At 47.0% G+C, this 66,511-nt stretch overlaps 4 protein-coding genes across 5 annotated transcripts; 2 read left to right on the plus strand and 2 right to left on the minus strand.

The window, feature by feature from the left end:
* Positions 1 to 8,399: 8,399 nt before the first annotated feature.
* On the minus strand, positions 8,400 to 9,148 carry Fam229a (family with sequence similarity 229 member A). The gene is made up of 3 exons (XM_050151979.1): positions 9,003 to 9,148; positions 8,778 to 8,924; positions 8,400 to 8,657 (listed from the first exon to the last, which is right to left on the minus strand). The coding sequence occupies exons 1-3, from the start codon at positions 9,137 to 9,139 to the stop codon at positions 8,555 to 8,557; spliced, it is 387 nt and encodes a 128-aa protein (XP_050007936.1). The 5' UTR covers positions 9,140 to 9,148; the 3' UTR covers positions 8,400 to 8,554.
* A 573-nt stretch (positions 9,149 to 9,721) lies between these two features.
* Tssk3 (testis specific serine kinase 3) lies at positions 9,722 to 11,535 on the plus strand. Its single transcript, XM_050151989.1, has 2 exons — positions 9,722 to 9,866; positions 10,411 to 11,535. Exons 1-2 carry the CDS (start codon positions 9,722 to 9,724, stop codon positions 11,070 to 11,072), a joined length of 807 nt encoding a protein of 268 aa, XP_050007946.1. The 3' UTR covers positions 11,073 to 11,535.
* A 137-nt stretch (positions 11,536 to 11,672) lies between these two features.
* Positions 11,673 to 36,392, minus strand: Bsdc1 (BSD domain containing 1). 2 transcript variants are annotated; one of them, XM_050151842.1, is made up of 11 exons: positions 36,353 to 36,392; positions 36,082 to 36,142; positions 32,765 to 32,881; positions 30,841 to 31,008; positions 28,676 to 28,730; positions 26,858 to 26,973; positions 26,405 to 26,473; positions 26,148 to 26,226; positions 24,616 to 25,086; positions 14,768 to 14,871; positions 11,673 to 12,933 (listed from the first exon to the last, which is right to left on the minus strand). In XM_050151842.1, the coding sequence occupies exons 1-11, from the start codon at positions 36,361 to 36,363 to the stop codon at positions 12,901 to 12,903; spliced, it is 1,284 nt and encodes a 427-aa protein (XP_050007799.1). In that variant the 5' UTR covers positions 36,364 to 36,392; the 3' UTR covers positions 11,673 to 12,900. The 2 variants fall into 2 exon arrangements, with proteins under 2 accessions (XP_050007799.1, XP_050007789.1); XM_050151832.1 differs by lacking the exon at positions 36,353 to 36,392 and having other exon boundaries at positions 36,082 to 36,337.
* A 19,378-nt stretch (positions 36,393 to 55,770) lies between these two features.
* On the plus strand, positions 55,771 to 63,594 carry Zbtb8b (zinc finger and BTB domain containing 8B). The gene is made up of 3 exons (XM_050151709.1): positions 55,771 to 56,817; positions 61,189 to 61,367; positions 61,786 to 63,594. The coding sequence occupies exons 1-3, from the start codon at positions 55,854 to 55,856 to the stop codon at positions 62,101 to 62,103; spliced, it is 1,461 nt and encodes a 486-aa protein (XP_050007666.1). The 5' UTR covers positions 55,771 to 55,853; the 3' UTR covers positions 62,104 to 63,594.
* Positions 63,595 to 66,511: the final 2,917 nt, after the last annotated feature.

Consider the following 66,511-nt stretch of genomic DNA (forward strand, 5'->3'; position numbering starts at 1 on the left):
CCCCCCCCCCCCCCCCCGCTCCCAGCCCAGGCCCCGGGACTTCCTCGGGGGCTCCGCCCCGGTCCGGCCCCGCCTCCTTCCCCCAGAGCCCCGCCCCTCTCAGGGCACTGCTGATTTCCCGAGAGTCCCTACCCTGGTGGGCTCCTCCGCTTGGGTGCTGTGGCCGGTACCCCGACGGCAGGTGGACCGGGCAGGCAGCCTCTTGCGCTCAGGCCAGCGACCCGGCAGGCGGTGGCGCTGCGGGCTCAGTCAGCAGTTGCCCAGGCTGAGACGGGGCCCCAGAAATAAACTTCTGGTCCAGGCAGTGCGGGATTGGTCACTTCTGGGTTCTCTTCTCTCACCGGTCTAGATCACTGTAGTCAACCTAGAGAGACTGGGATTCTCAGGGTATTGGATCTGGGCACCTCACGCCAACCCCCAGACTGTTGCCAAGACAGGGTGGTTTAGCCAGCAACACTCTCCCACAGTCCTCGCCAGTCCTCTTTGGGACAGGAGAATTCACCACGCAGTAGGCAGGCTCAGCGAATAGCATGTCTTGTCCTCTTGACCCAGTGTTGGATCATTTAACAGCCGCCTAGGTGTGGAGGGGGAGGCCTGACAGCCCACAGTTCCCCTGGGCTCGCCGCTTTGGGCATCAGTTGGCAGAGGGAGCTGGGTCTGAGTTGGTCTTTGATGGGATCTAGTCCCCATCAGCATCTTCAGCTTCCAAGATAAAGACCCCCAGCCCCTTAGGCCTAGGGGCTAAAGGAAGACAGTTTGGGGTGCTGGAAAGAGAGAACCCCCTCACTGCCCCAGAGGCCTCCAGCCTGATCCCACACCCCTGTTGCAGTGCTCACAGGGACCCACATCGCAAAGGCCTTCTCTGCCTGCGTGGTTTCACATACGAGGCTGTAGAAGAGGAAGACTCCATGATGTCTTCCTTCACCTCAGCACTAAATCACGACAAATTCGCCATCTGTGCGAATTAGCTCTTTTGGCTGATTAAGACACTAAGGTTTGGAGAACAGTAAAAAATAAACGGGTGAGGGGTCTGTGTGCCCTTGTCCGGCTCGAAGCCTGATGTTCAGGGCTCTGAGCCCAGACTCGGCCCTGCTCCCTGACCTGGAGATCCTGAGGAATGCCCTGGCCTAGCTCCCTTCCCCACACCGCCAGTTCGGCTATTAGTGACTCACACAGGCTTCAGGAGAGAGTGGGCAGCTGTTTGGAGCCCCCAGGGTCCAGTGCAGGCCCTGACTTGCCCCCTCCCCAATCATGCAGCCATATTTAGGGATCTTTTCTCTCTCTTTGGACAGTCTCCCTCTACCAGCCCCTCCCTCCAGGATGGCTCCTTCCCACCAGTCAGCAGGATCTGGGCTTGCCTATCTCTGCGAGAAAAGCAAGCCTTCCTGTTCCACTCCCTTCTCCAGCTCCCTCACAGTTACAGGCCAGCATTCTTGAAGAAGAGGACTTGGCTGTGTGGCCTCCGCTGCAATCTGGTTTCCTCCCGCATTCACCATCCCGTGGGAACAGCTCCTCAAGGTCATCCTCTGACCTCCTTGTTGCTAAATCCTAGGGATGCGCGGGGCCTATCTGACTGGACCCCTCATGGTGGCCTACTTGACACTCACACAGTCAGAACCTCCCTCCCACTTGAGATACTTTGGGGCTCTTGTTTTTGGGACACTGTGAGCTCCTGTTCTTGATATCTTAGCAGCTTTTGCGGTGTGGCAGGTTCACGGTCTTTGGCTTACCCCCTCTCCCTGGCATGGGCAAGTCCCAGTCTATCTAGGTTCTCATGCTTCCAGTGGGTGTCAGAGACCCTATTGTCTTTCAAGCTGACTTCTGCCCAACCCCTAACTGCCTCCTGGAGGCTTCCAGGGCAGTGTGACCATGAGAGCCATGCTCCTGTCTCACGGCAGTCAAGTCCTCCTGTAGAAACACTTGCTTGAATCAGAAGTCTAGGCTCGCTTCTAAAGAGAAAGCTCCTTTTCTTCCTCTTCCAATTCTCATTTACATCCTATATGTGGTCTTTTGCCTGAATGTATGTCTGTGCTCCGCTCATTTGCCTGGTGCCTATGGAGGCCAGAAGAGGGTATTGGGTCCCCTGTAACTGGGGCTGCTCCTTGGGTATTGGGCATTAAACCTGGGTCCTCTGGAAGAGTGGCCACTGAGCCAGCTTTCCAGCCCAGCATCTTAAATGAAGTATATAAAGCACAGGTGACTGGTTTTTATTTATTTACTTATTTATCTGTTTATTTAGAGACATGCTCTGGGGGTTAACAGTGTGCACACCACTCTTATTGTTTTAAAAAAGGATTTATTTGTGTATTTGTGTGCATGTGCACACATTCTAGGGTAGAAGCCAGAGATGGACACTGGGTGTCCTGCTGTGTGGACTCTTCCTTATGCCCCTGAGACAAGAGCCCCCCCCCCCCCCCCCCCCCCCCCCCCCCCCCCCCCCCAACCTTCCTTTATCCCAATCTTCCTGTTTCCCCAAGTTCCCCCCATCCTCCTCCCCTCCCTTTTCTCCCCCCCTCTCCCCTTCCCCCCCCCCCCCCCCCCCCCCCCCCCCCCGCTGTCTACAAGCCTCAGTGACCCTCATGTTCCACTCACACCAGGGCTGGGGTTAAAGGCAGGTTAAAAAAAAATCACAGCCAGGAAGTGGTGGTGCCCTTTAATTACAACACTCGGGAGGCAGAGGCAGGCAGATCTCCGAGAGTTCAAGGCCAGCCAGCCTGGTCTAAAGGGAAGTTCCAGGACAGCCAAGTCTACACAAGAGAAATCCTGTCTTGGGAGAAAAAAAAAGGCCGGAAGATAGGTTTGTGAGGAGCTGCCTGGTATCTGATGTGGGTGGACAAGCGACATAAAGCCACTGATGAGATTTAAGGAGGGCTGACTCCTGCGGCTGGAGACTGGGACAAGCAAGCAAGGAGGAGGCTGAGAGTGGTTAGGGCCAACATGAGAGGAGTCTGGATGGCTGGTGACAGAATCTCACTCAGAATGGTGCCGGGGTTTGCCTTGGTTGGAGGAAATGGGCAGGAACGGCGTGCCTCTGAGGCTCAGTCCCCAGTGGCACGTGGGGAAGGGGCAGTGGGTGTGAAACACCCACCGTTGCTCCGTGCGCCCCTGGTGTCCGACCTGCTGCAGGGTTGGCCCCTGTCTTCCCGCGGTCCTCCCGTTCATCTTTCTCCCTGTAGGAGCGGATGGAGGCTCAGGAAGTCAAAGACTGCTGACAAGGCTCAGTCCGGGGCATCGGGGAGGAGGAGAGAGAGGAAGCTGGGTCAGAGCCCGGATGTGATGGGCTTCAGGGACCGTGACATCTGTGGTTTCCTCAGAGCCTGGAAATTCCACTGGCACTGACTTCGTCAAGAGCACACATCCTGGGGTCTGGTCCGTGATCATCCTGGGGCCCCCCTCTAGCGCTTGGTTGAGACTGTTATCTGCAAGGCCACCACTCCCTGACGGATCCCAAAATGAGAAACTGTCACTGCACTCTTCCCATGGCCCGGTCCTAATGTGTGACCTGCAGCCCTTGAAGGAAGGCTGGCTTTTCCCTGGCTGTACCTCTGAAGCTTGAAGGGGTTAAGGAATCTGCTCAGAGTTCCACGGAGAGGATGAGGCAGAGCAAGGATTTGAACCGAGGGTTGACATACATCAGAGCCTTGCTTTTTACCTCTAGTGCTATATTAAGCCTGTCCACCCTTCAGCTGATTGGCTCAGCGAGGGGAGGAGGCTTTGTGGGGGATTTGTTCGCGGTTGGGGCGGCTGCCCCCCTCTCATATCAAGAGATGGGAAATAGTGCTGACGTCAATTGTTGCCATGGTGATGCAGCAACCCTTTCCCTGCCGTCTCCATGGAAACCTGGGGGGTCCATCTGTACTTGGATTCGCCCCCTTCCTTCTAAAAGGGGGTCCCTTAGGGAGGGGCTAGCTAATAAGGTATCTGTGAGAGAAGTCAGAGAAGGCAGCAATTCAAATGTCTTTTTCTGGGTCCCTTGTCATTGCTCAGGCCCAGGCTAAGACTTGGGAGCAGGGGGTCCTGTACCGTAGTCTCTGGGCAGCCCTACCCTTGAGAACGAGACATGTAGCATTACCTTTCTAACTAAGGATTTTTCTAGAAGCTGTCCCTTCCCTAGGCTCCAGATCCAACCCTCTGCAGAACGGTGACAGTCTCCATGGCTGCCTGGCTCTCTGCTACCCCTTGAAATCAAAGGTCAGAGTGCCAGCGATTTCAGCTTTTTTCAAAGGCTGAGTCTGGCCTCCTACCTGGTAAGGTGTAGATATGACCTTACCAAAAACCTCGTAGAGGGGTGTAACACTCCCTGCTTCCAGACAAGAATGTGGAAGCTCAGAGAGGCTTAGACGTAGGCCCAAGGTCGTTCAGCAGGGAGTGGCAGAGACAGGACTTGAACTCAGGATTGGAGTTGAAGCCGGAGGTTTTTTCTAGATAGGAGGATGGAGAAGAATAGAAGACAGAGAAACAGGAGGATGGAGCCCAGCCTGGTCTGTTGGCTGCAGAACAAAGTTCAAAACTCCTCAGCTCGGGCCTCAAGGCTTCCTTGATGTACCTTTTCTTCTGTTGAGCGGTCCCTTGAGTTTCTGCAGTAGATCCAGACTCTCAGCATGCAACACCGTCTGGGCTTGAGGAGGTGAAAACTTCATTCCAGAAACGGCTTTCCACCTTCCTGCCTTAAAACCTTTGCCCACAGTGTTTCACCTGGGATGGCCCTTTCTTTGGCTCATGGGGCAAGTTAGCACAGCTGTGATCTGTCTGGCAAGGTCAGCGCCTCAAGTCAGGCTCCCTTACAAACCAACCATATAGGAGGTACAGGAATGCTTAAGTTACAGGGTTTTAGAGTTTTTGTTTGTTTGTTTTTAGCATTTTTATTTATTTCGTATTTTTATGGTCTTTTTAAATAAAATGAAGGTTGAGAAGAGGGTGGGGCAGGGAAGGAAGTACCAGAGACAAGAAGAAAAAGGGCAAGTGGAAGGATTTGGCATTCCAGGGCTGGATGAGTCCACAAAGCCTAGCATTTAAGGACCACCTGGGCGAACTCGTGAGGAAATCAACACAGGGTACTTTAGCTGGGTGTGGTGGTACTGTAATCTCAGTCCTGAGACGGTGGTAGGAGGTTGTCGAGTGCCCGGCTAGCCTGTGCAGCATAGAAAAGCTGCCTTAAAAATTAAAAACGGGCCGGGCGATGGTGGCGCACGCCTTTAATCCCAGCATTCGGGAGGCAGAGGCAGGCGGATCTCTGTGAGTTCGAGACCAGCCTGGTCTACAGAGCTAGTTCCAGGACAGGCTCCAAAGCCACAGAAAAACCCTGTCTCGAAAAAAAAAATTAAAAAGGGGGTGGAAAGATGACTCAGCAGCTAAGAGCTCTGGCTATCATCCCAGAAGTCCTGGGTTTGATCCTCAGCATCCACACAGTGGCTCACAACTGCCTTTAACTGCAGTTCCAGGGGATCTGACGCCCTCTTCTGGTCTCTGTGGACAGTGCATGCCCATGGTGAGCAGACTGGTGTGCTGGCAAAACATACACACATATAAACGAAAAATAAATCAGTCTTTAAAGAAAAAAAAAACTGGCAGAGCTCTGTGAATTCGAGGCCAGCCTGGGCTACAGAATGAGTTCCAGGACACGCAGGGCCGTTACACAGTGAAACCCTGTCTTGAAAAAAAAAAAGTTAAAAAAGAGAGAGAGACTGAAGTTGGGGGAGTGCTTACCTAACAGGTGCAAAGCAAAGCATGGGCTGGATCCCCAGTGCCAAACAAAACTGGTGATGGCACAAGCCTATGGCACAGGCCTATGGCTAGCCTTGGCTACCTAGTGAGCTTGAGGTTAGATTGGGCTATATTAGATGCTGTGTTTTGTTTTTGCTTTTGTTTTCATTTCATTTATTTGGTTTTTCGAGACAGGGTTTCTCTGTAGCTTCGGGGCGTGTCCTGGAACTCCCTTTGCAGACCAGGTTGGCCTCAAACTCACAGAGATCCACCTGTCTCTGCCTCCCAGGTGCTGGGATTAAAGGTGTGTGCCACCACTGCCCGGCTTTTGTTTGCATTTTTTAATAAACAAACAAAGCAACCAAAAAGTAAATTGCCTTTTTCAGATGACCATGGAGTCTAAAGTAGTCTATCGAGAGGGTTGGACCTCTACCTCGTGTGGGCCAGGGGAGGGGTATGTTAGTAATTTACTCCAGATCTCAAAGGGTTGCTGATCAAACTAGACCTTTGGGTTACATCTCTTCATATTTAAAGAGAGGAAAAAAATACCCCAACCAATTAATAGGCCTACTGTAGTAGCACATACCTGTGGATCAAAGTTCAAGGCCAGCCTGGACTACAAAGTAAGTTTCTGGGGCTGGAGAGATGGCTCAGCGGTTAAGAACATCGACTACTCTTCCAGAGGTCCTGAGTTCAATTCCCAGCAACTACATGGTGGCTTACAGCCATCTATAATGAGACCTGGCGCCCCCTTCTGGCTTGCAGGCACATATGGAAGGAATGTTATACACATAATATAATAAATAAATGAATAAATAAATAAAGTTTCTGTTAAAAACAAACCAACCAACCTAAAGCCCAAATAACTATCACCACAATTATTTCTATGGAATAACAACAGCAAAATCGGAACATGTTCCACTTAAATGGGCCCCGTCTTGGGTATCTTCCTGTCATGGTTCCCATTATGGAGGAGGGAGGTTTCAAGGTATTTAGTTTGAAGACACGGACTAGTTGTTATGTCCTAGCATAACCCATTACCCGGGAAACCTTGGGCAACTCCTTTAATTCCTCATCTATAAAACAGGTAATTAAAAAATTTGGGGGTGGGGTGGGGTGGGCTGGAGAGATGGCTCAGTGGTTAAGAGCACCGACTGCTCTTCCAGAGGACTCGGGTTCAATTCCCAGTGCCTACATGGCAGCTCACAACTGTCTGTAATTCCAGTTTCAGAGGACCTGACACCCATATCAAAACCCAATGCACATAAAAAATTAAAGAATAAAATGAAAGAAATCGGAGAGCCAAGAATGGTGGTGTGCACCTTTAATCCTAGCACTCAAGGAGCAGAGGAAGGTGCATCTCTTAAATTCATCCGCCTCAGGCCGGGCGGTGGTGGGGCACGCCACCACCAGCACTCGGGAGGCAGAGGCAGGGGGGTCTCTGTGAGTTTGAGGCCAGCCTGGTCTGCAAGAGTTAGTTCTAGGACAGGCTCCAAAGCTACAGAGAAACCCTGTCTCGAAAAAACAAAACAAAAAAAAGTTCATCAGACTCATCAACAAAGTGAGTTCTAGGCCATGACAGAAAAGAAAAAACAGAAACCAAAGCTTGGAAGGTGGGGTGGGGTGGGTGGTGGGGATTGGAGAGGTGGTTTAGTGTGGTTAAGAGCAGCTGTTGCTCTGCAAAGGACCCAGTTTCCAGCAACTGCACAGTCAGTGGCTCAAAAACATCCTTAGCCTTCTTAGCTCCGGGAATTCAGCAGGCACACGTGTGATGCACACACATGCAAACAGGCAAAACATTTTTACACATAAAGCAAAATAAACACCTAAAAAAGTTAAAACACATTTACCCAATAATTTTCTCTTCAGTCAGCAGCCCCACTAGTCTGAACTGTAACCAAAGGCTCGAGCAGGTGGGGTCAGCCCTTGACCCCTACAGCAGGGAGCTGAATCCAACTCTAGCTTGGAAGAATTACATAGGCTTGCTGTGGTCAGCCTTTGATTTTCTTCCACATTGTCTGCTCATCTCCCCCGCCCCCTCAGTCTTAAGCAGGTGTGAGCAGCCAGTGTCTCCCAGAGAATGAAGATTTCTTTGGGGAAACCAGGACGGGGGCGGGGGGCACGACAGCTGGAGAATTCTGAGGGTAAATGGTAGTTACAAGAATTCCTTGCAAGAGGGTGACAAGCCCCTACCTAGAACAGTGGTCCTCAACCTTCTTCTTTTTGTTTTTGTTTTTCAAGACAGGGTTTCTCTGTGGTTTTGGAGCCTGTCCTGGAACTAGCTCTTGTAGACCAGGCTGGTCTCGAACTCACAGAGATCTGCCTGCCTCTGCCTCCCGAGTGCTGGGACTCAACCTTCTTGATGCAGTTAATACAGTTCCTCACTCATGTTGTGGTGACCCCCAACCATAGGTATTTTCGTTGCTACCTCTTAACTGCAATTTTGTTGCTGTTATGAATTATAATGTAAATATGTGTGTTTTCCTACAGTCTTAAGCGACCCCTGACTGGTTGCCACCCACAGCGTAAGAACCACTACCCTAGAGGGAGGCGGGTTGGGAAGTGGAGGTGGGTGGAGGGTTGGTCTGAGGGAGGAGGACCCCCCCCCCCATGGGATGGCTAGTGGGGCGGTACTGGCTAGGGCAGAGCAGCTCGATCCGACGGATACACATACACGGCCAGCCCGGAGTGGAAAGAACAGTTTATGCTGTGCTTTATTAAAATGTGCATCATTCTTTTATTTTAAAATGTGCATCATTGTCTCGTGCTCGGCGCGTGCGACCTCAGCGTGGTGGCCCGCGTCTGGCCTCGTCCTGCCCGGCTCCTGCGGAGCTGCCGTGCACAGGCGCACTCAGGTGGCACGGGCCCGGGGGCTCCCGCCCATGGCCAGGTAGACGTCGATGGGCACGTGCAGCAGCGTCAGACAGTGGCAGCCGGGGCAGCGTCGGAGCGGCCTGGCGAAAGCGGCAGGCGACAGGGGGCGCATAGTGTTGGGGCGCGCCTGGGGTCCTCTAGGGTAGGGCCCTGGGGATGGCGATGGGGCGGGGCCGAGGGACAGAGGGCATCCGCCTCACCTGACAGGGTTATGATCCGTAGCTACCGGCTCCGGGCTGTCCTGGGACTCGGGGGCGGAGGCAAGGCCAGGAGAGTCTCCGGCCTCAATGGGGAATCTTCGACCCTGTGGGGTCTCCTGGGCACTCATGTCCAGGGCCCGGGGCACTCTGCGCGGGGAGTGACGATCAGGCAGCTCCGGAGCCTTGGACGCTCCCTGCCCGTGCTGCTCGTGGGTCGTGGCTTACCTGCCGGAGGCCGAGGCCGGTCCTGGGCTGGAAGCAACTGCCCGAGCCCTGGCGGCGGGAGGACGCTCCGGTCCAGGCGGAGCCTGGCAGGTGTCTGCTGCGCGCAGGGGCCCCAGTGCCGAAGGGGAGGGCTGCATTGTGACCCTGGGCTCTGCGTGCTGACCTCACACAGCCTATTCCACGCTGGAATTCTAGGCCACCCTTGGCCATGTGGGCATTTAGTGAGGGCCCGGGGCCTGAAACCAAAGGGCTCTGGCGACCGCAGTGTGGTGACCGGTTTGCACTATCTCCCAACAGCTCGATGGAGACTTCGGGGATGAGGGAGACTTGCCTGGAAGCAGAACCTGGCTTCCCTGGCCTACAACAGCCACCGGGGTCCCTTCTCCGGCACTGTTACCACTCGGTGCCGTACTCAACTCATGAATGACTTAACTCAGGCTGGGTTTGCTGGTGGTGGCGAGGGCAAGTAGGGACACTGCCCATGTTGTCTGAGGGTCACACAGCATTTACATCACAATTGGGCAGGAGTTTAAAAATGTCTGGTCCTCTCCCTCCCCACCACCTGTGGCTGTGTCCAGAAGGAGAATGTTCTAGCCCTGGAGGCGGCTGTGGATGAAGTCCTTGGGGGGAAAAGAAGCAGGCAAAGGGCGATGGTGGAGTAGCGCTGCCTCGCAGAGGCAGCATGAGCTGAGAGGTGACGAAAGGGGGCGCTACACAGCATGGAGGACTTTCTTCTCTCCAATGGGTACCAGCTGGGCAAGACCATTGGGGAAGGGACCTACTCAAAAGTCAAAGAAGCATTTTCCAAAAAACATCAAAGAAAAGTGGCAATTAAAATTATAGACAAGATGGGAGGGCCAGAAGGTGAGCCGGGGCCCTTTGGAGGGTGGGCTAGCAGACGTGGGTAGGTGCTTTGCTCAGTCAGAAATAGTTCTTCCCTTTTGGTGACCGGCAAAACAAGCCAGATTACTGCCCTCAGGTCTGTAATAGACGGATGTGAAGATCCAGGCTGCACTGTCCATATTCACAAATACATGGCAAAGGGGCCTGTTTTTCCTATCCCAGGAGGTATTGGCTAGATGACAGGAACTGGTAAGGAGAGGTGGAAAAGGACAGGAAAACAGGGCTCCTGGAAAGAACCCTGGGATTCAGTAGCTTTATTTGAAGTTCCCAAGTACCCCCTTATCTGTGGTTTCACGGGCTGCAGGGAGCAGGTTCCAGGAATGAGCTAACTATGAAGTAAGAAAAGGGGATATATTTGCTGCGAGAACATCTGAGACTATTCAGGGAGTCAAGGAGGGACACACAGACACGGTGGGTGTCCAGAAGACAGAAACGGGAGCGAGGAGGGAGGAATTAGGCCCTTCTTTTTTGATAGTCCATTTTGCCTCTCCACTTTCCCCCTCAGAGTTTATCCAGAGATTCCTGCCCCGGGAGCTCCAGATTGTCCGTACCCTGGACCACAAAAACATCATCCGGGTGTATGAGATGCTGGAGTCAGCAGATGGAAAAATCTACCTGGTGATGGAACTGGCTGAGGGAGGGGATGTCTTTGACTGTGTGCTGAACGGAGGGCCGCTTCCTGAGAGCCGGGCCAAGGCCCTCTTCCGCCAGATGGTTGAGGCCATTCGCTACTGCCATGGCTGTGGCGTGGCCCACCGGGACCTTAAGTGTGAGAACGCCTTGTTGCAGGGCTTCAACCTGAAGCTGACCGACTTTGGCTTTGCCAAGGTCCTACCCAAGTCACGCAGGGAGCTGAGCCAGACCTTCTGTGGCAGCACAGCCTATGCCGCTCCCGAAGTGCTGCAGGGCATACCCCACGATAGCAAGAAAGGTGATGTCTGGAGCATGGGTGTGGTCCTGTATGTAATGCTCTGTGCAAGCCTACCTTTTGATGACACAGATATCCCCAAGATGCTGTGGCAGCAACAGAAGGGGGTATCCTTCCCCACTCATCTGGGCATCTCAACCGAATGCCAGGACCTGCTCAAGCGGCTCCTGGAACCAGATATGATACTCCGGCCTTCAATCGAAGAAGTTAGTTGGCACCCATGGCTAGCAAGCACTTGATAAAAGCAATGGCAAGTCCTCCCCAATAAAGTAGGGGGAGAAAGCAAACCCAAACACCTGCTTCTAAAATGGTGATCTATATTTGACACTTAAACTTAGCCTATTTCTACCTCCTAAGGAGGTCCCACAAGTCCCTTACCGAGACATCTTTCCCTCTAAAGATCTTAGAACTAAGGGCCTTTTATTAATGGTTCTCAACGTGATGTTTATAGGTGTTTATTTAAGGTTCATTAAGTTAGACCTTAAAGCCATCCTGGGCAGGGAGAAGAGAGAAGGAACATGCCCCACTGGAGCTGCCCAGGTACTACAACCTGTTTTCCAAACAAAAGCAAAGGTCCTTGAGACGAAGAAATGGCCTTTTGCCTCCGGGTTGGGCTCATCCCTTTCTCCACCCAGAGGCCTCAGGACCCAGGCTGTACCCCACCTATAGTCCCAGCTCCGGGCAGGAAGTCACACCTGCAGCTGTGGGGACAGAAACATCCCCAGACACTTCTGGCTTCTGTTCAATCACTTTAATGCTGTTATGACAAATCTGTAAAAGGTTCAGGACAAACTTTGTTTTTTGTTCCTTTTTAATTACAAAACTAACAGCTGTTAGAATTTTTCTTTTTTTTTTTCTTTTCCCAGCTACAAAATACTCTGGGGAGATGCATCATAATTTAAAATATATAATATTGCACAAACAACCAAAAGGTTAATTAAACTAAAAATTACAAAGAGAAAAATCCCATCCCATCAAAAAAAAAAAAAAAAGAAAAAGAAAAAGAAAAAAGATTTAGCATTCTCTTCATTCTACCCTCTTCTCTGAAGGTTTGAAGTGAGGTGCCCACTACTCACGGTGCCCCTGTCAAGATCCCTTTAAGTCACTAGGGGATGCACCAGCACAGAATCACCAGAATTCTATCTGAAGCACCGGGTCTCTGTGCAGCCCTCACCGAGCCCCAGGTGGAAAGTCTTCAGGAAGGAGGTCCTTCCTCAGCAGAGGGCTGAGGAGAAGCAGGCCTGCAAATGGCTGAGCACGCTTCTGCTCACTTCACAGAGCTCACAGCTGGCTTGTGTCCTAAGCTATGGGAGTCAAGGTAGGTGGCTGTTCGCAGCAGGTATCCAACCAGGCAACACCCAGAAGGGCCTGAAAGTGGCTCCCTCCCTTCTTGGGGAGGGGAAGAAATACAAGAGCAGACTCTTGCAGTGGCACAGCTGGGCTAAGGACTTGGGTGCATCTGACAGGAAAAAGTCCTGGGAAGATGTAGGGATATCCCAGTGTGGGCTAAAGGAGATTCAATGTTTGGTCTTAGATTCTGAACCCATAGGACCTTTGCAGGAGTGGAAAACACTTGGGAGATTCCAGAGAGAGGCCCATTTCCCAGAGATGATTGCCTCTTACTCACTGGGACAGGAACCAAAACGCTATTCCCTGTCCCTGTGGAGCCCAGGGCAGGTGGCTAGCCTCCCTTGTTAGCTCACTAGCTTATGGCCTTCTCAGAGACCTGTGTTTCAGCTCCTGTGTGTGCAGAAGACAGCTACCCCAGGAGGTTTCCCAGCAGGAGTCCCTAGAACAGTAGAGAAATGCAGGCTCTCCGGTGGGGTTCGGGTCCTCCCTTTAAGTCATCCTAAAGTTGGCACAAGTCAGACTTCTGGATTTGTATTTGGAAAGGTTCTTCCAAGGTGTGAGCAGAGGGCCAGCAGGGAGCCATCAGAATCTGCACCAAGTTCTGGATGGTAGAGGCCATTTTGGGGGGGACATTCTCAGTGTCTTCCAAGGCTGGCTGAGATTAGCGAGCAAGGGAGGGATATGTCTTGGGTGGGGAGCTGCTTGCTCTGGCTCCCCTCAGTCCCAGTCCTCCCACTCCACATCTTCTAGCTGTAAAGTTGAGGAGATAACGAGAGCACACAGTTACTCCTCTGAGGCAGTCCGAGCCCACCTCCCGCTGCTGAGCAGGCTACCACTGGAAAGGGCCCATTCCCACAAGTAATCCCTAGCTGTAGGGACCACACTGGGGAACACAGGCAGCTGCCTGAAGGAAGGGCTTGCTGCTTTCATTGCTTTCGATTCTACTTCTACCAACTAAACCTAGCGCTGCCTCTGCAAGGGATGGCCTGCCAGAGGAGTCAGGCAGTCCCCAAAAGGAGAACCTACTTCCTGCTGAGCAGACAAAGGCCATGCTTTCTAAAAGCCAAGAACTGAGAGTGCACTGGACTATGACCAGGGTCGCAGGGTGCTGCAGATGCCAATATAGCTAAAACTTTTATCTCTCTTGTCAACTTTAAAGGAGTCACGCAAGCTTTAGGCAGTCTCGACTTGGATCCATCACAGGTCAATGGACTCTTTCCTTCCCCTCCTGTTGGATGCATGTTCTCTTTGCACAAGGTCTTCTCCAGGGGCTCTGCACCCTAACTTCGTCCTCTTGCCTTGTTGCTCTTGGCCTGTTTCCAGCTGACTCCTGCTGCAGAGGGACTGAGTGGCCTGCTCAGGTATACTGCCTAGTAGGTTTTGTTGTCTGTTTGCTTATTCTTTCAGAGAACCTCCTGAATGCTTTGGCGAGTGCTTGACCAGAGTCACATTCCCAACCAAGCATATCAGGTTCTAGAGAGCTAAAAGACAGAAGAGGGCATGGGGTAATAGTAATAGAATTACTGTAACAGTGAGGTCATAGTTGCAAAAGGTCATCAATTCCCCAGCTTTTTAATATGAAAAACCAGGTCCTTGTCACTGAGCCTGGTGGTTCACGCCTGCAATCCCAGAACTCAGGAGGCTAAGGCAAGAGGATGGCTGCAAATTCACAGCCAACCTGGGATATAGTGAGTTATCGATAACCCCCACCATGGGGGAAAAGGAAAGAGAGGGAGAAGAGGGGAGAGAGAACGGAGAGAGGAGAGAGAGGAAAACACACAAAGACTCAGACCCTATGTGTGTCTTTCTCTAAACTGCCCACTTCTGTTTTATTTTGAGACAGCTCTCCTGTCCAGTTGTTCTAGAACTCAATATGTAGACCATGCTGTCCTTGAATTCAAACTCACAGATCTGTCTGTCTGTCTCCCCAGTGTGTGCCATCATTTTCAGCTGAAACTGGACCAACTCTTGATTTGGGGAGGCAGCAAAGAATGAAAACAATCAAAGGTCCATTTAAACTTAATAGCAGGAATAGGTTTTGTGGTGTTTGTCACTAATGTCTACTGGATGACATATGACAGGCACAGCACTTAAAGAGTGTTACTTGGTTTACCTTGCTAAGAATTCTAAGCCAGCTACTTTCCATCTTTACTTTAGATGAGGACGAAAGTTAAATGACTTGGTCTCAATCAAAGGCCTTCTGTCTCCATAAGTCACAAGACCAGGGGCAAGCTTTAACATCTATATCTCTCTATTTTAATCCAGACCTAGGTCAGCCTGAATTTGCTACATACTCCAGGCAGCAATCTCCGTGTCTTCCTGGGCACTGGGTTTATACTGGGAGTGTGTCACCATGCCCTGTTCAGCATCTGTTTTGTTTTTGTTCCTTGGGTGATTGTGATACAGACCTAAGGTCAAGAACTCATTCATGCATCCAGCCTAGGACTGAGCAGCAGCATCCCTTCCTGCAGCCATTACTCCACTTGGCTGTAGGGAGTCATACTAGGGAGCAAGGACTGCTGGGAAAGGACTTCCACCCTGATGTCATTGCACTAGCTTGCTCTGGCTGACCAGACCGACTTACCTCACCGGAGGCATCCACTTTGGAAAGTGCCATCTGCACTTCTTCTTCAGTCATGTCCAAGTCAAAGTCCTTTTCCCAATCCTCACTGATGTCCGTGCTTGAGCCTGTAATCATAAGCGACATGTAATAAGCAGCGTGGTTAGTCAGGCAGGCTCACTTGTGTGTGTCTGTGCTGGCAATCTTTGTTTTGTTTCTCGAGGCAGTTTTCTCTGTGTAACAGCTCTGGCTGTCCTGAAACTTGTTCTATAGACCAGGCTCTATGGACCTGCCTCTGCCTCCCGAGTGCTGGGATTACAGGGATTTGCCACCACGACCCAGTCTGGTGGCAATCTTCAAAGGGGATGGCACGATACAACATCTTTAGAATCACTTTCATTGGGCTCAATGATCCTACTTGCAGAAATCTAAGGAAAAATCCTGGAAGTAGAAGAAAATTTAGTTTGTAAGGGATATAACTCAGTAGTAAGATAACACAACACTACCAAGGTCTAGTTAGATCCCTAGAAACACACAGGCTCTTATACTTAGAGCTGGTGATGTAGCTCAGCGTTTCCCTATATGCACAAGACCCTATATGCTCTGTCCCCAGGACTGCATAAGAGGCAGGAGAATCACGAGTTCAAGCTAGGCAAACTCTACCACCTTATTTTAAATCACAACCCTTCCCCTTCACTCCTCTCTTTTCCCCACTGCGTTTATTTTCTAACATACTCAGGTAACTATGCTTATTGTCCAATAATAAAGGGTGTAAACATTTTCTAACATATACTCAGGCTAACTATGCTTATTATCCAGTAATAAAGGATCTAAACATGAGCTCCAAGAGGGCAGGAATATTTGTGTTTTTTCCTTCTACAATTCCTGTTGTCTAGAACATCAAGTTGATACCTAATACTCACAGGCCTTTTATTTAAGTCAGCAGCTGGACAACTATTTCCCTTATCAAATTCAATCCACTGTTTCTATGGAACACAGGGCCTTCAGAATGACTCAGCGGATGCTTGGTGTCAAGTCTAACAACTTGAGTTCAATCCCCAAAACCCACAGGATGGGAAGGAGAGAACCAACTCACAAGTTTTCACTGCAAGCTTGTTTATGCACAGGTATACACACACACACACACACACACACACACACACACACACACACCTGGACTCGCTGGTTAAAAGCACTTGTTACTCTATTCTCAGCACTCACATAGCAGCTCACAACCTTCTATAACTCTAGTTCCAAGGGATCCAACACCCTCTTCTGACGTGAGGGCACTAGACATGCATGTGGAACACTGACATACATGTAAGCAAACACTCGTACGTATAAAATCTTTTAAGTGGAACAATCCTTTCTTTGGTGTTTCGAGAAGAGACCCTGTCTCAAAAATAAAAAAAAATTAAAAGTCTTTAAAAAAATTTCTTTGGGGGCAGGGTGGTGGTGGTAATCCCAGCATCTGGGAGGCAGAGGCAAAGAATCTCTGAGTTCAAGGCCTGCCTGGTCAACAGAACTAGTTCCATGATAGCCAGGGCTCTTACACAGAGAAATCCTGTCTCAAAAACAAAAAAATTTAAAATATTTGGAACAGATCCCTGTCCCTTGTTTACATGTTGTCTGGATGCTTTTAGACGGTAAAGGCAGAGCTCAAGATTTCCAGCAGAGGGCCTATGGCCCAAAGAGCTAACAGTATTTAAGACCTGGCCCTGCTCAGTTTACCACTTGCTGTACCACCTGCTGCTTCATGCAAATCTGATACAGTGCAATCTGCTTTAAACACACTCGGACAATATTTCTTCTAGGCAATATTGAAACCATATATGTCAAAATTATCAGTAAGAAGTGACCTACAGAGATAGCTGTCCTGCGGCACATTCTGCACGGAGGGCCTTTTGGGGTCTCCTCGTCCCATCATGCAGTGAAGTCAAGGTCTGTGGAGCCTGGCAAACCTGGACTGATCATTATTCCGACTGTGTAGTACGGGGCACATTATTCTGAGCTGCAAATCATTCCCATTATGCTGGGGAAAGGTCTGGAAAGTAGCTCAGTTGGTAAAGCACTTAGCATGGCCAAAGCCCTGGTCCAGTCCCCAGCACCGACGACAAACAGCAGCAGGAGCACTGGCACACCCTGTTATCTCAGCACTTGGGATACAGGAGGATCAGCAGTTCTTGTTCATCCTCAGCTACTTAGTGAGTTCAAAGCTAGCCTAGGACACATGAGATCCAGTCTTAAAAACAGACAGCAAAAATGTAACAAGGGCAAATCACCATCTTTGCGAGACCACTAAAGAAGCTTACTAGAGAACATAGATCTCTCCCTGGCCTGCATTTTGACTCAGCAGGCAGGTGTAGCCCAGGATTCTGTGTTAGAAATGAGCTTGCTGTTTGAGAAACAACGGCATTTGAATTAGGGGTCTGAGTGTCAAGTGCCAATTACACGCTGAATATAGCAGATAATTAGCAAATGGAGAAGCAGGGTCATATTTCTTTCAAAGGTCTTATCTCAGAGTTAAGTAATTTTACATGTGGTCCACTGCAAGTCAGAGCAGACCTATAGCCAAGACAAGTTCTAATCCTGTATCCAAAGACTCCGTGTGCCGTGCCCTCGGGACACGCATGTGTTTATCAGTTAGTGTGGCTTCCTGTGGGTCAAAAGACAGATTCCCGGCCAATTCCTTGCATGGCTATGGCCACGACAGCCTCACTGATCTCTCGAACCTAAAAACTCCCTTCAGGCTTAAATGCTAAGATAGAGCCTTCTAGAAATGGAAACACATCAACTAACACTTGGGGGTTCCACTTCTACCTTCCAGGACAGGTACCAACAGTCCTGACTGACACATGGCAGAACAAAGACTTTAATGGCACAGATGTAAATCACTTTCCTGTCTGGTCACACAGGCGCATGTAACAAGATCTGCTTAAGGACATTAAGACTTCATGATGGGCTGGGTGGTGGTGGCGGCGCACACCTTTAAACCCAGCACTAGGGAGGCAGAGGCAGGCGGATCTCTGTGAGTTCGAGACCAGCCTGGTCTAAAGAGGGAGTTCCAGGAGGGGCTCCAAAGCTACGAGAAACCCTGTCCTGAAAAAGCAACCAACCAACCAAACACCACCAAAACCTTCACAACTGGGTCTGTTCTGTTTTGGTGTGCTTTTTCAGGTAATTACTAACCTGAAGGCACTATCACCCACAGTGTAATTTTTTTGTGTAATAGCTTTTCTACTTCCTCAGATAAATGGAGATTAAAAACAGGTTCCACAGGTAATGGTGAAGTAGAGCCTTTAACCCAGGGCTGTAGGCCACACACTCATCCCAACTTCCCTTTCCCTGCTCTGCAGAGAATCTGAAGAGGCAAGTGCCCCTTGGAGCAGCTCTGCTGCACACAGATCCAAGCCTCGTGTCGGTTTAGGATGTGGTGGGGGTGGTAAGAGGGAAGAGGAGTCAGTACCCAACTGTCCAAATACAACCCCCATGCCCAGAGCTCAGGTTCGCTATGTCTAAGAATAAAAACCACTATGAATAAGAATAAAGTACACACCAGGCGGCAGTGATGCACACCTTTAATCCCAGGACTTGGGAGGTAGAGGCAGGTGGATCTCTTTCAAGGCCAGCCTGGTCTACAGACTGAGTCCCAGGACAGCCAGGATTGTTTCACAGAGAAACCCTGTCTTGAAGAAAACAATGCAAGAACAAAGTACACTCATGTACGTGTGTGGACACACACTTGTGAGGGAGAGGCATGAGGATCATGAGTTCAAGCAAGGCTCAGGCTGCAGAGATGGCTCAGCAATTAAGGCTGTATACTGCTCTAGTTGAGGACTCAGTCAGTTTCCCAGTCAGCTTAGACTTCAGCTCTAGGGGATCTGAGAGTCTTTTCTGGCCTCTGCATCTACCTGCATTCATGGACAGACAGAGAGACACACATACACACACAAATTAAAAATAAAGCAAAAAAAACAAAACAAAACAAAACCAAAAACAAAAATAAATCAAAAACCAAGGGCCCAGTAGTTAAGAGCACTTGCTGCTCTTGCAGGGGATCTGGTTCAGATCCCAACATCCACATAATAGCTCATAGCTATCTATTGATTCAGTTTCAGGGGATTCAAGGCACTATTCTGGCCTCTGCAGGCACCAGGCACAGGTGTGGTGCATAGACATACTTACAAACACTCATACACATAAAACATAAATAAATCTTTAAAAAAGACCCCCTTTCTATCTTTCTTTCTTTCTTTCTTTCTTTCTTTCTTTCTTCCTTTCTTTCTTTCTTTTTTCTCCTTTTTTTGGAGACAGGGTTTCTCTGATTAGCCCTGGCTGTCCATACCAGAACTCACTCTGTAGACCAGGCTTGCCTCACACTCACAGAGATCTGCTTGTCTATGCCTCCCAAAGTGTTGGGATTAAAGGTGTGTACCACCACTGCACCACTGCCCGACTTAAAACCTTTTCTTAAAACAAAAGGAGTGGGGTTATAGCTCGGTCAATCAATGCTTGCCCAGTGTGCGCGGGGCTCTCGGTTGGCCCCAGCACTGTGCAAACTGGTCACGGTGTCACTCATCTACAATTCCAGCATGTGGGAAGCAGGTAGAAGCAGAAGGACCAGACAGTCAAGGTTCAAGGTTATCCTCAGCTATCTGACAAGTTTGAGGCTAAGCTGGATGAGACCATGTCTCAAAAATATTATCTAGAGGGCTGGAGAGATGGCTCAGCAGTTAAGAGCACTTCCAGAGGTTCTGAGTTCAATTTTCACAACCATCTGTAATGAGATCTGATGCCCTCTTCTGGCATAAAGTTGTACATGCAGATAGAACACTTATATACATAAAATAAATCTTTTTTTAAAAAGTGCCTAGCATTGTGAAGCCCTGGGTTCAATTTCTAGTTCTACCACACACAGAGACTTTCCCCTCCCTGTTCTATTCCCATTGTCCTAGTCTAGCGCCACACCCTGGCTTCTCCTCACCTGTGGTTTAGGGGTATCATACCCCAGGCCAAGCGTGTGAAGGAGTGCACAGCAGACGGTTAGGAGCATTACTATTACAACTCTGTACAGTTTCAATCATTATTTTCCTAATCACCCGCTTTGCGGCCAAATTCTGAATGGAACTGTAGTTCTTTTTTTATGTATTTATTATGTATATAGTATTCTGCCTGTGTGCCTACCTGCAGGCCAGAAGAGGGCACCAGATCTCACAACAGATGGTTGTGAGCCACCATATGGTTGTTGGGAATTGAACTCAGGACCTCTGGAAGAGCAGCCAGTGCTCTTAACCGCTGAGCCATCTCTACAGCCCCGGAACTGTAGTTCTTAGAGTGGATGTGTGTACATGCACATGTGTAGGCCAGAGGGGAACTCTGAGTATCAGGAATCATAATTCTACTTTTTTCAGAGTTATTTTATTACATTTTTTTTTTCAAGACAGGGTCTCTCTGTGTAGCCTTGGCTATCCTGGAACTCAAAGATATCTGCCTGCCTCTGCCTCCTGAGTTAAAGACATGTGTTACTATGCCTGGCCCTATAGATTTATTTTTTAATCATGTGTATTTGTGTGTGTCTGTGTGGAGGTTTATGCTTGTGTGCACAGTTACAGACCAGAGGAGAGTAGACCTCTGGAGCTGGACTTACAGCCGGCTTAATCCTCCTGAGATGTGGGTGCTAGGAAATGAACCCAGGTTCTCTGCAAAAGCAGTGTTCAGTGTCCCCCCCCCCAGACAAGGTTTCTCTGTAGCTTCCCTGTCTTGAAAAAAAAAGGGGGGGGAGGGGGAAGCTGGACAGTAGTGATGTGATACAGGTCTTTAATCCTAGCACTTGGGAGGCAGAGGCAGGAGGATCTCTGTGAGTTCAAGATCAGCCTTGTCTACAAAGTGAGTTCCAGGGTGTTACACAGAGAAACTCTGCCTTGAAAAAACCAAACAAATAAAAATAAAGGGAATATGAGGCCAGTCTGGGGTACATAGTAAGATCCTATCTCAACCCCCCTCCCGAAAACAATGGGGGTGTGGTCACAACCCTCATGACCACAATCTCAGAAGCTGGCATCCCATTCCTATCAGGTTCTCTGCGTGCTCATCCACCTTCCTATAAATTATTTCAGTCTTCAATGTGATCTTCCTGTTGACTTCGGGGGCTGACTGGCTTTTCTCTTTAATTTTTAAAATTATTTTTATTTCTACCTACATGTTATCTGTATACGTGAGTGTAGGTATCCACAGAGGTCCGAAGAGGGTATCAGACTCCTTGGAACTGAAGATGCAGGTGGCTTTGAGAGGCCTGATGTGGGTGCTGGGAACTGAACCTGGTCCCTCTGGAAGGAGAGCAGGTGCTCTTAACTGCGGAGCCACCTTTGCAGCTTTGTAAACTTTTACCAGGAGAGAGGTAGGGAACCGCATTGATCATCAAGGGCTTTTTTTGTTTGTTTTGTTTTTTGAGACAGGGTTTCTCTGTAGCTTTGGTGGCTGTCCTGGAACTAGCTCTTGTAGACCAGGCTGGCCTTGAACTCACAGAGATCCGCCTGCCTCTGCCTCCCGAGTGCTGGGATTAAAGGCACAAGCCACTACCGCCTGGCTTTTGTCAAGGGCTTTGTGAGACTCTAGTGATAGGCAGACAGAGCGCTGAGCACGGCCTGGGACAGAAAATACTCCAAGAATATTGCCTATCATCAGCACTATGCTGGTTAGGGTTTTGTTTTTGTGTTTTTGGTCAACTTAATACAGCTAGGGTTAGGGTCATCTAGGAAGAGGGAGCCTCAATGGAGAAACTGCCTCGCTCAGTCTGGCCATTCTGTGGGCATTTTTTGACTGAATATTGCTGTGGGTGGCAGCTGCCTGGGAAGGTAGTCTTGGGTGTGTAAGAAAGCAGACTGAAAAAGAAAAAAAAAAAAAAGAAAGAAAGAAAGAAAGAAAGATGACTGAATAAGCCAGTAAGCAACACTTCTCCATGGCCTCTACATCAGCTTCTGCTCCCAGGTTTCTCCCTCGAGCTCCTGCCCCGAAGCAAGCATTACTTCCCTCAGTGATGGACTGGTACCTGGACATAGAAGATGAAATAAACCCTCCCACACCAAGTTACTTTTGGTCATGGTGTTTATCACAGTAATAGAAAGAACTCTATGATGGCTATCACCATGTCCCCAAAGCAGGGCTCTACCAAAGTTGCTTCTGATTGAGGGCGGTCTGAAACAATTTCCATTTGTGGAAGAGAAAGCAGACGCTTAGACAAGAGTAGTAACTTTTCTAAGTTATGTGGCTCATGAGCACAGCTGGGGTTTGTCCCCAGACCCTCTGCTCTGCACCTGAGTCCAGTTTAAGATGATAAGGTCTCAACTGTTAATTAAGAACCCGCTCAGGCTGGGCGTGGTAGCACACACTTTTAATCCTAGAACTTGGGAAGAAGAGGCAGATGTATCTGTGTAAATTCCAGGACAGCTTAGTCTACATAGTAAGTTCCAGGCCAGTTAGGAGTAAGCAATGAGACTCAGTTTCCAAACAAAACAGAACAAAAGAGAACCAACTTTCCCACTATTGTGTCTCCCTTACCCAGGAGAAGTATGGGAGGGGGGCTTTAGTCAAGTTCCCTCAAGCTGGACTGCGACTCCTCAGCACCTGCCCCAACTCTCCAGCTGTCTCCTTGATGACTCACTGCTGATGTTCAGAGTCCTCCTTTCTCTGAATGCCTCCAGCATCAAACCTGCCCCGTACGGCTCATGTTCCATCACAAAGACTGTCCCTTCTGCCCTGCTCCCCTCCATGTCTCCTAAAGAGCAGGCAGATTCAATGGATGGATGACCTCACTGAACAAAGTTTAACAGGAGCACTGTGTTGGAGTCTGGAAACGTGGAAGTTTCCATCAGGGAGCAGGGTGAAGCTCTGGTGAGCCTACGCCCCATCTCCTGAAGCTGTCATTGTGCTGCGGGCCAGACCTCACCTGAGGGGCAAGCTTCCTGGCAGCATGTCTGTCAAGGGTCACAATCTGCAGCAGGATCTTGGGAGACTCAGCTGACAGCTGTACCTCTCCTTTAATTCCTGGAGTTGAAAAGTCTGCTCTTTCACATAAATGCAGTCTCCAGCCTAAGACTCCATCACACAGACACAACTGAAGCCCTGCTGTTGAAGGTGGCTCAGCCGAGTTTCCCTGAAGTTAGGCTCAAGGTTTGTCTCCGTGGCTCATGACAAGGCTTGGAGACGCTAACTTTCCCAGGGCTCCACACTTTTCCAGGGAAAAGACACAGACACAGACACACAGAGACACACACACACACACACACACACAGACACACACACACACACACACGTTCCCAGCAGGGGCAGAGCTGAATTGTTTAAGAGTAGAAATGGGCCAAGAATTTGGTAATGGCATGATCATGGACTCAAGGCAGACACAGACCTGGGGCTGAAGCTAGGAGCTCCACTTCTCAGTCATTAAAATTTGAAAAAGTTACTTAACATTTCTAGACATCATTTTTTCTCATCTGTAGAATGAAGATATTCGTACGGACCCAAGGAAAGGGAATGCTCAAAACCATGAGGCATTTATCACAGGGCCTCACATAAACTTGCTTTTGTTAATTTTAAGAACCCTACTATGCATGGCTGGGCGGTGGTGGCACACGTTAAAGTTTCAATCCCAGCACTTGGGAGGCAGAGGCAGGCAGATCTCTGTGAGTTCGAGGCCAGACTGACTTACAGAGTGAGTTCTAAGACAGGCTCCAAAGTTACACGGAGAAACCCTGTCTCAAAAAATAAAACAAACAAACAAACAAAAAGAACCATACCATGTTGCACATGGTGATGATTCATTCCTGTAATTCTATCACTTGGGAAGCTTAGGTTCCAAGAGTTAAAGGCCAGCCTAGGCTACATAGTTTAAGGCCAGTCTGGGCTATATAGTGAGGTCCTATCTCAAAAAGTCAAAGCCAGGGGCTCAGAAATTAAGAGCACTGGCTACTTAAGAGGATCTGGGTTTATTCTCAGCACCTACACGGTAGCTCACAACTGCCTGTAACTTCAGTCTCAGGGACTGGGACTTCTCCTGGACTCTGTACGGTGGTTTAAATGTAATTGGCCCCCATAATCTCATAGGAGGTGTGGCTTTGTTTCAGTAGGTATAGCCTACTTGTTGAGAAGTATGTCTCTGTTGAGGTGGACTTTGAGGTTTCCTATGGTGAGGATACTGCCCAGTGTCTCAGTTGACTTCCTGTCAAGATGTAGCCAGCACTGCATCTGCCTGCATGCTGCCATGCTCCCACCATGATGATAATGGACTGAACTCTGAAACTGTAAGCAAGCCACCCCAATTAAATGCTCTCTTATAAGAGTTATCGTGCTCATGGTGTCTCTTCATGGTAACAAAAACCTGAACTAAGACACACTCATGGTTATTAAGAGCTCTGACTGAACTACCAGAAGACCCAGGTTCAATTTCCAGCACCCACATGGCAGCTCACAGCTGTCTGTAACTCCAGTTCCAGGGGACTTAACACCTTCACTGAGACAGACATACATGGAGGAAAAACACTAACGTATATAAAATTAAAAAAAAAGACACACTGCATGTAGATAGTACACATAGATAAACAGATGAAACATAAAAATAAAACGAAAGTCAAAACCAAGCCAAGCAAAAAGACCCAAACAACTTGCAAATGTATCCTTCAAAGACCATGTAAATGTTAGCTAATAGGGTATGACAGACAATATATATATCCCCCCATATAGCTCTCCCCCCATTATCACAAATGAAGTGTATCTGCTCCTAGGATCATGACAACAGACACAGACACATTGACATGCATGGTGGCAGCTCCTGCTTGCCCCGCTCGTAGAGCCCCTTGTACTCTGGCCTCCAGACCTACCTTTCTTGCCATTGTTGGAGGGCGTAGACTTCCCACTATCTGAGTTCAGCTCGAATACGCGTAAGTCTGTGGGTACCTCCTCTCTCAGGGTCTCTACTCTGGCGGGAGGCCTGGGCTCTGGGCCACTGGCTCTGCTTGCAGGGGTTGGAGGCTTGGAGGGAACTGGGGGTGGAGGTCCAGTTTCCCCCTCGTCCTCAGCTAGACTCTGTTCTTCCAAAGATGCCTCGAGTAGCTTTTGGGACAGGTCTCTGGGCAGCACTGGCGCCTCCGGTGCAGCAGCAGGGTTGGCAATCTGTGTCACGAGGGAGATGCTCTCACTGCTCTCTGATGGAGTCACCTCTGCAGGGGGTTCCACTGGAGTATCTTCACAGGGGCTCTGGGGACCAGGTCCAGCTTCAGGGGTTGGGGAGGTTTTGGTCTCTTTTGGAATCTTTGCCTCTTTTGGAGACGGTGCAATGTCTTCAAGCTCCTCTATGGAGAGAAAGGTAGTGAAAGGGGGAATATGGCCCAGTCAGCCCCACGACAACCTTGGAAAGCATGTCCTGTCATGTTGACTACAGGGAAGACTAGCCCATGTCCCTCGGTGCTACCCCAGCATAGGCTCTTTAGCAGACAGTCCATGCTAGTCAGTCTCATCTCTACAGAGGCCAAGCTGGACCGCTGACAACACAGCCTGAGACAAGGCCTGGAAGTGGGTCTGCTCTAGGTTCTTGTCAGACTGTTCCATCTTATGCAAGCCAGGACTTACTTTTTTTTTTTTAAATATTTATTTATTTATTATGTATACAATATTCTGCCTGTGTGTATGCCTGCAGGCCAGAAGAGGGCACCAGACCCCATTACAGATGGTTGTGAGCCACCATGTGGTTGCTGGGAATTGAACTCAAGATCTTTGGAAGAGCAGGCAATGCTCTTAACCTCTGAGCCATCTCTCCAGCCCCAGGACTTACTTTCAACTTGCTACCTCATTGCTGAGAAGGGACACTGGCTTCTGCTAAAGGTTACCCATACACTAGAGGTTACCCATACACTAAGCTCTTAATGAGGGCTGGATGTACAATGTAAGTATTTCACACATCCTGACCTACAGTCTTGTCTTTTTCATTTTGAGATAGAGTCTTACTATGTAGCCCTGGCTGACCTAGAACTCACGATGTAGACCAGGCTGGCCTTGAACTCACAGACATCTGCCTTCCCCCGTCTCTCGAGTACCCGGCACTTGAGCCACAATCCTGTAGTCTTATGTAGAAGGGACACGGGGAGATGGAATCTGGATGTTCAGTGTGCTTCTCAATAGTTATGCAATAGCAGGTTCATGTGTGACACGGCAATCTGTTCCAACTGGCACATATGATTTCTGTACCCAAACTCTAGGTCCCACGAGCACTGCAGCAGCTCCTTGTTGGAGCTAATTGCTCAGCACACACGCTGCCCTCATTCCCTGCTTTTCCAGGGATGCCATGTCCTCTCAGGCCTTCTAGAATACCACAGCCAAGCCTGTCCCTGGGCCATCTCATTTCAAGGCCTCTCACCTTCTTCCTCTTCCCAGCCAGGCTCCTCAGAGATGTTCTGGTCCGCCCGCTGCTTCAGGGCGTCCCTCCGGGCCTGCTCCTGAGGGTGGGAGAATAAAGATCAGGAGGTACAGGACCCTTCTCTCAGGCCCTGTCATAACCGTAGAACCCTTGGCACCCCCAGAAAGGACTACAGTCTTCAACTCTTTCTTGCCTTGACAAAAGTCTGCTTCCCCCAGGGCTGAGTCATGGGGTCTTCCCAAGTTAGGCCAGCATACCTGTTCAAGTTGGTGGACTTTATAGAAATACCGATGCCAGAACTCTGAATGGGAAACAGCTGCTGGAACCTGCAGGGAGGGAATGGAGATGAGAATTGGGGAATGATGCATAAAGTCCTGTCAGCCTGTTCCCAATCACTCTAGAGCAGACACACAACGTGGCCTTGCAGTAATCGACAAAGCCCCTCTACCCCACTTTAATCCAACCAAACCCACCTTCTGGGCCCAGTTTGGCCAGGAAAGGAGATCAGAACTGCCATTAGACTTTGCTGGTCTTTCCACTTCTCACCATCTCTGACTGCCAGAAGCCTGGCAAATCAGCATCTTCCTGGCAGCTTCCTGGCTCAGCACATGGCCCATCTGGCTCTACAGGGTCTCCACTACACACATCCCTCCCACTTCCCAACACCTCAGGCTCAGAGCCAGCTGAGGTCCTGCCGGCTGGGCCCTCACCATCTTGGTGTAGAGGGCCCGGATGGAGGGGCTGCCTACAAGGAGTTCAGAGATCTCCCCCTTCTTCTCCTCCAAGCAGAAATGGGAAAGCCAGGCGTCAAACAATTCCGGGGGCCCTGCAGAGGGACAAACGCTGATGGTCAGTTTCCTGTGTCTAGCGAAAGAACACTGGAACCAGAGAGAACACTTAAGCCTGGACTTGAACAGTAAAGGAAGCTTAAGGGTTATTTTCAAAGCCATTTTATCCAAGGGGAAGAGTTAGCAAGGGTTGGGTGGGTTCTTCCAAGATCTCCAGAAAGGACCAAGGTCTCCCATCTCTGCTGCTACGTCGTCCTCTGCATGGGCTGTTGAAACAGCGTTTTTTCAATGTGGACCCATACTGTCAGAGACAATGGCTGTGTCTTTCCCTTATGCCATGTGACAGGAGCCTCTGTCCTCCTCCCCCTCTTTTATTCCTTTCCTCCTCCTCTGAACAGTCTAAGTAGGCCTGAGCTCCTTTTTCTCATTTTGCCATTTTTTTAATTTCTTTTTTTATTTTTATTTTTTTAAATATTTATTTATTTATTTATTATGTATACAATATTCTGTCTGTGTGTATGTCTGCTGGCCAGAAGAGGGCACCAGACCTCATTACAGATGGTTGTGAGCCACCATGTGGTTGCCGGGAATTGAACTCAGGACCTCTGGAAGAGCAGGCAATGCTCTTAACCACTGAGCCATCTCTCTAGCCCTCATTTTGCCATTTTTAAAAAAAGATTTATTTATTATGCATACAGTATTATGCCTGTATGTCTGACTGCAGGCCAGAAGAGGGCACCAGATCTCATTACAGATGGTTGTGAGCCACCATACAGTTGCTGGAAATTCAACTCAAGACCTCTGCAAGAGCAACCAGTGCTCTTAATGGCTGAGCCATCTCTCCAGCCTCCCAGCCCCCACCCACCCACTTTGCCTTTTCTCATGTGTCTCCCCTAAATCATTCTTGCCTCTTCTGACAATTCCTATTTCTTTGCAACCCTGAGCCCATTCGGGGTTCTCGATCTAACTGCCATCACTACATGCACTCACGTCTGTCCCCACTCAGCTACTGCTGGAAACCCAGAAGACATCCCAGCTCCTTCCTGATCTGCGCATTCTGATTCTACTTCTTTAGGCTCTCCTGATGGATACTTTCCTCTCCATTCAGTCTGCCTCCCCCCAGGCTCTGGCCTTACCTCTGACATGGGGATCCCTAGGCACACCCTATGTCACGCTCCCTTCTTTGTCTCTTGACAACACAGCCTCATGGGCTACTTTACAAAATACAAAAGATGATCATTTGGGGCCTCAAAACTCTTCAGTAGTCCTCTACAATGTGAGCTTTAAAAGCGAGGGTCCACAGAAAATCTTCAAAAATCAAAGAATTCCAACACTGTAAACACACACATATATTATATGTATGCACATATATATGTATGGGTATTTATTTATTTATATTTATTTTTTGAGTCAGTGTATCACTACATGGCCCTGGCTGGCCTAGAACTTGCTATGTAGACCATGATGCTCTCAAACTCACAGAGATACGCCCACCTCTGCCACCCAAATCATGGGATTAACAAACGCATGCACCAATATGCCTGGTCTTACACATAAATTTTTATAGAGAAAGGGTATCATTGTGATCAATAACCTGCACAGAGTATAAGGTAATATCGGCCCTACTCTGTTCCCAGGATGCAGAGCTACCTGACCTGTGGCATCTAGAATAGAGACCCTACAGTCCACATCTTCTCCCTCTTCCTGCCCCATTAGCTCACCCCCACTGCTACCCCTCACCATCGGGTTCGTTGCAGTACGTTGCCGGGTCTGACTGCAGACTGTAGAGGCGAGCCTGTAAGCAAGAGAGAAGAATTCTGGGGAGGTGGATGCAGAGAAAATCCCCTCTGTGCATAGTATTAAATCAGCTGCAACCCAGCTTCCCCCTTGTTGGCTGCCAAACCCACGGGTTATTAATGATATAGTGGTACTCAACTACCCCCAAAACTAAGACCCTCGGGAAAATAGTCTCTCACCCAATATCCCAACCCTGAAAACTGAGAAATTACAGTAAACAGATTATAAAATTATAATATAACTTCTTGAATATATGAAATTAAAAAAATGTCAAATGTAATTATGTTAATAAAATCCAAACTTAAGGGCAAATTGTAAGATAATTTAAGTGTCCCAAAATTAAAATCCAATACGGCCGGGCGGTGGTGGTGCACACCTTTAATCCCAGCTCTCAGGAGGCAGAAGCAGGCAGATCTCTGTGAGTTTGAGGTCAGCCTGGTCTACAGAGCAAGTTCTAGGACAGGCAGAACTACACAGAGAAATCTTGTTTTGAAAAACATAAAATCAAAAACAAACAAACAAAAAATTTATCAATAATAACCAAGCATGGTGATGTATACTTTTAATCCCAGTAAAGACAGAGGCAGGTGGATTTCTTGAGTTTGAGGCTAGTCTGCTCTATGGACTGAGTCCCAGGACAGCCAGGACTACACAGAGAAACCCTGCCTTGATAAACCAAATAATGATGATGATGATAACAATTCCATTAATAATATCTTGCACTGGGATGTGATTCTGTGGTGGGACCCTTGCTTAGCATGTTTAAAGCCAACATAGCAGGGAACAAAGTTAGGCCCAGGAAAAGAGAAAAGAAAAGATAAATTTCAGAGCCACTCTACCAAATGCACTGTAAAGCGATGTTCCACTGGGGCCACAGGAAGCCCAGCTCAGCTGATGAACAGAAAGGCCCTTCTTCCTCAGACCAGACAGAGTATGGGCTGTCTGCATGGGAACTTCAGCTGTATGTTTTAGTGATGAATCCCTGTGATAACTTAGACTCTTATCATTGAAAATCTCAAAATTCTGGCACGTGTTAGTAAACAGTCCCAGCAATGCAAGTTTGGAATGGCAATCCAATGTGATAAGATGCAACAAAGAGAGACAGCCCAGGAAACAGGAGACAGAAGACAGAAGCACTAACACACTGCTCTAGTTGGTACTCATGGGTTCTGACTGCTAGACTTATTTCCAGTGGAAATTAGTCTAAAAGAATGAAATATGAAACAAATTATGCCCCAAAGATGTTCTTTTCAGGTCTTTACTAATGCTGAAAGCTGAAAAGAACCCAAATGTGCAACACCAGAAAGTGACTGAATAATGCTATCTATATCCATTTGCAAGAATTTTTAAAATTTATTTTTATTTTATGTGCATTGGTATTTTGCCATGGGTGTCCAGTCCCCTAGAACTAGAGTTACAGACAGTTGTGAGCTGCCATGTTGGGAACTGAATCCCAGTCCTCTAGGAGGGCAATCAGTGCTCTTAATAGCTGAGCCATCTTTCTAGTACTCATTTGCAAAAATTTAAAGACACTGAAACGTGGTTAGGAAAACACGAAAAGACAAAATAAAACACACACACACACACACAAAAAAAACCCTACCAACCAACCAACCAAAAAACCCCAAGTAATTATCTTTTTATATTTATTTATTTATCAACCTATTTGTTTATTTATTTGGGGGGACAAGATTTCTCTGTGTAACAGCCCTGACTGGAAGTCACTCTGTAGACCAGGATGGCCTCAAACTCACTGAGATCCACCTGTCTCTGCCTCCAAGGTCTGGGATTAAAGGCATACACCACCACCACCTGGCCAAATTTGTCTATATTTTTAAAGACTTATCTATTTATTTGTATACAATGTTCTGCCTGCAAGTTTGCCTCCAGGCCAGAAGAGGGTACCAGATATCATTATAGATGGTTGTAAACCACATGATTGCTGGGAATTGAACTCAGGGCCTCTGGAAGAACAGCCAGTGCTCTTAACCACTGAGCCATCTCTCCAGTCCCCTTGTCTATATTTGTAGACTGAACATATGTTCCTTTTGTGATAAAAGGTCGATAGATAATGCTTTGACTCTTTAGCAAAGGCTGTAAGTGAATACCTTGGTGCCGTCGTATGGCTCAGCTGTGCCAGAGGGTGTGCCCATCAGGGTGATGACATCGCAGTCAATGGTTTTGTCTGGTGAGGGGGCAAAGGTGTCTGAGATCACCCCTAAGAAGTCAGATAACCCCTTCTTCATTTTTTCTGTTGCCCCTGAGGAGCCTTCCGTCTGCAGAGAAAACCAAGAAAGGAAAACAGTGTCCTAGGAGCGGAATGCAATTCTGGGGTCTAGAAGGTGACGCATTAGGAGAGGAGCACTAAGTGTGAGGATATGAGACATGCTTAAAATCCATCTCCCCATCCCAGACTGGAGGAGGAGGTAGGTAGAGCCCTCTAGTCCCAGCTGGGGATGTTGAACAGGGCCAAAGTAGGCCTGAAGAGAGCTCAACTGGTTGTTACATCAAAACATCAAAGCCAACTTGGCTGATCAAAGACGGGCAGGAGGGGTAGGGAGATGGTTCAGTTAGAAGCTTACTATGCAAGCCTGACGACCTGAGTTCAGTCCCACACATGCAGGTAGCAGGCCAGGTGTGGTGACAGAGTTAAGGAGGCAAAGACTGGGAGATCCCTGGTGTGTGCTAGCCAGAGGGCATCGTCTAACCTAGCTGAGAAGTTTCAGGCCCAGTGAGAGACACTGTCTCAACAAACAAGGTGGCGGGGTTCACAACACCTGAGGTTGTCCTTTGGTTTCCAGATGCATGTGAACCAAATAAGCACGTGAACCACATGTATTCCCCCACCCCCTTTTTTGAGATAGGGTTTCTTAGTCCTGGCTGTCCCAGAACTCACTTTGTAGATCACTGAGATCCGCCTGCCTCTGCCTCCTGAGTGCTAGGATTACAGAGTGTGCACTGCCACTGCCCAGCCTGAACCACACATATTTTCAAGCCCACATAAGTATGTGAGCATGTGCACTTACACACACACACACACACAGTCAAAGAAGACCCACGTCATTTTAGTAGTAAAGAGTGAAGAGGGTCCGGGATGAGTGGTGGGGCGTAAGGATACTTTTGCTCCCAGTTTGAAGGAATTGTTTGTTAAGCAAATAAGTTAATAGTTTTGCCACATCTGTATTATTTTAACGTATGTTTTCCTTTAGCAAAATAATGCATTGTAGAAAATGCAGATAAACAAATGGGTGTGTAAAGAAGAAAAGCCCAGCCTAGACATACCCAAAATCCCTGCCATGAAGGTAACTGTAGTTAATTTAACTATTGTTAAACTGGATACTGTAGAATGAGGCCTACAATGATTTAAGTACACAAGTTCCATTCCCAGCATTCACATGGTGGCTCGCAAACACCTGTAACTGCAGTTCCAGGGGAAGAGACTCTGTCTGCCCTCCATAGGCACTGCATGCATTTGGTACACAGATATGCATGCAGGCAAAATACCCACACATTTAGATAAACAAATAGATAATTAAAATATCAGTTAAGATCCAAGTATGTTGGTTCATGCATTTGGGGATAAAGATGGGAGAATCAGAAGTCTGATGCCATCCTGTGACACATAGCTGAGTTTGAGCTAGTCTAGGATATATGACAAACAAAAACCAAAAAAAGAAGAAAAAAGGAAGACAGACAGACAGACCGACCAAAGGGATAAAAACAAATATGTTAAAAAATACAGCATTCAGGGCTGACGAGAAGGTTCAGTGAATAAATGCACATGTTGCCAAGGCTGATGGCCTGAAATCAAGAGAGAATCAATTCCCACAGTAGTCTTCTAGCCCGGCATATGCGTGCACACAAACACATAAACACACACACACACACACAAACAAAATTATTTTAAAAATTATATTTCGTTGGCCCTAAGTTTTTTGTTTGGTTTTAATGAGGGAAAAGCTGGGGGTCCCCACCAGGATCCCAGAGCAGGCCACATTGTGAAGGGTGGCCATCACGGTGGGTAGTACTCACGGCCAGCTTCTCCTTGACCACACTGGCGGTGGCTGCTATGGTGCAGGCTGTGTCATGTTGTACCACCTGGGTAAATTCCGTCAGGTCCCGCTTCATGAACTCCAAAGCTTCAGTGGACTACGAAAGACAGAGAAGGATAAAGCTGGCAGGCGCCATCACTCCACGTCAGGTAACAGAAGAGCCAGGGTTTGGGAATAATGTTTACTTGTCCCAATTCCCCGACCTGGATTAGCTGGCGGCAGAGAGGGAAACGCCTGCTCGTTAGCATAGGGACTGAGTTTCAGCCCTGGCACTCATAACTATGTCCCAGGAGTGAGCCTCATTTAGTCACTGTTGCTCTCCTATCAGATGACCTCGAAAGCAGAGGGGCAAGTGGAAGAACACACCTACTCTCCAAACCGACTGAAAACTTGCTTTGATATAAGTCCTATCTGCTTCAGATTTCCAATATGATAAAAGGTATGTGACTTACTACTTTTTAATTAAAAATATTTCTGAGACAGTGTCTGACTTTACCCCTGGCTGACCTTGAACTCTCTATATAGACCAGGCTGACTTGATAGAAATCCACCTGTCTCTGTCTTCCAAGCGCTGGGATTATGGGCACCACCACACGCAGGCAATAAGGATGGATGTGATTTTTTTTTTTTAAATTCCAAGGAAGGTTGGATTCTCCCTCCAGGTTCTGCCTATCCATTAATTATCTCTGGATTGAACGGTATGTGCTCCTGTCCAACCAACCTGTTTCAGAGCTAGCTTGAGCCAGCTGGTCCTCAGCTGCCTTCTGTGTCCGTGTTGCTGATATCATGTCCACCAACTTCAAGATGACCTCCTGAACCACCTGTGCTCACCCCACTTTGCAAGTCCCCTCATTTCACATGGATGCTTTGTTTTGAGAAGGTTTCACTATGTTGGCTGATCCTCTGCCTCCACCTCCCTCAAGACTGCACCTTCATGCCCAGCCAAAGCATGTTTGGAGTGTCCTGTTCTTTTTTTTTTTTTTCCTGTGATAGGGCTGCCTACTTTTCATTGCCCTGACAGGACTGTGAGCAGACGGTGAGGAGCCACTGAAGGACTGAAGCAGGAAGGACACAATGAGACCATCCTGGAACTAGCTCTGCATACCAGGCTGACCTCAAACTCATTCATAGAGATGTGCCTGTCTCTGGCTCCCGAGTGCTGGATTAAAGCTCTGCACGTTTTCATTTTTAATATGTTACATTAGTGATTGGCGTAGTTTTGGGCATTTAGAGTCAAGGAGGCCATAGGCTATCTGGGTAGTTGTCCAGTAAGAGCTATCCTTAAGTACCGAAGGCTCAAGGAAAAGAAAGGAGATTAATTCCCAAGGGGAGGTGACCCACAGGAAGAGTCTGCAGACTACCCATAGCTGTAAGCTAAGGACAAAGAGCCTCAGAGCCCCATCCTTAAACAGCAGGCAGAGAAACATGAGCTCAACAGAGTTAAGTTTCAAAACGGGGTGGGGAGGGGCACATATTAGTGTCAAGAGCTGTAGAAAGTTCCAGAAAGATAAGCTGGCAAGTGAGAAACGTCTGTGACTCCTGATAAGTGTGTGTGGTGGCTTCAGGGGTGCGGAGGGGGTGAATCGCTGACCTCCTGTTTTCTAAAGTCTGTGAAGACAAGGGGAGGAGAAAAATAAGAGAATGAAAGGTTTATTGGGGAGCGCCTAGACCCCGTTAGAGCGGGATGGATGCAACCATGTCTTCTCTAGAGCGCCTAGACCCTGTTAAGAGTGGGGAGAGACACAACCTTGCCTTCTCTAACACTGTGTCTGAGTGTGCACTCGGATGAACAATACAGACGGACAGGAGGCTCAGGACAGGAGCAGAAGGCAGATTATCGGGCCCTCTCAAAGTTGTAGGCTCTGGGCAATGTATGTTAAGGGAGCAGAGAAGTGACTGATCCAAAGGGAGCCAGGATGGGAAGCAATGGCAAGGAAAGCAGCAAAAGAGCAAGAAAAAGGTAGAAGGGAAAAAAAATGGTGATGTTGTCTAAGCTTTACTTATAATTAGTACTTAATAAAAACGTGAATGCTTGCATGGTTCCTAAGTGCTACACATAGTCCTTAGTGCTCTCTGTATCACTTAATCCTCATGACAACCCATTAGACCGGTATTATTACTTCACTTTACAGCATAGAAAGGCTAAAAGACTGGCCAAAGCCAAATATGGTGGTCTGTGCCTTTAATTCCAGTGCTCCAGTGGCAGGTGGATCTCTGTGAGTTTGAGGCCTGTCTGGTCTACTTATGCATTCCAGAGTGGCCACGGGCTACATAAACAATCAGACCACCTCAAAACAAACAAACCAACAAAAAGATGAATTGCCCAAGTTCCCATAAACGTAAGTAACTAAATTCAGTCTTCTCTTTCTGAGAGGAGCCTCGAAACACACAGGAAGACATCCTGCTCCGCCCGCTGATTGAATGCCACACTTTCCTTGCCGGAACACACTACTTTGAGATCTCATAGTAAACTTTAGTGAAAAGTCCTCCCTCTTCCACAAAGCAAACAGCTCAGGAAATGCTCAGCTGTGCTGGGCGGTAGCTTGAGCGACTATCCAGCAGTGCCCAGGTCTGGGAAGAAAAACAAACAAACAAACAAACAGAAATCGCTCCTAAAGTACTGGGCTGCTTTGGGATCAGAAGCCTCCTGGAGTCTGCCCTAAAGCAGGACTCAGTTCATTCGCTTCGGGTAAATAGCAATTAGCTTTCCCACAACTTAGTCGGGCTGGTTTTAAATAAAGTAACATGGGACAAAACAGGAGTAGCCAGTGGCACGGCCTATGCAGGGACAAGCATTACTCCCTACAGAGGGATTACTTAGCCTGTCATTTCCCCAGGTCCCCACTCTCTGGCCCCTTTCCCCTTTGCAAACCTCTCACTGGGACAGGGCTCACCAGACACCAGTGTTTCTGTGATCCTCATCTCTACCTGGTTCCTGCTCTTCACCTTCTCTGTTTACACCTTCCTGGGCATGCTCACGACTCCCCAGTCTGGACAAGATGTCTGGCACCTTCCTTTCACCGTATTTACAAAAGCAACTAAGCGGCTATTTTGTTCAGCTGCCCACTCCCCACCGGACTGAGCTTTGTGAGGCTCAAGTTCGGCTAAGGTCTGTACCCTCCCGGGCTGTCTTGAGAGTAGCGATTGTCATATTTAGATTGCTGTAAGGGTAAGGTGTTGCTAGTGGTGGCGTCTCATCCTTTTCTTCCAACTGGCCTCACAGAAGCGTGAAAAACCCAGGCAGGACTAGCAGGATCCGGTTGCAAGGAGACAGAGGAGGGTGCCGGCCCGGCTTACCTTTTCTTTGACTGCCTGGTAACTCTGCTGCAGCCAGCTCCGCCACCACCCCACGTCCTCCCTGTGGAAAGACAGACACATCGGGAGGCTCCGCAGTGTGGTGAGGCCTGCGGGCCGCTTCCCTACCCCCTCGCACCACGCTTCCGCTCTGCCCTTTCAGCTCGGTCCGCACCCGCGCGGAGAGCCTGTCCCCTCCAGGGATCCTGGCCCACCACCCCAACCCTGGGAGAATCTAGGCCCCCGGCGCCAAAGGGAGGAACGACAGGCTCACCCTTCCGCCATCTTGCCTGCATGACATCACCACTATTTACCGACCTTTGACTTCCGACACGGCACCGCCCCCTCAGGCTCCGCCCCCAGGCGCGCGCCCCAATCCTCGTCCAAAGCACAGCCCTCCGCCCAACCCACGCCCCCTCCCCCAAATGTGCCTCGCCTCTGTCTAATCCGAGTCTCAATTTCGATTTTTAGCTCCGCCTCTGAACTCTCGATCCAATCCTATTCAAGTTTGCCCTCGGGTCCCACCCACCAACTTCTAGCTCTCCTGGTAGCCCCTGACTACAGTGGCCTCTCTGGGCCAAGTTCCTCAGGCTTTCTAGACCGCGGATTGGAAGGAGGGAGAAAAGGGGAGGGTCGGGCTCGAACGTTGAACGCTGGGCTAGGACCGCTCCTTTGTGAAACCCGCTGCGTCGCAGCTGCTCAGTGTTCTGTTCCCGGCTAGTTCAGCAAGCTCGGGCTGCGGGGCTCCGAGACAGAGTTTGGAGGGTTGGGAAAACTCCGAGGCTACTTTAGGTTATCCTCCTGATGACCCCCCAGTATCATCTGGAGAGGCAGATACGCATTCAATTGTCACAACTTTCGGTGGCCTAACTTAAGACGTGAGCTGAATGTGTTCTGGAAAGAATCTTGAGGTCGACTGATAGAGGGGAATTGAGGTCTACTGAATTGTGGAAGGGGGATTCCGTAGATACTATTTGCCGCCCCTCCTGGAAGGATGCCCCTTAGCTAAAGTCACCTCTGCCACTTGTCTGCCTAAGGATCAAGGTATATTAATTCTCCTTAGTGCCGCCCGTCTAACGAGAGAGAGAGAGAGAGAGAGAGAGAGAGAGAGAGAGAGAGAGAGAGAGAGAGAGAGAGATTGCTGTTATTTCTCGGGACAGGGCTTCTTCGCTTGCACGTGCCAGGACTGGCTGGGAACTTGTGTAGTCTATTCTGCCTCAGCTTCCTCGGTGCTGGGATTAAAGGTGTGCATCATGGTGTCTGGTTTAACAGCCGACCACCACACTATTTTCCTGCTTCTCCATAGTGGAAAGACTCCTGGCCTAATTATTCATTGTCCCCCATTTCTTTTACTATATTTTGAATTTCTCTCAGTCAGGTTTTTGGTTTGTTTGTTTGTTTTTTCCTTCTCACAATCCACTGACAGAAGTTTGTCAAAGACTCCAAGAACGATGGAGTCTGTTGTTTTCTATTTTTCTGTCCTCTTGCTTGAACCATTATTATCTTACATGACTCAGTTATCCATTTCCTGCTTTCCCAGAGACGGACTCCTGGGGCTTTTCAGGACATGGAGCCCTCCTGACCAGTCCTCTGGACATCTCTTCCGCATAGATCTTTGTTTCTTGCTTCTCGAGAGTCCAAGAGCCCAGTCCTCGGATCTCTTTTTTCCAACGTATAATCATTGCTCCGGTGACCTCAAGTCTCAAGATTTTAAGGCCACCTGCAACTATGAGATTCTTTTGGCATTCAATTATCTTCTCAAAACACCAGGTTCTTTACATCTACTAGATGTGTAGTGAGCATATTAAATGTCACATGTCCCAACACAAACTTCTGGTGTGTCCACCTAAACCTCATCTATAAGCAACCTCATTTCTCTAATTGCTCAAGCCAATTATCTTTGATTCCTCCCTTGTAATACAGTTGGCTCCTCCTTTAAAACAAAGGCAGAACCCAGTCACTTCCTCTACTGCCATGGAGACGCAAAAAAACGCCTTCATTTGTCTCGGTGCCAAGTACTGCTTAGCTGGAGAGCCTGGGCTTCGGTTGATCCAGTGCGTCTGTTCTGTCCATGGAACCCTTAGTCTCTGAGAGTGCAGGCTGAGACTGCTGCTTTTGTGGTCACATAAGCATTTCCTCAAAACATCACCGTATGATCTCGCAGTTCCTCTTCTGGGCATATACCCCAGAGAACCGAAAGCAGAAACTTCAAACACCATTTGCAATAACCAAAACATGAAAGAAACCGAAGGGTTTGTTGTTAGGTGAATGGATAAACAAAATATGAATATGTTTGTAAAAGAATATTACCCATCCTTAAAGAGATTCCAACACAGGCTATATAACACGGGTGCACCTTGACGATGTTATGCTAAGCAGAAGAAAGCAGGCACAAAAGGATAACTGTCGTGACTTTCATTTAAGGGAAGCATTGAACTAGTCACATTCAGAGAAAGAGAGATGGTTGAGTAGAAGGGCTGGGGGAGAAGAGAAAACAGATTTTTGTTTAATGGGTACAGGGCTTCAGTTCAGGAAGGTGGGTAGGGGCGGTTGCACAGCGATGTGAACACACCACGCTGCGGGGCTAATTCAGCTCACAAACAAAATGGTTAAGGGGTTTTGTGTGTGTGTGTGTGTGTGTGTTGTGTTTGTGGCTCGTTGTTGTTGTGTTTTTATTTCTGTTTTTCTGAATCTAGAGGATTTAACCCGAGGTGTTGTGAGTGCTAGGCAAGCATTCCATCAGTGAGTCCCATCCCCAGCCCTGAAGTGGTCTCTTGCGTTACCTTACATATAAATATATGTCAGTCAGATCCCCACCTCCTTCCTCCCACAGTCTTCCAGTGTCTTCCAAAGGCATTTTCTATACACAGGAAGAGACTGTGAGCACCTGCATTCTCTTCCTGCGCCCTCCCCTATCTGACCTTGCATTGCTGCCCTTGTTGGACAAACTGCTCCATATACATTGGCCAGTTTGAGTCCCCTGAAATTTTATGGTGCTTTCCTGACCCAGAGCCTTTGAATTTGTTTTTTCTATTAGAATGGTTTTTTTTTTTTTTAGATTTATTTATTTATTATGTATACAACATTCTGGCTCCACGTATGCTTGCACGCCAGAGGGGGGCGCCAGATCTCATTACAGATGGTTGTGAGCCACCATGTGGTTGCTAGGAATTGAACTCAGGACCTTGGGAAGAGCAGCCAGTGCTCTTAACCACTGAGCCTTCTCTCCAGCCCTATTAGAATGTTCTTACCTCGGCTTCCTACCCACTCTGACCACTTTATGGGAAACAGAAGCTTGTGTCTGAGTACGGCACTTGGAGGCAGAGGCAAGTAGATCTTTATGAGTTTGAGGCCAGACAGGTTTACACAGAGTTCAAACAAAAACGACAATACTACCCAAACTAAAAATATTCACACTCACATTCCCAGTACGACCATCTTTCTTCCTTGCTTTATTCTTTTCCCCAAATCAATCACCCTAGAGGATAGTGTCTATATTTTTTAAAGACATTACCTGCCTCTTCTGTCTAGAAATGTGGTTTCCATGTACACAGAGCTTTCTGTCTGTCTTGGCTGCCTGTCCATTCTCCAGCGCCTAACACAGTGCCTGGTGTGGGATCCACACTCAACGGTTGTCGAGTGGATGAAAGAATGCGTGCTGCGAAAGCCTGGGCAAAGACTGACATGGAACACTCTGCAACAGCTGACGTGAGGAGGAGAGAGAGATGGAGGCGACCAAGCAAAGGCTGTTAGAACCCAGGGCCTGAGACTTCTGGACACCAGGAGAGTTGGCAGAGGGGTTTTTAGTCTTCTGGAGCTGGGGTATTGAACCAGGGGCCTCAAATGTGCCAGACAAGTGCTCTCTCCCTGACCACACATCTTTCTTACCTGTGTGACATCACCAAAAGCTTTGTTTGATGTTTACTTTTGTTTCTGAATTTTGTCTTTTAAGTCGGGCTCTGTGGGGGCTGGAAAGATGGCTCCGCAGTTCTCTCAGCAGATCCAATTCCTAGTGTTGGGACCAGCCTCAACAAAAATGCCTCTTGCCAGGGTAGAGGCGTGGGGACTTAGGAAATATTAGTAAAGAATAGGAAGATGCGAATGAAAATAATAAAACAGAGAAACATATAATAGTATTGGAAGGGAATTCCAGTGAGTACTGATATTCGCCCGCATTTAATTTCCTACTGCTTAAAATACCCCTAACCCCAAAGGTAGGAGTAAGACAAAAAACTACATTAACATGATACAAGGAAATGAACACACCAATTGAAGGCTGCGGGTTACAGCCATAGTTAAACATTCTGTTGCTAGAACAAGTCATACTCACACCCTAGATCAAAATATTCTGTAGGCAAACCATTCCCTGGATGGAATCCAAAGTTATCTCCTTAAGGGAACTGGAACTTAGTTGGATCCTTAGAGTTTTGTTTGAGGTAGGAACACATCTACTTCCCTATTCCTGGAGTACAAGGTCTGATTAGCCACACTTGTTAACTTGAACCTTGAGAGAGCAGAACCTAAATCTAGGTGGGACCTTTGTTTGAGGTAGAGGCAAGATAACCTTGAAGGAACTAGAGGGAAGTTCCAATTCTCTAACCTTTGGGCAATGTGGAAATAGGCTCACATTTTCGGTCCTCCACATCCTAGCAACCACATGATGACTCACAACCTTATATAACTCCAGTTCTAAGAGATCCAAGGGTTCCTTCTAGCTTCTGTAGGCACAAAGTGTAATGGTCTGTCCTGTCCCTTTAAGAGACAAGCCCCACCTACTCCCTCCCCAGTCCAGGCAGGCAGATCTTCCTTCTGCTTCTAGAGATCCTGAGCTCTCTTCCTTTCTGTCCCTCTCCCAAAGAGGTTACTGCTGCCATGGCTTTTCTCCACCCACTTCCTTCCTCGGCAACCCTCTCCCTTTCCCTTTCCACAACCTACTAAATAAATACCCAACCTCACTCTGCACATCTGCCTGTCACAGGACTGGCTGCCCCACCAAGGTCACTCAGGGAACAGCACTATTTTTACTTAAATCATAACATAGAGCACTCACATAAGCTCATAATACATTTGTGCAGGCAAAATACCCATGCACAGAAGGTAAAAATGAATCTGTTGATTTTTTTTTAAGATAGGGTCTTCTTGTACACCTGGCTCCAAACTTGCTGTGTAGCCCAGACTGTCCTGAAATGTGTCACCCTGCCTTCAAAACAAAACCAGCATTGAGTCACTTTTGACCCCTGCAACTCCTGTGTAGACCCAAGGTTAATTGTAAGAGCCACATAAATTCTGGGATTATAGCTATGCACCACTGGATAAGAAAACTGTGCATAGTGGCATACACCATTAACTTCAGCACTCAGAAGGCAGAGGCAGATGTATCTCTGAGTTACAGATCAGTCTGAACTACATGGCAAGTTCTAGGCCAGCCAGGACTACATAGTGAGACCCCGCCTCAAAAAAAAGTTGTGTCTTTTTTGTTTGTTTTTGTTTTTGGTTATGTTATGATGATGTGATCAAATCTGGGTCATTTATTAAGCCAATCTTTTATAAATCAAGAAGTCGATATTCACTCAAAAATCCAAAAAAAAAAAAAAAGTCGATATTCAGAGACCTAGAATCTCTTCCTATGAACACATCTGGGAAGGCTACATTTCGGATGGGAACCTGATGTTGTCTATTAAGATCCTGGGGCTGGAGAGATGGCTCAGTGGTTAAGAGCACTTGTTGCTCTTGTAAAGGACCTGGATTCAATTCTTAGCACCCATATGATGGCTCACAACCATCTAAAAGCCCACACTGTGGTGCGGGTTTTTTTTTGTTTTTGTTTGTTTGTTTTGTTTTGTTTTGTAACCAGAAAAGACTGCTCAGACATAGGTTGAAGCTAACTGAAAGTCTTTAGTAGCTTGCCAGTGGCTGCACTGTGTGTTTGGGATCCTAAAGTAGCCCCAAGCCTTTCTCAGGGTGAGTTCTTAAGCACGAATACCATGTCCTGGGTTGACACACTTCAGTTAACAAGAACAGTTAGCTGGAAGCAGAACTCCAGAAGCCAAAAAGCAAGAGTCTTGCATTTAGAGACTTTCCCAGAGCTATGGACTTTGATGGATTAGGCCTTTGTTTCAGTTTTGGCAGGTGGCGCTGTCTACATGCTGAGTTTTCCAGCCTGAATGGTACTCCCACCTTGGAGTCAGATGTGCTAAGGTTTCAGAGGCCTGCTATGGTCCGGAACCCGTTACACCCACTTCCAGGGAATCCAACAAACACATGAGTAGTGCATATATATGCATATGGGAAATTATTCATTCACAAGGAAAAAATTAAATCTAAAATACATTTTTAAAAATCAAGTGTCTGCTCTTCTCACATGTTATGCCTTTACTTTGTCCTGCCCACCCACCCAGGCAAGGACGACTTCCTGCCCTTCGGTGGAGTCGGCTTTAGCTCGTGGCTTCACCCTCAAGCCTAGCACAGTGTTTGCTCACAAAGCCTTCAAGGTTCTTAGAGAAACTCAAAAAGCTCTCATCTTTCTCATCTGTCCGTTCCCGAGCCTTGATCCCGGACCCCTCCGCCTCCAATGGCACCACTTCCAGCCTCAAGTGGATTTGGACTCAAATCGCAGGTCAGTCACTTTCCAGCCGTGTGGCCTTTCCAGACTTTGGTGTCTCCGTCCTTACGATGTAAACTGCGGTTGTTGTGAGGATTACACGTGCGAACTACCATCGTCTTACCCTCTTACCGCTGTCCTCGGAGCCTAACACCACTGCTTAACGGAGCCTCGGAGCCTAACGGAAATCAGCTGTGAGGGTTCTTGCCCTAGGATCCTGGCCCTGTTCCTAAGAAGCCCATACACGCATACACCACTAGATGGCGGTGTGGGTTCATTCATCTGCTGCTTCTCCAAGGATCCTAGCAGGGAGTGTTCCTGGGAAGACTTCCAGATCCCAGGAGAGACTTGGTATCTCAATGAAAGGCAGCCAGGCCTTGGATGGTCCTGGGAGGCCTTCTGCAGGTTTCAGTGGCACAAGCCCACCCTGGTTCCACTGTGGAGACACCAGCGCAGAGTTGGCAGGAAGGATTAAATACACTGTGTAATCTGGAACCAAGTGAATATACCTAGCTGGTACAGGTAAAATAGAGAAAGCTAACTGAGTGGTTCTTGTTCAGACTTCTAGAACTGTGTGTGTGTGTGTGTGTGTGTGTGTGTGTGTGTGTGTGTGTAGGACAGAGGTGAATGCTGAATGTTTTCCTCACTTTGTTTCTGCCTTACTGTTTGAGCTAGCTTCTCCCACTAACCCGTGACTCACCTATCCAGCTAGACTGGCTGGCCAGCAAGACAAGGGACCCTCCTGCCTCTGCCTTCCCCGTGCTGGACTAGCAGGTACGCACCACTCTACCCGTGTGTGTGTGTGTGTGTGTGTGTGTGTGTGCTGCAGGTGGCGGGACCACAGAGGGGTGCTCTAGACACTGAGTGTGACTCTAGGCTATTTCTGCCCTGGCTTTGGCTCTGCCTTGCTTGCTCACTCTTTCCTTACTCTGCCCTTTCTGGAAGAGGAATGTTTGGCCTGTGCCATTATATACAGAGAACATTTAACCTTTTTTTTTTATTTTTTCAAGAGAAAATAGTTAACAGTGTTGTGTAACAATTTCCTCTGAAATTGAAGTCTTCCACCTTTGGGGGCTGGAGAGAGACGCCAGAGGACACAGAGAAGAAGCAGGAGGTGCAAGATGGAAGAGAGGTAAAAAGCTACAAAGTGAAACCTAGATTAAATTATAAGAGCTAGAAGGACAAGCCCAAGTTATAGGCCGAGCTTTCATAATTAACAATAACTTTTTGTGTCATTTTTTTTTTGTGGACTGGTGGCCCAAAGAAAAATTCATCAGTTAGGCAGTGGTGGTGCACACCTTTAATCCCACTACTTGGGAGGCAGAGGCAGGCGGATCTCTGATCTCTGTGAGTTTGAGGCCAGCCTGATCTCAGAGTGAGTTCCAAGACAGGTTCCAAAGATACAGAGAAACCCTGTCTCGAAAAAAAGAAAGAAAGAAAGTAAGAAGAAAAAGAAAAAAAATCACCACATAGCACCCTGCATGGTGCTCAAATATGCAAACACAGAGCCTGACAAAGCTAAGGAAAGTTCTGGACAAGAAGCTGGGTGTGGATTTTTAGTCCCGCAGTCTCTCACGCTCACTGGCCTACAGACACAGGGCTCTCAGTGGCTTCCTGCGGGCTACACAGAGAAATCCTCCCTCAAAAATGAGAAAATAAGGGGCTGAGAGATGGCTCAGAGGTTAAGAGCACTGCCTGCTCTTCCAAAGGTTCTGAGTTCAATTCCCAGCAACCACATGGTGGCTCACAACCATTTGTAATGAGATCTGGTGCCCTCTTCTGGCCTGCAGGCATACACGCAGACAGAATACTGTATACTTAATAAATAAATAAATAAACAAACAAACAAATAAATATTTAAAAAAATGAGAAAATAATAAAAAAGCATTGTATGATACATTCTAAGCCTTGTCTGTTACAGTGTGGTTGGAGTGTTGGTTCTGTGGCTAAGAGCACTGCGGCTCTTGCAGAGAGGCCCCGGGTGTGAGTCCCAGCTCCTTCATGGTTCCTCAAGATAGTTTGTAGCTCCAGTTCCAGGGGATCAAAGCCCTCCCTGGCCTCCACAGTCACCAGACATGCACATGGATTCCGGAAGAAATCAGGAAAAGTTAAAAAATGGATGTATTTACATTTTGGTCAAACCTGCGAGAGAAAGAATCTAATTTCTTCCTGACCATGGCTTCTGCTGCCTCATAGCTTAAAACAAAACAAAGCAGTGTATGTGTGCATGTGTGTTCACCTGTGCATGTTTGTTCACCTGTGTGTTCATCTGTATGTGTGTGTTCATCTGTGTGTTCACCTATGTATGTATGTGTTTACCTGTCTCTGTGTGTGTTTATCTTTGTGTGAGTTTACCTGTGTGTGTTCGTGTGTGTGTGTGAGCACGTATGTGTGTGTGTGTTCACGTGTGTGTGTGTGTGTTGGGGAGTTTAGAGGGTGTCTCATGCCTTTAATCCCAGTACTTGGGAGGCAGAGGCAGGTGGATCTCTGTGAGTTTGAGGCCAGCCTAGTCTACATGCTTGTGCATAAAGCACTTTACTTTTGGATAATCATTTATCTAATTTATTTACCCCACTTATTTTATTTTTATCTTTTTAATTTAACATTTAAAAAATTATGTATATGTATGCCTGTGTGTGGGTATGTGTACATACATGTAGGTGCCCCTGAGGCCAGAAGGGGCATCAGATTACATGAAGTTGAAGTTACAGGTGGTCGTGAGCAGCCTGACGGGGATGGAGCCTGAACTCAGGCGCTATGCAAGAGGAATACATGCTTTTAACTACCTCACTACCTGTCCACGTCTCCAGCCTTATTAGGGTTTTGCCTTTTTGTTTTTCTTTTCTTTCTTTCTTTTTTTTTTTTCCAGCGCTGATTCTTATCCTCTTGGGCATCTTGGTACTTGTAGTCTTGTCCACTAGCTCTTTCCTGAAAAGAGAGAGCTGAGACCACAACTCCCATCACCCCATCAATGCTGGAGCTTTCAGAGCGCATCCTCCAGAGGTGGGTGCTGGGACCATTGACGAACCTGCAGGCTGAAGGGCCCGCCTTCGTCAGCCTAAGGTCTCCCACCATTGGCTGTCTACCCCGCCTCTCACCGGAGGGCGCAGGTGAATGAAAGGGGGGCGTGTCGGTGCGCGCAGCCCGTTTTCGGCAGCTGGAACCCGGTGCCAGGTGAGAATCCAGCATCCTGCCGGCTTTCGTTGGTTTTGGGGGAAAGATGGTTGGGGGGACCTCGGAGGGCTGACTCGGGGGACCGGGTGTGGGTAGCAAGCACGGTTGTCTTTCTCAGCTAGCTTTGGACCGCCCGGCCCAGCAACTCCCTGGACCCCGGCTGAGCGGAGGGGCAGACCTCTCTCTTTGCGTGGGGCGAACGGACACGAGACACATGCCCCCTCTCCCTTGCTGTGGGTGGCTCTCCCTGAGTGGTCCAAGTGGGAGTTCTAGCTTCCGCTCATTCTGATCCTGAACGATACCCGAGCGCCAGGGCTTGGCCAGGCTGGGCCAGCGTCCGCCTTGGCGATGGTCACTTTGCCAGCGGAAAGACATGGGAGAGACAAGGCCTCGGTTTCCACACCCAGACACCAGGGACTGTGCCCAGTACCTGGTGCCAGTGGCCTCCTCTGGTCCTCTGACTCTGGATGGATTGTTGCCTCTGTCTTGAGAGCAGTTTAGCAGGAGAACCGGAGATGCAATTGGTCAGAAATCCTACGCCTGCGAATGGGAACTTTGTCTCCCTCCTTTCCATGGGTCAGAGGAGGGAGTGGCTTCCCGGTTTCTCTGGACTTGGTAGAGGGTTTGGGGAGATCGGTAAATAGTTTTTAAGAATCTCCTCTCTCAAATCAGTTGACTGTAGATTCTAAATCCTGAACGTGTAATCTGTATCTTTGAGCCTCAGTTTCCCTCCCTCACCATGAAAAATGAAGATATACCGCACAAGTGTTAGTGTAAGGCTAATGTGCTTCTCAAGGAGTTTGCTTGGCGTTTTGTCTCCTCCCTCCCTCCCTCCCTCCCTCCCTCCCTCCCTCCCTCCCTTCCTCTCTTTCTTTCTTCTTTCCTTCCTTCATTCGTTCCCTCCCTCCTTCCCTCCTTCCTTCCTTCCTTCCTTCCTTCCTTCCTTTCTTCTCTCTCTCTCTCTCTCTCTCTCTCTCTCTCTCTCTCTCTCTCTCTCTCTTTTTTTTTTTTTTTTTTTTTTCTGTTTCTCTTTGTAACAGTCCTAGATGTTCTAGAACTCACTCTGTAGACCAGACTGGCCTCGAACACACAGAGATCCGTTTGCTCCTGCCTCTGCAATTAAATAGCACTTCTTAATGAATGACACACAGAAAATTCTAGTAATTGAGGATCTATTTTTATTCTCAGGTTGGTGGGACTGGAGGAGAGTTGTCAGAAAGAGGAGGCTGGCCCAGCAGTGGAGGTGTATATCTGTAATCCTAGCACCTGGGAGGCAGAGGCAGGTGAATGGAAGCAAGTAAAGGCTAGCCTGGTCTACATAGCCAAACTCTATCTCAAAAAAAAAAAAAATGGGGGTAAAAGAGACAAAGCCAGGCCTTTGTGTGTGTGTGTGTGTGTGTGTGTGTGTGTGTGTGTGTGTGTGTGAGTATGGGCCTTGGAATGCTGCTGTCCATAGAGGCCAGAGATGTGGATACCCCTGGAGATACTGACAGTTGTGAGTCACCTGATTTAAGCAATGGGAATTGGACTCAGGTCCTTTGGAAAGCAGTCTTTTCTCTTTAATTTTTTTTTTTTTTTTTTGAGACAGGGTTTCTCTGTGGCTTTGGAGGCTGTCCTGGAACTAGCTCTGTAGACCAGGCTGGTCTCGAACTCACAGAGATCCGCCTGCCTCTGCCTCCCGAGTGCTGGGATTAAAGACATGCGCCACCATCGCCTGGCTCTCTTTAATTGTTGAGCCAACTCTCCAGTCCCTGTTTTCGGCTCTTGACTAAAACCAGCCCTGTAGTCTGGCTAGGATGCCTTTAGGGGTCGAGGAGTTTGTACTAAGCTTCACCTACAGTCTTTCTGGGGACATCACTAGATCTGGTTAGCTTTGTTCTTCTGATAGCTTCCTTCCATCAGGAAATATACATGGTTAGCACGGTTAGTAACTGTTGTTTTGAAGACAGCGTCTTAGCCCAAGCTGTATTATGTGGCGGCTTAGATTAATGCAGACAAATTGTAATAAATATATACACAGCTTTAATGGAAAAATCAGACTCACACAGGAAGGGGGGCACAGGCTTCTGAGCACGCTGGCCCAAGGCAAGCCCGCCCCCATGGGCTGGCTTAACCCTACATCTCCCCTTTTTGTCTAAATAAGACAGAACTAAACCAAATACAACTATAAACAATAATAACAAATAATAAATATAACAAACAATATTGAGAACAAAAGTTTTGCCAGACATTCTATCTCAAGGAGTCTAAATAATGTAGAGAGTAATTACAATTATATAATCTTCAACTCCGTCAAAGCAAACTCTTATACAAAAATAGAGGTAGGAACACTCACATTCAATATTCAATATATCAATATACAGGAAATAGTACCAATACAATTTTCTAAAAACAGTAACTCACAAATACCAATCATCACATCAAACCAGTTAATCCCCCTCTTTTTTTATTTTTATTTTAAATATATACACAACTTTAATGGAAAAATCAAACTCACAAAACCAAGGTTCCCGCGGATCACAGGAAACAGGAAGGGGCGCGCAGGCTTCTGCGCGCCCAATTTATAAGTAAACGCTTGCCCGAGGCAAGCCCACCCCCATGAGCTGGCTTAACCCTACAGTATTAGAACAGGGTTTGTAGCTAAGGATGACCCTGAATCTTGATTCTTCCCTCTCTGTCTATTGTTTGTGTGGATTACATAGATTTCCACTGTGACACCCAGTGTGTGAAGTGCTGGGGATTAAATCCGGGACTTTGTGCAAGGAAGACAAGTACCGGCCATCTGAGCTATACCTTCAGCCCCCATACTTAGTAGTTGGCTTTAATTGTTTTGCTTTTTTCAAGACAGGATTTCTCTGTGTGTATTCCTGGCTGTCCTGTAACTCTGTAGACCATGCAGGCCTTGAACTCACAGATATCCGCCTGCTTCTGCCTCCCAAGTGCTGGGATTAAAGGTGTATACCGCCACTGCCCAGCTCCTGGCATTTTGAAAAATATTGTCAAATTCCCTCTCTAAAATGATGTCCAAATCATATCCCCAACCACACAGGGTATTTGCACAAAGAGCTGATGTTTCAGTTTGACTGGTTTGCTTTTAGAGCTGTGGGAGAGAATGAAAGTAGTATTTCAATGTTGTGTTTTTCAGGATCTCAGTCCTCTGGAGGCAGAGATAAGGAGTGCCAACGCAAATTTGAGGCTAGTCTTGTTTATATAGAGAGTTTAAGCCAGCGAGTGTTACCTAACAAGGTCCTGTATTTTTTTAAGTGTTTTTTTTTCCCTTTAGATCCTGTTTGTCTTTGTCCCATAGGGTTTTGATTATCAAAGACAGTAACAACAGCTGCTAAGAATATGATGGTCAGAGAAAGGAATGAGGACACAATGAGGCTTCATTTGCTGGAGAAATGTCCCCAGATTGATTTATTTAGAAGCAATACAATTCTACAGCTGTGGGGCTAAAGAGATGGCCCAGTGGTTAAGAGCACTGGCTGTTCTTGCAGAAGACCTGGGATCAATTCCTGTTGCCCACATGGTGGCTCATAGCCATCTATTACTCCAGTTTCAGGGGAGCTGATACCTTCTTAGGATCCCCACAGGGACAGGCACATGGGTGGCAATCAGACATACGTGCAGGTAAAACATTCATATAATAAAAATAAATAAGTATATTTTAAAAAGAATTCTGCAGCTGGACACTGGTGGCTCACATCTTTAATCCCAGCACTCTGGAGGCAGAGGCAGACAGATCTCTGTGAGTTCGAGGCCAGCCTGGTCTATAGAGTGAATTCTAGGACATCCAGGGCTACCCAGAGAAACACTGTCTTAAAAAACAAAAACAAACAAGCAAAAAGAATCCTACAGCTATAAGATGGTACTCTTTTTTTATTTTTATTTATTGTTTGTTTTGTTTTTCAAGACAGGGTTTCTCGGGGGCTGGAGAGATGGCTCAGTGGTTAAGAGCATTGTCTGCTCTTCCAAAGGTCCTGAGTTCAATTCCCAGCAACCACATGGTAGCTCACAACCATATGTAATGAGGTCTGGTGCCCTCTTCTGGCCTGCAGGCATACATGTAGACAGAATATTATATACATAATAAATAAATTAAATAAATAAATAAATAAATATAAAAAAAAAGACAGGGTTTCTCTGTAGCTTTGGAGCCTGTCCTGGAACTTGCTCTGTAGACCAGGCTGACCTCGAACTCACAGAAATCAGCCTGCCTCTGCTCCTGAGTGCTAGGACTAAAGGTGTGTGCCACTACTGCCTGGGAAGTGCTCTTCCTTTTAAAATAGTGTTTACAGGGCTGGAGAGATGGCTCAGTGGTTAAGAGCATTGCCTGCTCTTTCAAAGGTCCTGAGTTCAATTCCCAGCAACCACATGGTGGCTCACAACCATCTGTAATGAGGTCTGGTGCCCTCTTCTGGCCTGTAGGCATACATGTAGACAGAATATTATATACATAATAAATAAATATTTAAAAAATAAAATAAAATTGTGTTTACTTTATCTACTTTGCATGAGGAAACTTTTTAAAATGAAGATATAATTTTGTTGAGTTTAATATGAACCTAAGAATATAGGAATTAGCTGTGATTTGGCTCTGTGGGTAAAAGGTGCTTGCTGCCAAGCCTGATGACCTGAGTTTCATTCCCAGGAACTCACATGGTAAGAGCACCAACTTCCGCAACTTGTCCTCTGAACTTCACACAAATACTGTGGCACATATGCCCCCTAGTATCCCCTCCCAATCCATCAGTCAGTCAATCAATAAAGCAGTCAATAAAATCAATCAAAAATATTTCTCCTCTCAAATATTGTTAGTCCCCAGTTGACTGAATGCAAGGATGCAGAAGTCCCTGCTACAGAGATCTGGCTGTGTTTGTTTTCGGGATTGCTCTGAGTTCAGTGGATCAGAAGAAGGAGTGTTTAATGGATGGTTGTGGTGTGGTGTGAGGGGGGGAAGGGGAGAGGGGGCAGCGCTTGGAGCAGACAGCTAGCACCTCCATTTTTCCCACTGTCGGGAAGATTCCAAGCTTGATTATACTTGTTCTGCCTGGCAGTTAAAAATAGGAGTGTGCCTTTTAATTTAGCAAACATTCTTTATCCACAACACTCACTCTGCCGGCTGCTATGAATGCTGTCAAATTTAACAAGACACGCCTGTGCCTTTCAAGAGCTTGCATTCTTCAGACAGAGCTGGTCAGGGCTGAAATAGTAGGAAGGTGTTTGCCAGTGGTTGCTTGCAGAGAGAGTTCAGTCACTAAGAGGAACTAAGGCAAAAAAGGTACTTAACTGATTGGGGCATAGCTTGAGCCAGAGCTTTTCTACTGTCCCCAGGTTCCATCGGTTAAGTCTTGATGTCACCTTTGTAAGGCTGGTTTCTCCGGTGGCTTAGCAGCACACTCCTCATCTGTCCAACAAAGGCTCCCTTGCTATTCGTTGGTTCTGACCAAGCCCCAGTGCCCCTTCTGAGTCAGTGATGGTCACAGAGTAAGATTCATTGATTGTAGTAGGCTGTGTGATAACGGACACACCTGGAGACTGAGCTTCATGGTGCCAGCGTCGTGCAGAGCACATTGGCCAAGAGTGAGGGGAGAATGATTCTGTAGCAGCCTGAGGGATTCCAGAACCCTTAGAAGGGAATGTGTGTGCTGACAGACCCAAGAATCTACCAGATTTTCCAAAAAACAGTGATGAAAGATGTCTTAGGATTTCTGTTGCTGCGAAGAGACTCATGGCAACATTTAATTGGGGATGGCTTACATTTCAGATGTAAGGGGTTGGGGATTTAGCTCAGTGGTAGAGTGCTTGCTAGGCAAGCGCAAGGCCCTGAGTTCAGCTTCAGAAAATAAAAAGGCAACATTTCATATGTAAGCCATTTTAAAATGCTCCTTGTCAGAAAAGGATTTTCAGATACACAACAGGACAGATTCGAACATGAAAGACCTCTAAACGAGACACAGTGTGTTTAAAGATGTATTTAGGATTGGGAGAGAGAGGAAACAGTATAGACAGTTATAAAAGGAAGTAAATAGTTTTAAAAAATAAAACAAAGTCTTTAAAGAGACAGTAATATAAAAGAATACAGACAGTCATGGGTTAAAGATATAAAGATAACAAATATTAAAAAGTAATAGAAAAAAGCCACATAAAGATGGAAAATACAGAATCTGGATTATGTGTATTATTGTATTTTCTTTAATTTTTGACTGTTAATGAGCTAACTGTAGAGAGACATTTGGTTGTGGCTAAGCTAAACCAACACATATATTTTAAAGGTATCTTGACTTTAAAATTTGAGTCTAAGGATATGTTTGGAAAAGAGATTCTGCTTTTGTTCCCACAGATGAGAACCTGTGGATTCCTTTCAGGCTAATGTGGTTTGATGGAACAAGATTCCCCCCGCCCCAAAAGTGTCTGAACCATAAAAATACTTCACCCAACAAACAGCAGGAAGCAGTTTGGAGAAGACTACACCCAAATTCCCAAAATGATTGTTTATAAATATTTTCGCTTAAAGGGGGATATGATATAGAAATGAATACTTTACATTGATATGGATCTTGGTCTATTGATACAAATATAAAGCCAATTTTTATATGTATATTTCTACCTTTGTTTAAGGTATTATTTTTATACAATTCATTAAAAAATTTAATGTATAATTAAAAATTACAGATTAATAGTCATTTATAATAGTCAAACTTGTAGTCATGTTAGTTTGGTTTTCTAGATGCATAGAGCTATATTTCAGATGGATAGGTATTCTTCAAACCTTTCAAAGACCTACAGAATATAGCATTTAAAATGTTTTAAGAACTTAGACTTTTCTTGACAGTGAGGCATGTCTGCTGCTTCTGGCAGTACCAATTACTTCAAGAGGATGATGGGCATCAAAGAGGCTCCTTATGGAGTTTGCTAGCCATTTGAGCAAGAAACTGCTTTTGCCTGGCTAAGCTATTTGTCAAACAGCTTAGTTCATTAACTGATTAAAGGAACACATATACAGGACGTCCCACATCACGTGATCATCATGGGGACTTCTGGAAGGCTTTCTCAGGGACGGGGTGAGTGGGAGGAGTGAGACCAGAATGTAGAATAGGGCCCCTAGTTGGAGATTTCCCCAACACTCCTAATAGTGCCACTCCCTATGGCCATGGAATCAAACACCTGAGTCTATGGGAGCTGTCTTAGGGTTTTTATTGCTGTGAAGAGACACCATGACCATGAAAACTCTTATAAAGAGAACATTTAATTGAGGTGGCTCACTTAAAAGTTTCAGATGCTTATTCCATGGTGGTGTGCAGGCAAGAGAAAGTCAACTGAGACACTGGTTGGTATCCTGAGCAAAGGAAACTTCAAAGCCCACCCCCACAGTGATGTTTCCTCCAACAAAGCCATACCTCCTAATAGTGTCATTCCCAGTGAGATGATGGGGGTCAATTACATTCAAACTACTATAGGGGTTATTGCTATTTAGACTACTGATACGGGATTCCCCTCTGTATGCTGTGAATACCATTGGTTAATAAAGAAGCCGTCTTAGGCCTGTGATAGGGTAGAGCAGAGCTAGGCCGGGAAAACTAAACTGAATGCTGGGAGAAAGGAGGCAGAGTCAAAGAGAAGCCATATAGCCCTGCTGGAGACAGATGCCAGAACTTTACCCAGTAAGCCACAGCCTTATGGCAATACACAGATTAATAGAAGCAGGTTAAATTAATATGTAAGAGCTAGCCAATAAGAATCTAGAGCTAATGGGTCAAGTAGTGATTTAATTAATATAGCTTCCGTGTGGTTATTTCGGAAGTCTGAGTGGCCGGAAAACAAACAAGCAGCCTCTCATACAATAGACTATTACAGAAGATAAGTGTCTAAGCTAATCTCTATGTTCACATCAGGACACTGAAAAGGAAACTACCATTGGAACCTTGTAGAGACTAGAATGCAGTGCATAAGATCCAATGACTTGACACCAGAAAACCCAGTTTTGAGTCCTGCTTCTGCCATAGCTAGGTCATTTCCTATCTTTGATTTCTTTATCAGAAAAATAGGAACAAAATTGGGACTTACAAGGGATTTATTTATTTATTTATTTATTTATTTATTTATTTATTTGAGATAGGATGCAACATCCTGGGCTAACCTAGAACTAGCTATATTGCTGAGGAGGGCCTTGAACTCCTGATCCTCCTACCTCACTAGTGCTGGGATTACAGGTGTCTGCCACCATGTTCAGTTTATGCGGAGCTGGGGATGGAACTCAGACCTTTATGTTTGCCAGGCAGGCACTCTGCCAGCTGAGCCACATCCCCAGACTTTTTTTGTTTGTTGAGACGGTTTCAATGCTAGACCAAGCTGGCATTGAACTCTCTGTATGATCAAAGATGATATTGGGGATGTTGAGATGGCTCAGAATGTAAAAGAACTTGCCATTGAGCCCAATGATCTGATTTCAACTTCCAGAACCTATATGGTCAAAGAATTGACTCCTGCATGTGCACTATGGTACCCACATGCTCAAATGCATATATACAGACATACACGTAATATAAATAAATAAGTAAAAAAAATCAAAGATGACCTATTCCTCATTCTCTGGTCTCTGCCTCTCAAGTGCCAAATTTATGTTTTGTTTGTTTTTGAGGCAGGGCTTCTCTGTGTATCTCTGGCTGTCCTGGAACCTTCTGTAGACCAGTCTGGCCTTAAATTCACAGAGATCCTCTTGCCTCTGACTAGTGAGTGCTGGAATTAAAGTTGTGTACCACCCCATCTCCCAGCCAGTTTTATTTTTCCATTTTTTGGAAGATATATTTTTATGTATAGGAATGTAGGTGCCCATGCAGGCGAACAGAGGGTATTGAATCCCTTATAGCTAGAGTAACAAGTGATTGGGAGCTGCCCAGTATGGATGTTGGAAACTGAACTCCAGTCCCCTGGGAAGAGGAGTAAGTTCTCTTAGCTACTGAATCCTTTCTCCAGCCCCCGTTTGTTTATTTATAGACAGGGTCTCATTCTCTATTCTGAGTTGGCCTAGAACTTCTGATCCTTCTGTCTCAGAGTTCTGAATACAAGAATCACGAGGATGGACCACCATACCTGCTCCTCCCACAAGGTTTTTATAAAAAGTTGTAGAAAGAACCCATGTAAAACACCAAGTACTGTGACATGCAGTTAGCTATCATTACTTTTTGTTCCTTTTTTAAATTAATTTGTTTATTTATTTATTATGTATACAATATTCTGTCTGTGTGCATGTCTGCAGGCCAGAAGAGGGCACCAGACCTCTTTACAGATGGTTGTAAGCTACCATGTGGTTGCCAGGAATTGAACTCAGGACCTTTGGAAGAGCAGGCAATGCTCTTAACCACTGAGCCATCTCTCCAGCCCCTTGTTCCTTTTTTTAAAGATTCGTTTATTATATATAATGTCTGCATGCATGCCTTCATGCCAGAAGAGGGCACCAGATCTCATTATAGATGAAGATATATAGCCTCATCTTTAATATATATATATATTTACAGAGAATTGACATCTGGAAGAGCAGCCAGCGCTCTTAACCTCTGAGTCATCTCTCCAGCCCTCATGTGTCTCATAGCTTGTTACCTCATTTTCTACATGTCCTGCTTCCCTGGCAGCTGGCTGGAATCTCCTCTGATTCTGCGACCTTCCTCCTGCCTAACCTTACCCTGTTCAGCTATTGGCCAGTCAGCTTGTTTATTAAACCAATCATAGCGACATATATTCACACAGTGTACAGGAGGATTATTCCACAGCATTTCCCCCTTTCCTCTAATTTAAAAGGAAGGTTTTAACTTTAGCATAGTAAAATTATATACAAAAAAAAAGGTTAACAAGAAAGAATTATAGTTACAATATCCAGTCCATTTGTATTTGGGAAAATTAGAGAAAATACTCGATTTTATCTTGGTGAACCTAAAGTTTTATATCTAAAAATCTTGGCAGAGCTCCAGGCCCCTCCAGAGCGGCAGTAGCTGGTGGAGAAATGGAGGCGCAGTCCTATTGCGCCAAGCTCTTGGGGGAGCTGAACGAGCAGCGGAAAAGGGACTTTTTCTGTGATTGCAGCATCATCGTGGAAGGGCGCGTCTTCAAGGCCCACAGGAACATCTTGTTTGCTAACAGTGGCTACTTCCGGGCCCTGCTCCTTCACTACATTGAGGACAGTGGGCGGCACAGCACTGCCTCCTTGGACATTGTCACCTCGGACGCCTTCTCCACCATCTTAGATTTTCTCTACTCCGGGAAGTTGGACTTGTGTGGCGAGAATGTGATTGAAGTTATGTCCGCTGCCAGCTACCTGCAGATGAATGACGTGGTCAACTTCTGCAAGGCGTACATCAGGTCTTCCCTTGACATTTGCCGGAAGATGGAGAAAGAAGCCGCCGTGGCTGCAGCTGTGGCAGCGGCTGCGGCAGCAGCTGCCGCCGCAGCTCATCAGATAGACAGTGGAAGTCCAAGTTCAGGACCGGAGGGGACGTCCTGTGGTACCAAGAGCTTTGTCTCCTCCCCAGTAGCGGGAGAAGGGAGCATGGAGTGTACGAGAGCATCCCCGTGTGATGACTGCCATCCCTTGGAACTGGTGGTCAAAGACAGCCAGAGCTCCGGCGCCTCTGACAGTGACCTTTCTATTGTGCCCAGGCGGGTTGAACCCAAGGTGGAGTTTGATGTGGCCAGGGTAGAGGTGGAGACCAGCGAGCAGCTGCAGCAGTATGCCGCCCCACTGGCCCATGCGGAGGACGGCCTGTCGGGTCACCAGGCCTTGGACTTGACTTACAGCAGCTACCACGTGAAGCAGTTCCTGGAAGCTCTCCTGCGCAGCGGTGCTGTCCAGAGCAAAGATGACTCGGATCATCAGTTTTCTCATAGTTGGGAGGGGAGACTGGAAGGTGCAGGAGCGGCCATGAGTTCCGTGATGGACGTCCAGAACGACTGGTATAGAGAGGACTCAGGTGAGTTCCGATCGCAGTCATTCTGTCTCCCCACTTTTGTCTGTGCCTTGTGTTCTCCCATCGTCATGACAGGCAGCACCACGGTCTCCCCACCGCTACCACCGCCGGCATTGCTGCCACCACCGCCAGTATCAATAGGTACTAATTGAGTACTTGTTGTATGTAGACTCTGTGTACCATGTGTCTGTGTGCATGCGTGTGGAGACCTGGGGGCAATATTAGATGTTGCACCTCAAGAGATGTCCACCTTGTTTTTGTTTTGTTTTCGAGATAGGGTTTCTCTGTGTAGCCCTGCCTGCCCTGGAACTTACTCTGTAGAGCAGGCTTGGCCTTGAACTCACAGAGATCCAACTATGTCTGCTTCCCAAGTGCTGGGATTCTAGGCGTGAGCCATCACCACCCAACTTTGTTTTTTAAATGGAAATTTGTTTTATTTCATATGTATGGAAGTTTTGCCTGTGTGAATATCTATCTGTACATCATATGCATGCAGAGGGCGGTAGATCCCCTTGGACTGAAGTTACTGATGGCTTTGAGCTGCCATGGGTATGTTAGGAATTGAACCCATGTCTTCTGGAAGAGCAACCAGTGCTCTAAGGTGTTTATCCATCTCTCTAGCCCCTACTTTGTTTTTAGAGACACTATCTTTTGTTGACCTTCAGCTTACTAGTTTTGCTAAACTGGCCGGCCTGTGATCCCCAGAAATCCAGCTCTGTCCATCTTCCCTGGTGCATATTGGCATTTTCCTGGCTTTGGAGCTAGTTCTGGAAAACCAATGCCAACAATAATTAAAGTGAAAGCATGCCTCTCCCCGAGATTTTGGTGAGGTTTTAGGTTTCTTTCAGGGTTATCATGGAATCCCAGGCTCATCATGTTTAAAATGAAACCCTGTCTCGAAAAACCAAAAAAAAAAGTAAAAAATAAAAATAAAAAAAATAAACTTCTAGGTGCAGCCACAAGTTTGTCATGCTTTATGGCACATGTATTCCCAAGTACACTACGTGTCTTAGAGTTTCTGTTGCTCTGAAGAGACACCATGAACAAGGCAAGTCTTATAAAACATTTCATTGGAGCTGGCTCACAGTTTCAGAGGTTCAGTCCATTATCATCGTGGCAGAAAGCATGGCAGTGTGCAGGCAGACATGGTGCTGGAGAAGGGGCTGAGAGTTCTCTATCTTGATCTGCAGGCAGCAGGAAGAAGATAGACACTAGGCCTTGCTTGATCTTCTGAAACTTCAAAGCCTGTCCCCAATGACACACCTCCAAGCAGACCATACCTATTCCATTTTGTTTTGTTTTCGAGTCAGGGTTTCTCTGTGTATCCCTGAATGCCCTGAAACTCATTCTGTAGACTGTTATAGGAGGCTGTTCCTGGCTGCTTATCCCCAAAATAACCACACAGAAACCATATTATTTGCAATACTGTTTGACCAATAGCTTGAGCATATTTCTGGCTCACTCATCTCCATTAATCTGTGTATCATTACAAGGCTGTGGCTTACTGGCTAAAGTTCTGGCTTCTGTCTCTGGCAGGGCTACATGGCTTCTCCTGATTCTGCTTTCTTTCTCCCAGCATTAAGTTTGGTTTTCCCCACCTTCCTCTGCTCTATCCTATAACAGGCCCAAAAGAGCTTCTTTATTAACCAATGATATTCACAGCATACAGAAGAGAATCCCACATCACCTCCCCTTTTCTGTTTAAATAAAAAGGAAGGTTTTAACTTTAACATAGTAAAATTACATATAACAAGACAGGTATCAAGCAAGAATTATAGTTATAATATTTATATCTATCTTTTATCATAAATAAGAAAAACTGTAACTAGAACTATATATTCTTTTTTTTTTCTTCAAGATAGGGTTTCTCTGTAGCCTTGGAGCCTGTCCTGGAACTAGCTCTTGTAGACCAGGCTGGCCTTGAACTCACAGAGATCCACCTGCCTCTGCCTCCCGAATGCTGGGAATAAAGGCGTGCACCACCACCACCCGGCAATATATTCTTCAACTCTATCAAAAACTCCAGAAGGATATAATATTACCTAAGTAAACAGGAAGTGCATTGTTAGCAACTTCCAAAACTCTAGAATTGACATAGACATCTTTCTGCCTGGACAGTCACCCAGAGATCTTCTCTACCTTTAGAACATCTATCTTCAGCCTACAGGCCCATCAGACAGTTCAGGCAAGAGGAGTTTCTTGCCCAAATGGCTAACAAGCTCCATGAGGAGCCTCTTCAATGCCTATCTTCCTCTTGAAGTGATTGGTGCTGCCAGGAGCAATTGTGTCTCACTGTTATGAAAAGTCATAACTTCTTAAAACATTTTAAATGCCCATATTCTGTAGTCTTTGAAAGATCTGTAGAATATCTATCTATCTGAAATATATCTCTGTATATCTAGAAAACCTAACAGGACTACAAGCTTGACTATTATAGATGACTATTACCTATATTTCTTAATTATACATCACATTTTTAAATGAGTTGCACAAACCTCTTACCTTAAAAGCAGAAATATACATATATAACAAAATTGATCTTAAATTTGTATCAATAAACCAAGATCCATACCAATGCAAATCTCTATAGCATATCTCCCTTTAAATATAAACAAATGTTTACAAACAATCATTTAGGGAATTGGGGCACAGTTCTCTCCAAACTGCTTCCTGCTTTTCGTTGGGCAAAGTAATTTTTGGTGGTGTTCACAGTGACCTTTCAGGGGCTCTTGGTCCATCAAACCACATTATCTGGAAGGATTCCACAGGCTCTCATCCTCTGTGGAAACAAAAGAAGAGCCTCTTTTCCAAAGCAACATATCCTTTGACCCATATTTTGAAATCAAGAAACCTTTAAAACATATATGTTGGTTTATCTTAGCAGCCCATACAATGAAATGTCTCTCTGTACTTAGTTTCTTTACAGTTAATAAATTCAAAGAAAACATGATAATTTACATAATGCATACTCTCTGTGTATATTCCATCTTTACGTGGCTTATTTTTCTTTATTCCTATTTTTTATAACTCTCTATACTCTTTTTCTTCTCTGTCCCAACCCTATGTACATTTATCCAACATAGAGGTCTTTTTTTTTTTTATCTGGATTTGTCTTTATTGTATCTGTAATCCTTTTCTGACTAGAACCACTTTTTTTTTTAATGCTAAGTGGGTGTGGCTAGGGACAACATGGCCCTGCCTGCTTGCTCTGCCCAGTTCAACATGGAGGAAGCATATTTACTACCTCTGAGACTGCCCAGTACGAGCTGTCCTCACCACCTCAGCTCTGATAACCAGTTGGCCTATGCTGCCACCAAGTAACTTGCAGCACACTGCCCACAAACTCCTGAAAGGTCCAGAGTTCATGCCCAGGAAGCCGCCATTTCAAAACTGTGTGGCTTTTTTCTGCTATCACTGAATCAGGAAAACCTCTCTTAAAGGAGTCATGGCATTAAGCCATGCTTAACTCTGGTTTTGTCTTGTTTTGTGCCTGGAATTCCTTCCTAAACCCTCTCAGGTTTTAAGTGGATTTTAGTTGGCCACGTTGGCGCCAATTTGTTGTAGGAGACTGTTTGTTCCTGGGTGCTGAGCCCCAAGATAATCAAACAGAAACCATATCATTTGCAATACTGTTTGGCCAATAGCTTAAGTGTATTTCTGGCTCACTCATATCTTAAATTAACCTGTTTCCATTAATCTGTGTATTGCCACAAGGCTGTGGCTTACTGGGTAAAGTTATGGCATCTGTCTCTGCTGGGGGCTACATTGCTTCTCTCTGACCCCAACCTTCTTTCTCCCAGCATTCAGCCTAGCTTTCCCTGCCTAGTTCTGTTCTGCCCTGCCATAGGCTCAAAGTGGTTCTTTATTAAGCAGTGGTAATCTCAGCATACAGAGGAGAATCCCACATAAGTAGACCAGACTAGCCTTGAACACACAGAGATTCACCTGCCTCTGCCTCCCAAGTGTTGGGATTGAAGGCATGTACCACCATTGCCCAGCATAAAAAATAAATCTTAAAACAACAGCAAAAAACTTTTATGGGCTGGAGAGATGTTTCAGCCAGTTAAGCCTAATACTCAAGACCAGAAACCAAGCTAGGTGTATAGGGATGACATTTAGTGACAGACTGTGTAACACACTCATGGCCCTGACTTCAGTCTCCAGCACAGGGAAGGAAAAGTGGGGGGAGCCCACTTAGCAAACTTGACCTTTGACCTTTCAGGAGCCAGACAAAATTGGACAAGTACTGGCATCTTGCCGCTTGCTAGCAGGTGGAGTTGTTGACTCTCCTCTGTCTGGGATGATGGGGTTTCCAAGTCCCACCCTGCAAGCTGGCTGTGGTTGATGCTGTTTCCGGTCTATTGGATTCCTCAGGTGACATGCTGGTGGTCCCCATCAAGCTCCACAAGTGTCCTTTCTGCCCTTACACTGCCAAGCAGAAGGGCATCCTCAAGCGGCATATCCGATCGCACACTGGGGAGCGGCCTTACCCCTGCGAGACCTGTGGCAAGAGGTTCACACGGCAGGAGCACCTTCGGAGCCACGCCCTGAGCGTAAGTGTCCGTGACGTTACTGCAAGGGCTACGTCTGTTTTCTAATCTGAGGGCGAGCCTGCCTTTCACGTCTCTGTTCCCTGTAGGTTTTTAGATAATTTGGTGGCATTTTCTTTTGCCAGATTAAAGCCGGGCTGGTGGCGCTTAGAAAGTTAACCCTGGCATGGGAACATTCAGGTTTTCTCAAGGATGGCTGTCATGAGGCCAGAACTGGCAGGGCCAGCAGACTGTGGGCCTCTTCCGCCTGAGATGGATGTGGAGTAAGCTGTATCCCCAATTTCCCACCAGACTCAGCATCCTGGGGTGGGAGAGCAATGTACTTCCGTTTGTCCCGCCGGCACTCTTAACTGCTAAGTCATCTCTCCAACTCGCCGACCCCCTTTTCTGTTGCATTTACCGCCTCCGCTTCTGCTGCCAGGTCCACAGATCCAACCGTCCTATCATCTGCAAAGGCTGTCGAAGAACCTTTACCAGTCACCTGTCCCAGGGGCTGCGGCGCTTCGGGTTGTGTGACGGCTGCACGTGTGTCACAGACGCCCACGATGAAGATGACGATTTGATGCCCGTCAACCTTAGCCTCGGGGAGGCTTCTTCCGAAAGCCACGGGAAGAGTGACGCGGACGACTGGCCCATCTATGTGGAGTCTGGTGAAGAGAATGACCCAGCTGTGGACGAGTCCGACGACAAGCCGCCGCACAGTCGGCCCAGCTTACCGGACCGAGAGACACTCACGTGAATCAATCGTTGGGAAAGTGGTTTTAGGTGTTGCTGCTTGTTCTACAGTAAAAGCCGACCGTCTGTCTAGTTTTGTGGAACTTAGGGGCTGTTTCCCCCTCCATCTTGTTAGACTGCATAGCCGAGTCTGGGTGTCGTGACTCTCAGAAGACTGATGGATGAGTTTTTAGCATGGATTCTGCGGGTTCTGTGGGCCTCACCTTGGTTCCGAATGATTCAAGGTTGGTCCCGAGCCTTCCTAATTTCCTTTTTGAGAAGCCGACTCTGGGTGGGAGGAAAATAAGAAAATCCTCCCTGCTTACCACCCTTTCAATCTTCTGCATTCTCTTATCGTTACCGTTTTCTGAAAAGGTGGCAAAATGTGCTGGCTGGGTACCAGTCTTTCCCTGCCAAGCTTTTCATAACAAGTTCCACAGTTTAATTTTATGGCGAAGTTGAAGGGAACCTGCTTTGATAAAAAGCAGGAAGGGCTGGCTCCGTGGTCATAAAGGTCCTCCCTAAATTGCAGTCTGCACTCCTGAAGGTTGGGAGCTGTGTGCCGACAAACTCTGCAAGTTTGTAGCAAGTTCATTAGGTCTCCCAGGCTTGCCCAGCTGGATGAAGTTAAATTAACAAGCCCCCCACCCCCACCCCCAAAGAGCCTGTGAGCCAGGCTGGTAGGCTATTTGACAATTGCATACAAGTACCCTATTCTGAGATCATAAAACAAGTTGTTCGGGCAAAATGCAAAATGGTCCCCTGCTTTCCGAAGTCATTTCCGTGCAGCGACTCGGTGCACCTGGAGATGGCTGTCCCACTAAGATTCTTTCACCTGGTTTATGCCCACACTTGAGCTGGGGAGAAGCGCAGGCTTGTCTAACGCTGTGTTTCTAGGTCTTTCCGCTTTTTTTTTCCTTTTAAAGATTTATTTATTTTATAAAGCAGTGTTCTGTCTGCATGCATGCCTGCAGGCCAGAAGAGGGCCCCAGGCCTCATTACAGATAGTTTGTGAGCCACCATGTGGTTGCTGGAAATTGAACTCAGGACTTCTTAACCTCTGAGCCATCTCTCCAGCCCAGATCCTTCGACTTTTAGAAGACCTTCTAGAAGGAAGGAGCTGGCTAGAACAGGTTTTAAGGCCGGTCTGCTTTTCACCCAGGCTGCAGCCAGGTCACTATTGTTGCAAAGCAAGCATCTTTAAAGCATCAGCTGGCAGGAAGGGCCAACAAAGTGCTAGAAAACACTTTCATAGCCTTTTCTTAAGTAAAGTATCCAAAGTGGATTTTAAAAAAATCCCCTTGTCTTCCTTTAATTTTAATACAGTTTCAAAAGGCAGTGAAATCTTCTGTCTTTCTGCCTCTTGAACAATAATCAGAAGAATTTATGAATGGACTTGTAGGTATTATCTGGTCATCAAAGGGTTAAAATGTTTGTTTGTTTTTCAAGACAGGTCTCTCTGTGTAGCCTTGGCTGCCCTGAACTCACTGTGTAGCCAGGCAGATCTCTATTTATAAGTTCAAGGCCAGACTGGTCTATACAGTTCCAGACCAGTCTGTGATACATAGTGAGACTCTATCTCAAAAATAAATAAATAAAAAGTAAATAAAGTTTTGAAATTTTATTAAAAGTATTGAGAGTTTTTTAAGCCAGTCTTCTACCACGTGTCATCTGGAGCAATGACAAAAAGCATTGGGGATGTGGATTCAGTCCTCAGCATTGCAAAACGAATTCACTGACTAGATCAAGAGTTACACTTCGAACGTTATCAGGGCCCAGAAATATTTTTCTTGCCTGAAACAAAACCGTTATTTGCAGTGGGACATGTTGGCCCATACCTGCGAGCCTAGTCCTGAGGAGGCTGAAGCAGGAGGATTTGTAGGCCAGCCAGAGCCACATAGTACTTAGCAAGACGCTGTCTTTAATAGACTACGAGAGATCTCAACAGAAAGGGCACTCAAATGGAGGTATGTATTTATCTTACAGGAGTTGTAGTTGATATTTTTGCTCTTATTTAATCTGTTTCTGTTTTAATATGACCTTTCTACCTCACAATTCAGCTTCTCTGCCTGCCTCCTACCTCCTTGGTAGAGCCATGACTGATCATTTTCAGCTATCTTGTGACTTCTTCATGTCTCTGGGTAAGAAAAAAAAATCAATTTAAAGGTTTTACCATAAAACACTGCTTCTCGGCTGGATATAATTTTGTCCTACACAGAAATTTGACATCATCTGGGTTACCTTTGATTGTTAGAAGCAGGGCGGGGAACTTCTGGCTTCTGGTAGGTCTAGGCCCCAGGGATGTTGCTGAGCCATCTTACATAGGAGAGGCCCCAGAAGCAGGTCATCAGGCCTTTACTCTCAGTACCCGAGGAGGCGGAGACAGGTGAGTTTGAGGCCACCCTGATTTACGTAGCTACCTCTAGGCAAACTAGGGATACATAGTGAGACCCTATCTCAAAATTAATTAATTAATTAAAAAAATCAGTAGTACCAAGATTGAGAAATTCTAGATAAATGATAAATTGGGGTTTTAAAAATGATCTTTCATTTTTAAATTTTGTGTTTTGTCCTGGGTGGTGTGGCTTTAATCCCAGCACTTAGGAGGCAGAGGCAGAAGTCACTCTCTGAGAGTTCGAAGTCAGCATGGTCTACAGTGTCCAGGTAGCTGAGGCTGTTACGCAGAGAAACCCTGTCTTACAAAACAAAACAAACAAATTTTGTGTTCCGTTTCTGAGACCAGATGTTTCACAGTTTGCCCAATGTCTGATGTAGCTTTATAATGCAGAAACTTAGACGTCCAGCCAGGTACGGGTATGAAATACCAGGTGTCTCAGCCAGAGGATCAGGAGCTCAAGTCCCAGCAACTCACAACCAACTATGAGATCTTGTGCCCTCTTCTGGCCTGCAGGTGTATATGCAGGCAGAACACTATGCATAATAAATAAATAAATAAATAAATAAATAAATAAATAAATAAATAAATAAATAAAACCCCCACAACTTGTGATTGAGAAAGACTTTGAAGTCAGGCAGTGGTGAGCACACCTTTAATCCCAGCACTTGGGTTCCAGAGGCAGGTGGATCTATGAGTTTGAGGCCAGTCCAGTCTACATAGGCAATTTAAGCTAGCCAGTACTATACAGTAAGACCCTGACTCAAAAGGGGGGGGGGGGATGAAGAAATTACTCTGAGTGTGGTTTCTGACCATTTGGCAGAAAGATGCTATTTTGCTGTTAATGGCTGTAGGACCAGAGAGAAAATGATCACTCGCTTAGGGTGAGAATTCTGTGCTTTGGCGAAGGGTTGGTAGCCAACGAAGAGCAGGCGTGGGGATTTCACGGGACGGCATCCATTTGAGATGCACACCTTGGTGATGTCGTGGGTGTGAACCAACTGTGGAGGGCTGCGCGGGGTGTGGTGAGGGTTTTTCTTTAGAAGAAGAAGACACGTTCCAGACACTTGCGCACCTTTTACTATCCATCCACAGCCCTTGGGCATCCTCTACTCTCAGAAAAAGGAAACGAACAGGACTACTGTGCCGTCCAGGGGCTCTGTAGGTCGAAGGTAGGTACATCCAGATGCGTGAGCACCGGGTAGTTGGCACCAGGCTGGCATGGAAAGCTGGGCAGCTGGGCAGAACCGGTTACTACGCTCCTGTCAGGTCCCTGAAGCTGTCCGTATGGCATGGCTCAGGTGCCGTGTACAGATGACACAGCATGGAAGCTGCCTTGGATTCTAAACCTTCTATACAGCCTCAGACGTAGCTTCCAGGGTGTCAGTAAGATGTGCCTGTTCCAAAAGCTACCATACTCAGGAAACCCCAGAGCTGTGGCTCCGCTAAGGTGTATGTAGTTCTTTCATTCCAGGTGTAGTTTACCATTTAGGGGCGTTTCTACCATATATGATATTGCTTAGCAACATAGTAAACGTATGACTCTTAATTTTATTTATTTATATATTTTATGTATGAACTCTCTGCATGTACACCTGCATGTCAGGAGAGGGCATCATATCCTATTACAGATGGTTGTGAGGCACCTGATGTGATTGCTGGGAATTGAACTTGGAACCTCTGAAAGAGTTCTTAACCACTGAGCCATCTCTCCAGCCACATTTTTTTTTTCCGAGACAGGGTTTCTCTGTGGCTTTGGAGCCTGTCCTGGAACTAGCTCTGTAGACCAGGCTGGTCTCGAACTCACAGAGATCCGCCTGCCTCTGCCTCCCGAGTGCTTGGATTTAAGGGGTGCACCACCATTGCCCGGCTTCTCCAGCTACTTTTTGAAAATTTTTTTTAATTAAAAATTTCCGCCGGGCGATGGTGGCGCACGCCTTTAATCCCAGCACTTGGGAGGCAGAGGCAGGCGGATTTCTGTGAGTTTGAGACCAGCCTGGTCTACAAGAGCTAGTTCCAGGACAGGCTCCAAAACCAC

This window comes from Alexandromys fortis, unplaced genomic scaffold (genome assembly GCF_014885135.2).
Source record: "Alexandromys fortis isolate MF-2015 unplaced genomic scaffold, M_Fortis_MF-2015_v1.1 scaffold_26, whole genome shotgun sequence".
Lineage (NCBI taxonomy): Eukaryota > Metazoa > Chordata > Mammalia > Rodentia > Cricetidae > Alexandromys > Alexandromys fortis.

Excerpts from the sequence above, each read along its gene's own strand:
- Bsdc1 (XM_050151832.1), bottom strand. The coding sequence starts at position 36,162 with ATGTGTCTGTCTTTCCACAGGGAGGACGTGGGGTGGTGGCGGAGCTGG. Across the intron at positions 28,731-30,840 it reads AGCCATACGACGGCACCAAG|GCTCGCCTCTACAGTCTGCA; the intron begins GTATTCACTTAC and ends TCTTGCTTACAG. Across the intron at positions 25,087-26,147 it reads TGGCTGGGAAGAGGAAGAAG|AGGAGCTTGAAGACATTGCA; the intron begins GTGAGAGGCCTT and ends TTCTCTCCATAG.
- Zbtb8b (XM_050151709.1), top strand. The coding sequence starts at position 55,854 with ATGGAGGCGCAGTCCTATTGCGCCAAGCTCTTGGGGGAGCTGAACGAG. Across the intron at positions 56,818-61,188 it reads CTGGTATAGAGAGGACTCAG|GTGACATGCTGGTGGTCCCC; the intron begins GTGAGTTCCGAT and ends TGGATTCCTCAG. Across the intron at positions 61,368-61,785 it reads TTCGGAGCCACGCCCTGAGC|GTCCACAGATCCAACCGTCC; the intron begins GTAAGTGTCCGT and ends TTCTGCTGCCAG.
- Fam229a (XM_050151979.1), bottom strand. The coding sequence starts at position 9,139 with ATGCAGCCCTCCCCTTCGGCACTGGGGCCCCTGCGCGCAGCAGACACC. Across the intron at positions 8,925-9,002 it reads CCGGCCTCGGCCTCCGGCAG|AGTGCCCCGGGCCCTGGACA; the intron begins GTAAGCCACGAC and ends CTCCCCGCGCAG. Across the intron at positions 8,658-8,777 it reads ACGGATCATAACCCTGTCAG|GCCGCTCCGACGCTGCCCCG; the intron begins GTGAGGCGGATG and ends CGCTTTCGCCAG.
- Tssk3 (XM_050151989.1), top strand. The coding sequence starts at position 9,722 with ATGGAGGACTTTCTTCTCTCCAATGGGTACCAGCTGGGCAAGACCATT. Across the intron at positions 9,867-10,410 it reads CAAGATGGGAGGGCCAGAAG|AGTTTATCCAGAGATTCCTG; the intron begins GTGAGCCGGGGC and ends TTTCCCCCTCAG.